This window comes from Salmo salar, chromosome ssa22 (assembly GCF_905237065.1).
Source record: "Salmo salar chromosome ssa22, Ssal_v3.1, whole genome shotgun sequence".
In the NCBI taxonomy this organism is placed as follows: domain Eukaryota; kingdom Metazoa; phylum Chordata; class Actinopteri; order Salmoniformes; family Salmonidae; genus Salmo; species Salmo salar.
The window spans coordinates 24,987,713-25,059,801 of NC_059463.1; the positions used below are offsets into that span (position 1 = coordinate 24,987,713).

Sequence of the window (72,089 nt, forward strand, 5' to 3'; positions counted from 1 at the left end):
TGCGCTTGAGCATTTAGGTCTATATTATTTTATTTATTTTTTCGTTCTTTGAATTCGTTAATTATATTCATTTAAATATTTTGATTATTCATATCTTAATTTTTAAAATATTTTTATAAATAGATTTGGCTCTTCTGATATGCGAGCCGGCTCCCAACGTTCAACCTACGAACGAGTCGGCTCTTCGACTCGTTTGCGAACAACCCATCACTATAAGCTAGGGAACGCACCCTAGCAGGCAATTGTCACATCTGTTTTCTATGCAAACTTTCTAAATGTCGACCAAAAAAAATCACCGTACAACTTAATCAGGGGCGGAAATCCCGGGGGGGATGGGGGGGACACGACCCCCCCATCCTGGGAAAAATATGATTTGTCCCCCCCAATATATCACTGAAACATAACTATGTAATTTAAATAATATTAATAATACGCAATGAAAGCAATTGTGCTGATTATAGACACTTAATAGCGCGTTTTTAAGTTTCAAAAGATTGCGACCCCCCACCCTTTGCCTCACAATGGTTTGATCCACTGCCAGTTCCTTAGTTGGCAAGGTAACAGAGGGGTGGTATCCACTGTCTGAAAGGCACTCAATGAACGTAACTGACGTGAGGTTAATCCATTCAATCGCGCACACACACTAGCTGAATATGCAGAGCTAGCGGGCAAATATTAACTATTAAGCTAGCTAGTAATTATTCCATTTATGTGGCCTCGTCAAAGATGGAATCTTTGCTATCGTCAATTTATTCCAAGATCAGCATGCAGATGATGTAAGTTAGTGCTTCAAAGTCCCTGTGATAAGGTTAGCGATAAACTGAAGTCCAAACTGAACAGAACTACACTCTCTAATACCATTGTCTTAAATATATTTAATGGTCTCATTGCAAAAGCTAAATTGTCGCAAGGGAACTTTTATTTATTTATTTTATTTCACCTTTATTTAATCCGGGTAGCAAAGATTATAGCAAACACCACTGAAACGGAATTGGTGCTCGCTAGCTTTGCAAATTCAGCTATTGTTGGAAGCCAGCTAATATGAAACAAACTATTAAAATTACAAAAGGTTGCAGCATATGTTGTGTAAATGGTAAACTCATACAGCTGTCAACTCTTGTCATTTTAATCCGTTTCACATTTGCTAGCTACCTTTTAGATCGAAGCCCAAATAGAATGATAAAAGATAAGATGATAGAAGCCCATCTCCTACTGTAAATAACCTACACACTGTGTGTGTGTGTAGCCAGCCAGCCAGCCAGCCAGGTAGAAAAATGGCAGAAAAATAAAAGACGGACATCAGAGTATTTTTCAGTACACCAAAACGCAAAGTAAGAACCCTAGTAGCCTAATATCTCAAAGACTAGTTGATAAAATGTTCATAAGAAAGAAATGAAATTCTAATGGAAATGTTTCACAATGATGTCATTAGGCAGAGCAGGCAACAGATGGCACACAGACAGCAGAGTTGGGGACAGATATGCAGGGACAGACTGGCAGAGACAGGGAGTCAGGTAAGTTTGGTGATTCTTTGTTTGGCAACATTGTGAAAGGTTCTCAATTTTTTTGACTTGTAAAATAGGAACATAATTGGAAAATGCCATGGATACCCCCACTCTCAACTTAAACTGGTGACTGAACTAAGATTTGTTAAAGGCAATGGTATTGCTGTTGTGATTAGTTGTGTAGTTTTGGGTACCGGTAGTTAGGAGTACGGCAAACACCTTATTTCTTTGGTTCCTCAATATACATTTACCATATTACAATGTAGGCTATGTGTTACAGCACTACTTTTGGTGTCCCCCTCAGGAATTGCTCTTGAGAAAATTTCATGTAATTGTCCCCTCCAAAGTTGATATCACATTTTCGCCCCTGAACTTAATGGAAACATATTTACTGATACTGGGCATAATTGTTTGTGGAATCACAAATGACCAAGTGCGAGGCAGATTACTGAGAAACCTGATCTGTTAGCTAGAGTAATAGACATTTGCCGTGCTAGTGAAGTGAGCCAGAGCCAGCTGTCTCGACTTCATGATGCAGTCGAGTCGAAGTACGCGTTCACAAAGTGCATATGCAAAACAAAACACAGAAATTGACAAAAGAGAAAGACAGTGCACAGCCAGTAAAATAGGGAAAATGTTCACGTTGTGGGTACAAACATGAACCAAAAAAGGGTCCTGCATAAGGTCAGATATGCAAAGCGTGTCACAGAAAAAAATCATTAAGCAAAAATGTGCTCCTCACGAGCATACAGAAAACCGGAGGACAAATGGCATTGAGATCGAAATGATGATGGATACAGTAGGTAATTGGTAGATTGCTGTCTCTACCTTGCTCTTTGTGCTGTTGTCTGTGCCCAATAATGTTTGTACCATGTTTTGTGCTGCTACCATGTGTTGTTACCATGCTGTGTTGCTATGTTGTTGTCTTAGGTCTCTCTTTATGTAGTGTTGTGGTGTCTTTCTTGTCGTGATGTGTATTTTGGCCTATATTATTATTAATTTTAATCCCAGCCCCCGTCCCCGCAGGAGGCCTTTTGCCTTTTGGTAGGCCGTCATTGTAAATAAGAATGTGTTCTTAACTGACTTGTATAGTTAAATAAAGGTTTAATAAATAAAATAAAAAGTAAGTGTAAAGTGAGTGGCGATTCCCTGCAAAAATCCAACTGCAAGCTGGTGACGTATTCTGGCCACTAAATGGCGCCAAAGGGCAAGAGAACGCTCAGATGCCAATACAAAGAGAAAGTGTTTGAACTGGAATTTCAAGTGATCGAACAAGATGCACCTGCAATATATGGAAGATCAGCTTGTCTGGAAATGGGCTTAATACAGAGGATAGTCAAGCTTGAACAAAAGACAGAGACCAACATTTTGAGTGAATATGAAGATTTATTTACAGGACTTGGATGTGTTCTAGAAGTTCATCACATACAAGTAGATCCAGAAGTCACACCAGTGGTATCCTCACATAGAAAAGTGTCTGTAGCGCTAAAAGAAAAACTTGAAAAGGAACTGAACCGCATGAAAAAGATGGATGTCGTCGTCAAGCACACTGAGCCTCCGGAATGGGTAAACAGCTTGGTGACAATCGTAAAGCCAAACAAAATACAGGTATGCATGGATTTAAACAAAACCATTGAGAGAACATTACCCTTCACATACCATTGAAGAGGTAGTTGCTGAAATTCCTAACGCTAAGGTATTTTCAATTGTTGATGCAAACCAAGGATTCTGGCAAATCCAACTGGATGAAGAGAGCTCCCGACTCTACACATTCAATACGCCGTTTGGGAGGTATTCATTCAAGAGACTGCCGTTTGGAATTGTGTCCACTCCACAGGTGTTCCAGAGGTGCCTCGCCCAGCATTTGAAAGGTCTGGAAGGTGTCGTGAACATCATGGATTACATTCTTGTCTGGGGTGATGACAGAGCAGCACGACCAGAGACTGAGACAACTACTAGACAGACTGCGAAGCATCAACTTGAAACTGAATAAGGACAAGTGCAAAATGACAGAAATCCGCTACATTGGACATGTGTTAAGAAAAGAAGGCCTGAAACCAGACTCCAAAAAGGTCAGAGCAATACAAGAAATGCCAGAGCCAGAGAACAAAGAAGAGCTTCAGAGGTTTATGGGAATGTTGCAGTATCTAGCAAAGTTCATCCTAAATCTCTCAGATGTCAGCGCACCACTGAGACAAATGCTGGAAGAAGACGTTCAGTGGCCCTGGGAGTCTGTACAGAAACAGAGATTCAAAAGCTTGAAAACACTTCAATGCAATGCACCAGTGTTAAAGTACTACGATGTGAAAAAAACACTGAGACTATCTGTGGATGCAAACTCAGAAGGCTTGGGAGGTGTGATCCTGCTAGATGGTCAGCCAATCGCATATGGGTCAAGGTCCCTCACAGACTGTCAAAAGAGATACGCTCAAATTGAAAAAGAGCTACTGGCGATAGTGTATGGCTGTGAGAATATTCGTCAATACTGTTATGGAAACAGATCCAGCTGGAGTCAGACCACAAGCCCTTGGAAGTTGCTCCAGAAAGCACCAGACAGACTGCAGAGAAACAGTCTACACGTGACATACAAACCAGGAAAGGAGATGCACATCGCTGATGCATTGAGTCGAACATACCTGGAGGAACAGAGAGAAATTGCTGGATGGTGAGCTGGATGTAAACTTCATCGGTCATCACCTTCCTTTTTCAGAAGAGAAACTGCAGCAATTCAAAACAGCAACAACAGAAGATGAAGACTATCTAATATGTGTTGATTACTACTCAAAATACCCAGAAATAACCTAGCTCAGTGGGACAACAAACAAACATCATTACAGCGCTCAAGTCAATCTTCGCAACACATGGGGTGACCAACGTTTTGTGCTCTGACAATGGAAGACAGCTAGTGAGTCAAGAAATGTCAGACTTTGCTACCAGCTGGGAGTTCAAACATGTCACGTTGAGCACTGGATTTCCACAGTCAGACGGCCAAGTTGAGAAAGCAGTTCAGACTGAAGCACCTGTTGAAAAGAATCACAAGACAGCAACGGAGATCCTTACATAGCTCTCCTTGAGTACAGAAACACACCCCTGGATGGAGCAGGTCTCTCTCCTGCACAGCTACTAATGGGCTAGGAGACTGAAGACAAAGATTCCCAAATCAAAGAGACTGTTAAAACCAGGACTCTATCAGCATGTTAGGAGCCATTTCACAAGCAGACAATAGAGACAAAAACACTACCTCAACCAAGGCACACGTAAAGTTTTGTTCATGAAGGAAGGAGAACGAGTCTGGATCAGACAAGACAACTAATGGCAACCACCAATTGTACTTGGAAAACATGGCCAGCGAAGGTCATACATAGTGTCGTGTCTGTTACTATCATTAAATGTGAAGACTGTTATTTTATCAAATCAATTCTCTATCTGTAATTATTATTATTATTATTACATGATTAAACTAATCATGTAAACTTTAATTAACTAGGAAGTTGGGGCACCACAGGAAAATATTTATAGAGTCTCTATTTCCTGAATCGACTCTTCAGATATTTTCATATCTTATCAAAACAGTTGCTTATTAATGAATTATACCTCATCAGTTCTCATTACTGAACGTCACAAACCTTTGTAAATCTGCACGAACCCTAGCATAAATTATGAATCAGTGATATACAAATTGGCTTAATAATTTATTTACTATCTAACTAACCAAATCACAGAAATAAATGAAACCCCATGTTTGAACTAATTGTGTGTGTTATTACATGATACAAAGAAAAAGTCCCTAGTGGACGAACCCGAAATGACGACTTGGTAGACAAAGGAAAGGGGGTGTGGACCGCTCCAGAATGGGAAACTCATAGCTGATAACTACACTCATAGAAATTGCTAATACCTTACATGAACGACCGCTCATTTGAAAGGAAATTGCAATTTACATATTTATGAGTGTATGTCTTGTTGTCTCTCTCTGTGGTCGCCGCTCCATCTGCTGAAGTGTCAATCAACAGAAAGTCTCTGGTTGTGTTCATAATGGATACGTCAGGCATGGTTGTCGCATAGAATAGATATTTTGGTGGTTGTCTGTATTTTTGTCTTAGGCTTCTGAAGGGGTTAAACGAAGGCCTCATACCTTTTAAAGGGTTAATAAATTGTGTTATGATAAACTGTTAGGTCTCCTCTTTAGGAGACCTCTGTGTGTGTGTTAACACACAGAGTATCTGATGTGCCCTACAGACACTGTCAGAAGGCGGAAACCGCCTACGCTCATACTCCTCCTGTCTGGGCCCCATCGTGGCTGTCTGAGGTTCTGAGAATACGAAGGGTTTTCTGAGAACACAAGGCTGCCGCAGGCCTGATGAAAACAGCACCCTGTCAGAAGATGCTTAGACTTATTCACCTTGTTATGACCCTATACTTGTGATGAAAGGTCAAGTTCCGGTCAAACCTACTTCTGAGCTTTTAATTGCTGACAAGACGGTTGCTGCTATCAAGGGGAGGTTAGATTCATTAAAATGTTGTTGCCAGGGAAAGTCACGCAAGGGGAACTGGGGAGGCTATATTAGTTACAGGACGTCTTAGACACTTTGCAGAACCTGGGGAGAGCTATCATATACTGTACTCTGTCCCAACTTCTGCCTACAATTGTATTACTAAAGGAGAATTTTAATACTTAAACAAAGAGTCTGTGTTTCCTTTCTACTACCAATATATATACGTTTGCAAATTATATAGACCTGATCATCTGTTGAAGAAATTGACCAACACTTCATACATTTCTGCTGCAGACTGGTAGTTCGACACCCTAGGATTTTCTACTTCTGTTGTGAATCGATAGTCTCAGAGTTTAACCATTTAAACCCATTTGGCCAATGCTCCACGCTGTATGGTCTTGTTCTTTGCTGGAGCTGTAGTGCCAACCTTCGGTTACATGTAGCTACCACTTCATATTTTCTGGTCTTAGAAGTTCAACCATTTGCAACCTTAGCTTACACCGTGGTTTGCGTGGTCTGGTATGAATTGCATCACGGGGGCTTTTATACTTTTGAGAAAAGGGGCCATCTCATCATGTTTGTGCCCACATGGGCGTGGCAACTGACTGTGCATAAGTTACCATAAAATAACAAATTGTAATTTAGAAGACTAAATCACATTGTTATCTTTTCAAAAGTATTTTTATACTTATTCATCCATCTTATACAACATTCAGAAGTAAACCTGACAGCTGGGAAATGTACACTTTAAGAGATATAGTTATGTGTGTTTTCTGTCCTTCATGAGATCACCAAATGAAACACTCGACATGACTGTCCCTTAACTGTCCACGGACCATTCCCACGTTCTCAAAAATAGAAATATTGTTTAATTCCCCAATTTTTGGGATTAGGAGTTTCTAAAGAGAAGCTCTTTGTTCTCCATAGGCTCTCTCCCGCCATGTTCCATGGCAGCGAAGAGAGAGATTCTAGCAGGAATTTATGACCGTTGTAAAACCTGATGTGAGAGAGGGAGGGGGGCCACGATATACACCCCAAAAGGGCCACAAACACAAAATGAGAGAATCTGCAGAAGGAACTGGACACCTGTTAAAAACACATGAAACAACACACCGAGACGCACTCAGAAACCATAAAAGACTTGCCTTTTCCTGTGGAAAGAGAACCTGAAACAACTGTCATTCTGGACAAAAACTACTCACCTGTGTGTTCTCCAGCTCCAACAACATCAAAACAAACAGTGGGAAGCAACAAAGTAACCACTGACACACCAGTGAAATCAACTCGTTATAGAAGACATTTACATTTTTACATTTACGTCATTTAGCAGACGCTCTTATCCAGAGCGACTTACAGAAGACCTACCAGAATGCCAAAACTCTACCAGTGTTCAAAAGACTATACTGAAAAACTGAAAACAAGAGCCTGAAAAAAATTATGTCATAGTGTTTATAATTCAAAAACATCTGTTAATAGTTCACTAAAGTTTATTGCATTGTACTGGCCGCCTACTCGTCTTCTCTCTAATTCAAGACAAAAGAAGAAATTGAAATGGCAATAATAACAATGTGATGGCAGTTGTGATGTTCATTATGTTTTGAAGAAAAAAGCAACATTTGGATAAGGGTGGTGCTGTTATTAATTACTACATGTGATCATCTGTGCTTGTACTTGAGCCATGACATCAGATAAATGTGGTTATTCTACCTGCATCCCTGCCTCAGTGACCTATATATTACAATAACATTTTTGCACTGATGCATTGCAAATAGTTGCACAGGACATTACGTCTTTGCCATGTAGAGGTGTAGCTAACTACTGGAACCACACACTGCTTCCTTTGGAAAAATAAAATAAAATATGGGTGAAGTAGGCAAGAATGTCCTTTCTTTTTCAGCTTCAGACCTGCCTAAGTTTACTTGAAATGTTCTGTTTGTGTTTAAAAGGATAAATTACAAATTTTCTTAACATTTGACTACAGAGTGATATGATCTTGCAATTTGGATGTAGTGAACAACTTTTTCCAAGGTGCTTTAGTTAAATAAACTATATTTTTCTTAAGGGTAGCTTTACTTCTTCTAGTTTGAAGTAAATGGTAGCTTGGTCAACTATATTTTAAGAGTAGCTTCTCCAACACTGGCCATTATTATAATTTATGTATTTATTTCATCTTTATTTAACTAGGCAAGTCAGTTAATTTAGAGATAGCCTCCTTTTTTCCAGTTTTCGCCTAAATGACATACCCAAATCGAACTACCTGTAGCTCAGGCCCTGAAGCAAGGATATGAATATTCTTGGTACCATTTGAAAGGAAACACTTTGAAGTTTGTGGAAATGTGAATTGAATGTAGGAGAATATAACACAATATTTCTGGTAGAAGACCAACCAGTCTTTTTCTACCACCATCTTTGAAATGCAAAAAAGGTCATAGTTCTAGCCATCACTCTGGTTGTAATTCCGATAGTGTCCACAAGATGGCAAGTGTATGTGCAATGTTTCAGATGGATAACTTGAAGTATGAGTGAACTACAAGACTTTTAGTCCCCAGGTACATTTGGGTAAATCGTGAAGGAGACATTCGCAATCATATTACATTTTTCTGCAAGAATATCGTCAAATCTGTATACTTGGACTTTGATTTAGCTTTCCAAGTATTAGTAGCCATATTATAAGTTCAACATTTGCAAAACAACCAGTTTTCATAACTTCATAACTCTGAATATCATTATAATTTTTGTCCAAAATGAAAAGGCATGCTGTCGTACAAGGTTAGTAGCTACATTTTATGACATATACATGGTTTCCGGATACTCCAGTAAAGCCCAGCTCATTGGCTATCTAGCTAGCTTTGTTTGACCACAATTGGTGCTTATTTGACAAAGATACAGTTGTTAAAGTGATGACCGCCCTCATATTCGGCGTGCCATGAAGGCGTCGCTCTCTGACCAAATATGGTGTCCTATAGGATATACTACACGCCTAATGATATAGTGAAGTCTTGTTACCTTCTAGGATCTCTGAGGAATACATAAAAATGATTTTATCTAACAAAATGACACTTCGTGTTATCTCTGGGACCCTTTGGATGATAAATCAGAGCAAGATCTCAGAATATAAGTACACATTTAACCTTGAGAGGTGAATTTATCAAACCTATTGCGGTGAAAAAAGGGTTTTGTTGTTAGGAGCTCTCCTCAAACAATAGCATGGCATTTTTTCGCAGTAATAGCTACTGTTAATTGGGCAGTGCAGTTATATTAACAAGAATTTAACCTTTCAGCCGATATAAGACACTTATATGTACCGACATTTGTTGTTACTCTAAAATCTGCGATCTTGACATAATGCGCTGCATGATTATTTACAACTGTCCCGTTGACGGGACACCGATCCTTAATTAAGAACAAATTCTTATTTACAATGCCGGCCTACCCCGGCCAAACCCTAACACGGAAGACGCTGGGCCAATTGTGCGACGCCCTATGGGAATCCCAATAACGTCCGGTTGTGATACTGTCAGGTGCGTCGTAGAAAGTGGACCAAGGCGCAGCGGGTATTGTGCTCATCTTCTTTTATTTATATAAGTGAACACTTAAACAAAATAAATCGACGTCAACCAACAGTTCCATAAGAACACAAGGACTATACGAAAAACAACTACCCACAAAACCCATGAAGAAAAGATCCCTACTTAAATATGATCTCTAATCAGAGGCAACGAGATTCAGCTGCCTCCAATTAGAGATCAACCCAAAATACACAACATAGAAATATAAGAACTAGAATAAACACATAGAAACAGATAACATAAACCAAAAACCCTGAAACACACAAAACAAACACCCCCTGCCACGCCCTGACCAAACTACAATATCAAATAACCCCTTTTACTGGTCAGGACGTGACAGATACAGCCTGGAATCAAACCAGGGTCTGTAGTGACGCCTCTAGCACTGAGATGCAGTGCCTTAGACTGATGCGCCACAAAACTAGGAAATAACATGTATGGAATCATGTTGTATCCAAACAAGTGTTAAACAAATCAAAATATATTTTAGATTTTAGACTCTTCAAAGTAGCCACCCTTTGAATTGATGACAACTTTGCACACTCTTATCCAGCTTCACCTGGAATGCTTTTCCAACAGTTTTGAAGGAGTTGACACATATGCTGAGCACGTGTTGGCTGCTTTTCCTTCACTCTGCTGTCCAACTCATCACAAATCATCTGAATTGGGTTGAGGTCGGGTGATTGTGGAGGCCAGGTCATCTGATGCAGCACTCCATTACTCTCCTTCTTGGTCAAATAGCCCTTACACAGCCTGGAGGTGTGTTGGGTCATTGTCCTGTTGAAAAACAAATTATAGTTGCACTAAGCCCAAACCAGATGGGATGGCGTATCGCTGCAGAATTCTGTGGTAGCCATGCTGGTTAAGTGCGCCTTGAATTCTAAATAAATCACTGACAGTGTCACCAGCAAAGCACCCCCACACCATCACACCTGCCCCTCCATGCTTTACGATGGGAACTACACACGCTGAGATCATCCGTTCACCTTCTCTGCATCTCATAATGACACAGCGGTTGGAATAAAAAATCTCAAATTTGGACTCATTAGACCAAAGGACAGATTTCCACCGGTCTAATGTCCATTGCTCGTGTTTCTTGCCCCAAGCAAGTCTCTTCTTATTATTGGTGTCCTTTAGTAGTGGTTTCTTTGCAGCAATTCGACCATGAAGGCCTGATTCACGAAGTCTTCTCTGAACATGATGTTGAGATATGTCTGTTACTTGAACTCTGTGAAGCATTTATTTGGCCTGCAATTTCTGAGGCTGGTAACTCTAATGAACTTATCCTCTGCACTAGAGGTAACTCTGGGTCTTCCTTTCCTGTGGTGGTCCTCATGAGAGCCAGGTTCATCATAGCGCTTGATGTTTTTTGCGACTGCACTTGAAGAAACTTTCAAAGTTCTTGAAATTTTCCAGACTGACTGACCTTCATGTCTGAAAGTAATGATGGACTGTCATTTCTCTTTGCTTATTTGAGCTGTTCTTGTCTTAATATGGACTTGGTCTTTTACCAAATAGGTGTTTCTTCTGTATACCACCCCTACCTTGTCACAACACAACTGATTGGCTCAAATGCATTAAGAAGAAAAGAAATTCCCCAAATTAACTTTTTAACAAGGCACACCTGTTAATTGAAATGCATTTCCAGATGACTACCTCATGAAGCTTGTTGACAGAATGCCAAGAGTGCAAAGCTGTCATCAAGGCAAAGGGAGGCTACTTTGAAGAATCTGAAATATAAAATATACACTGCTCGAAAAAATAAAGGGAACACTTAAACAACACAATGTAACTCCAAGTCAATCACACTTCTGTGAAATCAAACTGTCCACTTAGGAAGCAACACTGATTGACAATACATTTCACATGCTGTTGTGCAAATGGAATAGACAACAGGTGGAAATTATAGGCAATTAGCAAGACACCCCCAATAAAGGAGTGGTTCTGCAGGTGGGGACCACAGACAACTTCTCAGTTCCTATGCTTCCTGGCTGATGTTTTGGTCACTTTTGAATGCTGGCGGTGCTTTCACTCTAGTGGTAGCATGAGACGGAGTCTACAACCCACACAAGTGGCTCAGGTAGTGCAGCTCATACAGGATGGCACATCAATGCGAGCTGTGGCAAGAAGGTTTGCTGTGTCTATCAGCATAGTGTCCAGAGCATGGAGGCGCTACCAGGAGACAGGCCAGTACATCAGGAGACGTGGAGGAGGCCGTAGGAGGGCAACAACCCAGCAGCAGGACCGCTACCTCCGCCTTTGTGCATGGAGGAGCAGGAGGAGCACTGCCAGAGCCCTGCAAAATGACCTCCAGCAGGCCACAAATGTGCATGTGTCTGCTCAAATGGTCAGAAACAGACTCCATGAGGGTGGTATGAGGGCCCGACGTCCACAGGTGGGGGTTGTGCTTACAGCCCAACACCGTGCAGGACGTTTGGCATTTGCCAGAGAACACCAAGATTGGCAAATTCGCCACTGGCGCCCTGTGCTCTTCACAGATGAAAGCAGGTTCACACTGAGCACGTGACAGACGTGACAGAGTCTGGAGACGCCGTGGAGAACGTTCTGCTGCCTGCAACATCCTCCAGCATGACCGGTTTGGCGGTAGGTCAGTCATGGTGTGGGGTGGCATTTCTTTGGGGGGCCGCACAGCCCTCCATGTGCTCGCCAGAGGTAGCCTGACTGCCATTAGGTACCGAGATGAGATCCTCAGACCCCTCGTGAGACCATATGCTGGTGCGGTTGGCCCTGGGTTCCTCCTAATGCAAGACAATGCTAGACCTCATGTGGCTGGAGTGTGTCAGCAGTTCCTGCAAGAGGAAGGCATTGATGCTATGGACTGGCCCGCCCGTTCCCCAGACCTGAATCCAATTGAGCACATCTGGGACATCATGTCTCGCTCCATCCACCAACGCCACGTTGCACCACAGACTGTCCAGGAGTTGGCGGATGCTTTAGTCCAGGTCTGGGAGGAGATCCCTCAGGAGACCATCCGCCACCTCATCAGGAGCATGCCCATGCGTTGTAGGGAGGTCATACAGGCACGTGGAGGCCACACACACTACTGAGCCTCATTTTGACTTGTTTTAAGGACATTACATCAAAGTTTGATCAGCCTGTAGTGTGGTTTTCCACTTTAATTTTGAGTGTGACTCCAAATCCAGACCTCCATGGGTTGATAAATTGGATTTCCATTGATTATTTTTGTGTGATTTTGTTGTCAGCACATTCAACTATGTAAAGAAAAAAGTATTTAATAAGATTATTTCTTTCATTCAGATCTAGGATGTGTTGTCTAAGTGTTCCCTTTATTTTTTTGAGCAGTATATTTGGATTTGTTTATCATTTTTTGGATTACATGATTCCATATGTGTTATTTCATAGTTTTGATGTCTTCACTATTATTCTACAATGTAAAAAAATAGTAAAAATAAAGAAAAACCCTTGAATGAGTAGGTGTGTCCAAACTTTTGACTGGTACTGTACAGTTAAGTATTATTTGCAGTTGTCACTATGACAATGAACACAGTGAATGGTCTTGTATTACCACCGTATTAATAGGCCTAAAGCATGAACTGGGATGCATTGATCAGTTGATTGACAGGTGTCTTATAAATTATTGACTGCACTGACAAATATTTTCAAATAAAATAACTGTTCCAGTCATCATTCAAGCTATGGACTCCCGAAGTGAAACATGAAGCACTGAAGACCTGAGCCACCAGGACATCTAGCCTCTGAGTTGCTCAACAGGTAGCCAGGGGGGAAAGAGTCATTCTTTCAACCAGGAAGGGGAAGGTAATGTATACCTGTCTAAGTAACTCTGCTTTGTGTTTGGACTGCAGCCAACTGTAAATGAGGCACTGCTTAAGGGTGTGATAAAACAGGCCCAACAGCTGAATCAGAGTTCATCTCACACCATTCAACGCATGCAACTAACAGAATACAGAAGACCGATTCATAAATAAGTCATTTTATTTTCTCCTTTAAAAGACTGATACATTGATCAACTATTCATAATGACAACTGGAATTATGTTAAATACTGACACAGCATAGGGTTCTTTACTTCCAGTGCATTAGTTTCACCACAGCAGATAATGTCAATTCTCAATTAACTAAAGTCTTCATTTGATTTCATTGTTTCCGATAAGACATGGTAATAGGTTAAGGTTAAATAACAGTGTACTATGTAAACAATTTCTTATACATTAAATATAAAAACATGGCCTCTGCTAGGTTTCTCTTCACGTTGCCCTGGAGGGAAAATATACTGAAGTGACCATTTGACTTTAGAGCTAATCTGATATGGATTGGAACACCATGTTTTATGTCGAGGATTACTTCCACACACTTGCTACATTTACTATGTCATCACGATGGTTCTTGAATAATCTATAACAATAAAATCTATATTGTTTCCTGGCCGCCAGCAGCCAAAGTCTCTGGACTACACCCACGGCAATCATGTCAGGCAGGAATGCACGAGCAGAACAGGAAAGTCTGTCAAGTAGGTAAGCCTGACGCAGTCTGCATAATATAGGTCTATGTATTCACGTGTGCCCAACATTTGTGATCCATGATCACTTGTGTATATATAATGAAAGGTCTGATTGTGTTTCAAATTCTAAAACGTGGTAAATTGACTGAGTGAAGTAGTGGTTTTGATTGTCATAAGGGATTGAGAAATATTTGGCAATGTTTCAGTTATAATTTTTATTCTTCAATTCTAATTCTTTTAGGATTACAGTCCACAAAATGTTGAGTAATATGTTGATTTGTATTCTGGGAGGTTGTATTGAAGGCAGTTAGTTCCACACATTGACTCACAGCTTGACCAACTACTGAGCTCCCCACAGTTTGATACAATTCAGTTGAGAAAATCATATGTTCAACAGGAACATTGTGCAACAAAAATTCTGGAGAATGAAAGTAATATAGGGGTTAGGGAGGATACACTTTGCAACCATGTATTTGGAAGCAGTGATGAAAACAGGCAGAGAACAGTAACAAATATTGTTAACCTAATTTTCTACAATATGGTAGAAAAGTCACACAAAAACAGCAGAGAAAACAAACACTTGCACCACGTACACACATGCTTAACAAAGTACAAGCTGCACTAGACATTCCATTGGATACATGCATACCAATATTCCACTCCCCCCACTGGTACAGAGTTGTACATCCAGTGAGGGAAACAGAAACACACTGCCATCCATAAATATAGTGGCCTGATTAAGACTGAAATATCAACAAGGCAGGACATGTGCATTCCCATTTTCATGCTTATACAAAATAGGAGTTAGGGTGGGGATGTAGGTGGAGAATCCTTCATTTAAAGTGTTTAAATACATTGGGCTCTTTAGACTTCATGGATGCAACACAAGATAATAATTGCTTTACTGACCCTTTGTCCCTAAGTTCTGAGACACACAAGCAATATCAAAACACAATATACACACACACACACACACACACACACACACACACACACACACCCTCACAAAATGTCCTCTACCTGTGAGACACACAACACTGAGAACATGAGGCACAAGTCCTGCTTATACCCTAAAACTGAACCACTGTATCAGCAAAACATTTACTCAATGTACTGGCAAATCATATAAAAAATAATCACTCCAAAATTGTTAAATATCACCCCCCCACACACACAATAGTTAGACAACGTTTAGCTCATGTGTTTTGATTGCAATTTCAAATGTCCCAGTAACTCTAAATGGTATGTCAAAAACCCTATGTTTTTAGAATACTGAGGTAAAACTACCAACGTCGTCAGTGTTAAAGCAGCAGTAAACGTTTGAAGGCTTCAGTGTCCTGAGGCACTTTGTGCCCAGAGGTTGTTTGCTCATGTCCAGTGGAGTCTTTCCCTAACTTCTCTCCTCCAGCTCAAACTAAATCCACCTGTGCTTTCCTCCTGGTCTGACAATCCCACTCTGGGTCTGAAGCCCCTCTACTGCGACCTGCCGGGCAGTCCATATCCCGGATGAACTTCTCCAGGTAAGGTTTGTCTAGGTAGGCAGGCCTCTGTGGAAGCAGGAAGTAGTGTGTGGTGCTGGCCTTCATGCCATTCTCCATGACTGGCAGGATGCAGGGAGACCCCTCGCTGTTCTGCCTCTGTAAACCCCGCCTCACGTACTTAGGGTCTGGGGCAAAGCTCTGCGTGGGAGGCATAACACCGTTGAGGTACGAGGGGAGGCTCTTGGGGCTTGGGGTACGGGAGCTGCCTTGAGACAACAAAGGGTCCCTGGGGGGAACCTTGGGGGGCTTGTCCTCGTCACTGTAGGCCCCAGAGGACACCTCGGCTGACCAGCGGCGGTAGTCTGCAGTCTTGATGGGTCGTGGCGGGATGGGCACGCGGGGGGGCACCTCTGGTTTGTCCATGCCCTGAGTGTGGCGGTGGTGACAGGGCAGGCGCAGCAACGTGGGCTTGTTGAAGGAGCCAGCAGGGCCGGAATGAGAGCGTCGCAGCTTCCTCTGGGCTCGGTCCTGCTGTCTGGGACACACTGGTTGCTCCGATGGCTGTTGCTCTACCTGCTCCAATCTTTGTTGCTGCTCCTGTTGTCGCTGCTGTGCCTGTATCCGCTGCTGCTCCTGCCGTTCCAGTGGTCTCTGCTGCCCCACTGGCCCCTCAAAGTAGGCATAGTTAATCTGTCCACAGTGCCTGAAGCTCCTGCGGCTGGGGGCTCCGTAGCGGGAGGCAGAGGGTTTAGGGGGACACTGCTCAGGAACCAAGCAACGGCTGTCATCTGAACTGGTGAAGAACTCTACCTCATTGTCCATGGCCTGGTCAGGGGAAAGGTCTCCCCGCCCAGGGAGAGGGGGCAGGGGCTTGGCCCCCCGGCTAGGTGTGTTTGGGGGACTGCAGCGTTCGTACACAGACAACCTCTGGAAGGACGGGACCACCTGGTCATCCTCAGCAGGGCTAGTGGTGGAGGGCTCAGCACTGGATGACAGGGACAGATGGGTGGGACGGGACTTCTTTGAGGGTAACCGCTGTGCACCAGGGCTATGTTTGTGTCCTGCAGAGGTAGAGAGGAGAGACAGTGATTAGAAAACCAATTAGATATCAATATTGACATTTGGTAAAGACCAGAGAACAATTACAACCATAGTACATCACTAATTAACTTTCACCAGGCTCCCAGCAGGGTATCTAGGTTAAAAGGTTCCTGAGAGAGTGGAGGTCAACAGAGGCACACCTCAATTACTTGAAAGCAGTTCTCCTCTCAGAGTTTTGTTAAACATTCCCCAGGATATATTTAGAGCAGGTCAGGCCCTTGGCAGCCATTCTGGCTTTCTATTCTTATAGAAACAGGAAAACCTCCCAGTAAACATTGACCAGTTGGCTCAGAGGCATAGTATTAAATCCCTCCTTGTAAGGCTGTGTATAAGGCAGAGGGCAAAAGGAAGGATTGTGGGTGTAAGTGGTGGTTGGTAACATAAAAATAGAATCTTCAGTGGCTGGGTCCAGTACTTACTCTCAGAATTGAGCGATGGTGGCACCTGCTGCTGAAACTGAAAGTTGTATTCCGTGGGTGCTGCATCCATACTGAAGTACAAACTGTAAAATGACATGACGCACATTGTTGAGTAATTGTCCAATCTGCATGTAGTTAAAATAATTCCAACCATCCCTGCAGGAATACCCTTGGTAAAATATTAACTGGAATAAAAATCATATTCTAGTAACAGGGGACAGATGTGAGTAGGGTTGGGTAGGCTACATTCTAAACGGTATCGTTACATTTACTAGTTGCCTGTCCAGAATTGTAATCAGTACATATCTTTTGGATTACCCAAACTCAGTAACAATCAGATTACTTTCAGTTACTTTCCATCAAACACTTTGGTGTGTCATCATAGTGTTGCCTGACTTGTAATCAGACTCGCTCAGGTTTAACAAACTTATGATTCTTTTCAATGCAGAATTTAATGTCATTGGGAAAACGGAAAGGCGTCAATGTATTTTTTGGCAAACATCCTTTTTGAATTGAAAGGTAAGCCAAGAAGTAATCTAGTTTTTCAAAAGTATCTGTAATCTGATTCTAATATTTTTTGCTGGTAACATAACTGATTAGATCGATTTTTTGTTGTAATGAGATTACATGTAACTGAATACATGTCAGCAGTTACTCCAACCCTGCATACAGCAGACTTACTTGTCCAGCTCATGGTGGTGGCTCCATGAGGGCTTGGCTCCAGCCATGCTGAGACAGTGACTGGCCCGCAGGAAGGGGCTGTCTGTGGGTAAACAGATCTCCTGGGCAGTCAGGCCCGCTGTGGACATGCTCCACGCACAATCGGGTCGCATCAAAGCCAGGAAACGCTCGGCTAGCCCCGGCTGGCTACTGCTGTTGGACCTGAAACACAGCCAAGACACAGGAACATGAGTGAAAGTGAAGAGGGTCCGAGGCAGGAGCCAGTTCTAAAAGTACGATTAGATATGACCCATTATGCTCATTGACAAATTTCCACCAACATGAGACACAATCCTCTGATGACGAGTGTCCTCTGGTGTTGTATTTTGCATTGAATAACGGAACCTAAAAGCTTTCTCCATATAGTAGAAAGAAATCCTGACGGGAGCCAAAAGAGATGCCCCTCCTCCTCCTTTCTAGAGCTGCTAGCCTGCTCTCTCTGACTAATTAAAGAGCTGTGGCCTTGTGCCTCACACTCCGGTAGTGGTTTTCAAAAAGAACATAGAGAAACATTATCCTTGGCTCCTCTTGCTGTGGAATGACAAATGTTCAGTTTGATGGGACTTGTAGACACCTGTGCCCCTACACACCATCAGGACAGAGAGCGCTATGTCACAATGCTTGCTACAGACAACATGTACATCCTATTCACAGTACAGACACACTACAAAAACAATACTCATTTTCTCACGCTGAGGAAACAGAACACAAGAGGAAAACCGCTAGTGACATGAATGTTCTTGTTAAACATACTATCAGGTATACCACAGTTCATCATACAACAGGTATAATGTGTTTGGATGAGGCTATAATGCCCTGCAAGACTTAGAAACATGTATACTCACATAAAATGTCTTAGTATCATGTAATAATGACGTCTAGCCTAAACAGCAATTTACAGTTGGTTCAAAAACTGCAGCGTCGAAATACGATATGATAAGCCTTTTAATAATAGATCATTACTACAAGCATTATACCTATTGGCTTTAAGTAAAGTGTTAGTCATACATCTTCCTACTGGATTTTATGTCAGTTAGAAAGAAAAAAGGCTGAATTTTAAACTAAACCGAAAACACTGACAGCGTCTTTATACAACAGCAGTGTTGATTGTGCCGCAGTAGGCAGGTATAGTTGACTGCAGATATCTTTTAGACAGGACTGTTCCTGTAACCAGAGATATGCCTGGTGTTGCAAGCACTCCCCATGTCAGATGACCTGGATGTCCGTGTCATGTCTAATGTGTGTCAGGGCTGAGTTGACAATGAGTTGACAAAATAATTGTGATGCTTTGTTTTACAGATGTGCCAAAATTCAGGCATATCTGATCTCACATACCCTGCAAAGTAGTCTTCTCTTGCTTTCTTGATGTGCTAATTTAAATGGCACCATTTGGAACAGCAGCACATTAAGGAATGTTCCAATGTATACAGTCTTCAGGAGAACATTCATCCCAGGTCAGACTAGTAATAGCCAGTAATTGTCATGCCTACAAAACACCCTGACGTTTTTTTTTGTATGGACCATAGACATGTGACATTCATTTTAATTAGGATCCTGTGGCCAGAAGAGGGGAATGAGTGCATCACACCATAGCCCCCGACTTCCTTTGAGTAGAGTGGCAACATGTGGGCTAGACCTGACCTGGGGGGGGGGGGGTCATCTCTGCCCAAATGTCAGAGACCACAACTTCACAGAAGTCTATGCCGCGTAGAGCAGTTCATCCAATGTGTTTTCTGCATGGCCAGAACAATGTACTGTATATCTATCTTCAACCATTAATCATCAGGATGTGGGGACACATCCATGGTATGTTAAGACCCTAGCAGGTCTAGAGAATGGATAGATTGATGTGTTGCCCAGACTGCTGGTCATTCAGAAACAAAGTTCTGGAACCACAGAATGCCCAGGATGTCAGCTGGGGCAAAACTGTCCAGCATGGCATCTCTCCATCCCTTGTCTAGGGCCCTGGATTTGATTCGGAGGGGATAGGAAGCAACTTGATCCTCAATAATAAACACCTAGGGGCTTGAGCTTCCTCTGGCAAGAGGTGCAAAAATAGTTAATACAGGCAGCGGTTAACCATAGTTTACATTGAGTGTATTTAGAGGCAACAGGAGTAAACAAATGGGTAGTTAGAGAAAATAATGAATGGGAACGTTGCAGGCAATTTTTTTCAGAGAAAATATAAATTTTTGTTGTTGTGTGGGAAGACGTGTGGTAATCACATTTGTGATGATGACAATCTGACCATCTCTATTTGACATGCATAGCCTACTAGAAGAATACCAAGACCTAGAGTTCAGCACAGTCACTCCAGGCCAAGAGGTATGGTGTTACACACCATGTAGCTACACACCAACAATATTAACCCCTTTGTGCAAGTCTGATACCATATTTTTCCTCGCACTGTGCTACTTTTGTCCAAAGCTCTATGTAATTGGGTGCCATTTCGAACATACCTTACTACAGCTCGTGACACATTGGGCACAGCAACACGTATAAGTTCACACCCCACTTATAACACCCCTGCAGCGGTTTCCGAGCAACCATACTCGCTCTACCTGTGCTACAAGCAAACAGCGCGCACACCCCATCGCTATACAGGATCGATTGTAAGAGCTTTCCAAGGTGACCCACTCCATAATATACGTTTCAAATAAGGATCCCTCTGATCTTGATTCTTATGGCATTAATATGTTCATATTTACCATACAAGGAGAAAAACTTGTTCCAACTTTAAATTGCTTACTGTGTAACATATTGACTTAAAATGAGAGGCATAATAAAGACATAATAACAGGGGATACAATGTATCGGCTGGAATATAACAGGGACTGAATCAATCACTGCTGTCGTCATCAACACACCAAAAAATAATAATAGCTACATGTCACGTCAAACCAAGTTTTTAGAGCTCACCTTACAACCTCGCAGTTTTCACATCCGCTGTCACTTCTCCAACCGTTGAGAATCCTCTATTGCCGACAGTTCTAGCTCCCCTGTTTTGCTGTCGACATTAGTTTGGCCAATCTAGAGGCTTCAGTCTTATATGGCACTGAGCCGAAATAAAGGACAGCACATTTGCCACTATAACTAGTGTGTTCTGGGAGAATTCTCAATACTATTGTTGTGAGCGATGTTCTTTTAAGCTCCACCACGCAACACAAGAACACTCTGACTCCGCCTTTCACTCAGCTCTTAAAGACATAGCTTTCAATTTAGAGGCTTGTATACACAGCACCTGCACAGTAGACTACATTTATGAATATTTTATGGTTTCACTTTACATTAATAATGTATACTTAAAAGGATTTATAGGGGGTTTATATGTGTTTTACAGGCTACACTAGGAATAATAGATGTGCATGTATTTTATGAAGATGTAATAAACAGTTGGTAAACATTGGTAGAAATTGTGTCATTGCTTTATTGTACAATAGGCTATGATACATTATCATCTGATATAACACAAGTCAGTTTTATCTACAGTACTTGAGTGTTGCACATTGTATATTGGGTGTTGCAGTGTTTTAATTGTTTCAGATTATGCAGGGAGTACGTGTTTATAGTGCTTATCAATAACAAATAAACACAGCACACATTGTTGCATTTGGAGACCATAGTCCTACACTCGTGTATTAGTTGGACTGGAGAGAGGGGAATATATATTTTGTACAGTAAGTTCACTAAACTGCATGTTGTTTTACAGCATAAAGATAAGGTCATGTCTGTTAGATACTCAGGTACGGATTTAACAAGCTGTTCTGGACTCACAGCCTCCTGTGGCGCCACAGTGGCTGGGCAGAGAGAGGTTGTTTGAGGACCCTAGACTGAAATTGAACCTGTCTGAACACAAATGCATTCAGAGAATACGACACACACATACATATATCCATTACAGAAAAACCCACATGATTTCACATATGGAAAAATCACACGAATCATCAGGTGAAAACATGTTTTTGGAACACTTCACATGTGATCACATGTTTTCGGATGTGTTGTTTCATGTTATTACATGTTGCTTTACATGTTGTCACATGTTATCACATTAACTTCACATAAGATCACGTGATCACATGAAAACATTTGGCGTAAGGGATATCTCTGTTAGTTACACTGTGTAGGTACCATTACCTCCATCAACACTGTTGAAGCTGTGCTTTATCGTTTCCACATAGACTCAGTAGAATAGACACAATTCATGTAAAACACTCACACACAAGGCTGAAGGGAGACAGAGAGAAGGAGCGAAATGGAGTGGGTAATGGGGATGGCTCCAGGGGAGATAACAAGGCAGGCACAGCAAACACACAACAGAAACACTCTAATCTCTGCAGTATATTCTCTTGCATGGTAACTGAATGGTGCCCACATTGTCTGGCTACTGCTCCTTATCTGATCTCTGTGGGACATTTTTGTTTACCTGGGACCTGCTCTGTGTTCGTCAGAAGTGGCTGGGCAGCTCGGATGACGGAACAACAGTCTTTATAGACTTTACTCTGGTCATAAAGTCCCATGCCAGTCACTCAAGTCTGACACTATAGAGTCAAATTAGATGTGAATGAATTATAATGGACTTGTTCCATTGTACTGGAAAATGACACTATGACTTCATGACACTGTTTATGTATTACACAATTATTACACTGTATCAAAACCCTTCAACAGATGTGTATTTAGCATTACTTATTTACTTTATAAAATGATTCACACTATGTCTGTTACAATGTGTGCTGGAACACACATTGTAACCAGTACTTAGCTACACCGCTACATGGCAATAAATAATCAACTACTGAAAATACTACTTATATTTGAATTGAATTAAACTACCACCAAGCTACTGCAAAAGGTTTTTTTAATTAATAATTGAACTACATGTAGTTCACTACTCCCCAACACTGCTAATAACAGACCCTGGCCGTGACCCCGCTCTCCGAGGGTGTCTCATGGGTTGGGAAAGGAAAAAAATCACTTTTATTAACACATGCATACTAATATACACTTTTACATGTGTGAAATATGACAAATATAAGCACCCACCAAATTATTATTATTATCATTATTAGCCATTAAAAGCGCTGTGTGTGTGCCCCTTCAACCTAACTAGGTTAAACTAACTAGCTACAGCCATGCATGCTAACCAAACATAGCCATACAATGACTAGAAACAAGTGAAGTGCTAAATAAATAGAGGCAGAAACTGGAGGTGCGTGGTGGGAACAGAGTGTTCTTGTTGCTTGACTTGGTAAATCCCCATAAATCCCCCCTTTGGCCCCCGGACCTAACAGGCTTATCGTTAGATATGTTGCCCTGGATGGACCAGGCTCGCTCTAATCCCCTTTAATAATAATTTAAAAAAAAGTTGAATTGTCACCTAAACCAGATAGGTGAACTGAAATGTGTTGTTTTACAGGGTCAGCCATAGTAGCACAGCATCCCAGGAGCAAATTAGGGTTAAGCGCCTTACTCAAGGGGAAGAATGGTGGGTTTCTGAGATCAGATCACTGCATGGGTGTTTGTGGATCGGAAGGTGAGCTTGCGAGCTGTGTGTTGCTTGTGATGTCTGTGCAACTGCATAAATCAATACATATTGCTTTCTTTATTTTGCCAGCTTTTGTTGGCATTACCTATTTACAGTGATTTCGTATTCACACTAGAGAAGAAGCATATTACTGTGTAAGAGAATGAAATGGGAAAATACTATGATTGGAAAGATAATGTGATTGGATAGGATTGACTTGAAAACTTTGTGTGCTGAGTATTATTACCCTATGCCCCGCCCCTCTCCTCTCCCACCACTGCTTCCTCCCCTAACAGAGCCGTCCTCTTCACTCTGGTGCGTGCCTGATGTCACCACACAGGAAGTTCCTTATAAAGTCAGTCAGGCGGACAGAAAGGCAGGCAGGCAGCACATTCACAGAGAAGTGAGGGCTTGGGACAGTTTATAAAAAAAGTACTGACAAAGCTACAGGCACTCAACATGTCTTACACCCAAACACAGGACTCCTCTATCAGGTTCACACAAGAGAAAAGACATTACTTTACACTATGGGTCTGTCATATAGATGTTGATGGCTTAGGTTAAATCCCCTGCTGTATCCTCTTCAAGTATGCCAGAACTCATACCTACCTGCTTTTCTTTGAACCTGAGGGAATATGCCATTATCATTCACCCTTTCCAACACCAGGATATGTATGTGGTATGATGTTACATTCTCACAGCTGATTATTATGGCTTTCTTTCCAGCAGGAAGGGTGGGGTGTGCCAGATAGAAGAGAAAGAGAAAACATAGCTGAAAATGACTCATCCACTATGGAGGCCATCAGGTTGATGAACTCTACCTGTTGCAGTAATCCTGTTGCGTACGTGTATTTTCACTGTGAGTTTGAAGTTCACTTGGAATAGCAGAAATGGTATCATTGGACACTGATAGTAGGATGATGTAAAAATAATGTTTTGTTATTGTGGCAAGCTGGGAAGTTTTGCTATGTTAGTAAGAGGGAATGAACTGCATACATCAGTAGACCTACACATTGTCTTCCCCATACATAGTTATTGTCCTATTTCTCTTGTCAAGTATTTTCATAAATGAAGGGACATCAATGGTTTTCCCCAACATTTACAGTAGTAAAAAGTGATGAGAAACTAGCAGGTCTAGGGCCAATCTGAAGCATATAATTGTGCTCATTCAGTCCAGATGGGGGAGCGAGGCCAGATCCCTGGATGAGACTGACTCTGAGACATCTCCTCTCATGTATCTTGGCAGGAGAGTGGCTCTGCTCAGACCCACACAGACAATTTCAAGCCTCTGCCTTGGAAACATAACACAAGTCCCCAGGCAACAGCCTGTAATAGGCTGTCATCTCTCACTAAAATGTAAATATGACCATATTACAACACTTCTAGCCATTATCCAAACCACGCGTTCAAGAATCCTCCAGCTGCCTCTGATATTAATCACTTCTTTTCTGGGAAACAGAGGAATTTCAGAGTACGCCACCACAGCAGTGACTTCTATGGTACTTCCATTTAAGTAGGATTAAAAGTAGTAAGGGCGACTCACCCATTGCATCATTCTTTACCATTATGTTGAGCTCTATGAGTGCTGGCACAGCCTGCTATTAGAATGTGATGGGTAGAGAATGGTCTTGGTGACAGAAGAAAGGTATGCAAAATGAGTAGTTTTTCTTTGAGAAATGCATTAAATTACAGTACTACTGTATGCTGTCTCCCAACTGTGTGCGTGTGTGTGTTGTATGAGTGTGTGTTTGTGTGAGTGTGTTTGTGTGTGTGTATGTGTGTTTGTTTTTGTGTGTTTTAATGTGGTTTCACAGTTGGGGGTATAATGACCCCTGGGCTTTACTTGACACCAGCATCATAACACAATCATAACCATGTCATAACAGCTGATGTAACTTGTTATAATATGGTCATAAACACGCCTCCACAGACAGTACTGTCTTTTCATTTACGATTTAAACAAAGGAGCATCCATCATTCTACTGTATAAGCCACCTGTCTGCACTACACTGTTGGGATAGTTGAGGGTTGGAGTGATAATGACTAGGGTGGAGTGTGCATCCTGTCACCTCGCCTGTGGTCTTCCTGCTAAATTCACACAGTCCAGTGTGTCTGATGATGTTATTACCTAAATGTTTCTTCTGGGGAGAAGCTGTCAGTCCTCTGGTTCACAGCCAACTGAGGTCACAGCAAAACCAAAGGAATTCAGTAAGACTCACTGACACAGATGGAAGTATATCCCTAGCAGGCCTTGTTTCCAGAGAAGTTTGACCTAATAGCCACACTTTTACAATAGTAGGCCTATCTTGTAGCTACATGTTATGGGCTATTCAGTATGTTTTACAGGCTGTCGAAGATGATCGAACATTCATTTCAACAGCATTTAAAAATGCAATAGTATTGTTCATCTATTACTCCCTAATCTGAAAATGTTCTCACTAACACTTTACTGTTATAACATTTACGTTGGTGTTGTAATAGTTAACCCAGGAGTTCCTGGCATGCAGCCAATGAGTATTCCAGGTTTTTCTGTGTTTCCCATGGCAGTCTTCTGAGGATGAGGTCAAGGCTTTGCTAATGTAGCGATTTATTAATCTAAAGCAAGATCTGATAGCTAGGAGAGTCAGCTCTCTCCTGGCTTCCTGATTCATGCCCTCTCAGGGAAGATATAGCAAACACAGACACACACTAGGTCCCCTACTCCTTGTGCCACAGATAAAGATTTCAGATGTTCTCTCCATCTGGGAGTGGGAGAGCACATACCTTCAAAGGGGTAGAGCCAATGGACTGAGGGATAGATCAATAACCTCAAGGTTAGAAAAGCAATGAGCTTGACATTCCCCTGTGGGGAGAAAAACACATGTTCCTAAAGAAGAGGAACATATCTGAAGCATGAGATTGGCTATGATATGTCAAGTGAACAATGTGAGTTGGTGTGTGCTGGGCTGGGGCCGGCCGGCCGGCATGCCTGATGACAGTGTCTGACTCATCCAGGGCAGAGTATGTGCCTTGTCAGGACTGCTTTTGTTCCATTCTCCACTGGAATTAAGCCCTCTTGTGAATTCAGAGAGGCTACCTGATCTGATGCAGGGCTGCATCCACATTAATTCCTGACACTGGAGTTGCTTTGGCTCAGTGCTCACTGGACTTCTTAATGGGTAGGCGTACGGGCTCAGGAGCATGTTGTCACGGCCCTACTCTCATTTTCCATCCATGTACAGCGGTAAGGCTGTGTGGATGCATTCATTCAGGGGAAAGAGCGTGTTCCAGAAAGGGTTTGTGAGAGGGTGCAAATGCGCGGTCTCGTACTGAACCCAATCATGAGGGAATGGAGACTATGAACCGAAGGGTCACATGCTGAAAGCCAATATAGATGAACAGGCAAACCTGTGCAACAATAGCCTTTATGGTCAACCCTGGCGGGCCGGCAAATTAAACTCTTCCACCAAAGCACCTGCAAGTTCCCTTACATTTCTGGGGGGAATGGCCCTAGCCCTCACCCTCCGATCCAACAGGTCCCAGATGTGCTCAATGGGATTGAGATCCGGTCTCTTTGCTGGCCATGGCAGAACACTGATATTCCTATCTTGCAGGAAATCATGCACAGAACGAGCAAAACCACGACTCGTCAGAGAAGAGCACTTTTGCCAGTCCTGTCTGGTCCAGCGACGGTGGGTTTGTGCCCATAGGCAACGTTGTTGCCGGTGTTGGCTGGTGAGGACCTGCCTTACAACAGGCCTACAAGTTCTCAGTCCAGCCTCTCTCAGCCTATTGTGGACAGTCTGAGCACTGATGGAGGGATTGTGCGTTCCTGATGTAACTTGGGCAGTTGTTGTTGCCATCCTGTACCTGTCTCATGGGTGTGCTGTTCGGAAGTACCGATCTTGTGCAGGTGTTGTTACACGTGGTCTGCCACCACGAGGACGATCAGCTGTCCGTCCTGTCTCCCTGTAGCGCTGTCTTAGGCGTCTCACAGTACGGACATTGCAATTTATTGCCCTGGCCACATCTGTAGTCCTCATGCCTCCTTCCAGCATACCTAAGGCACATTCACACAGATGACAGGGACCCTGTGCATCTTTCTTTTGGTGTTTTTCAGAGTCAGTAGAAAGGCCTCTTTAGTGTCCTAAGTTTTCAAAACTGTGACCTTAATTGCCTACCGTCTGTAAGCTGTTAGTGTCTTAACGACCGTTCCACAGGTGCATGTTCATTAATTGTTTATGGTTCATTGAACAAGCATGGGAAACAGTGTTTAAACCCTTTACAATGAAGATCTGTGAAGTTATTTGGATTTTTACGAATTATCTTTGAAAGACAGGGTCCTGAAAAAGGGACGTTTCTTTTTTTGCTGAGTTTAGTATTGATACATCAGAATTGACAAGCCAGGCAGAGAAGGACTGCAGTTATCCCCCATTCTCTCTGAGTTGTTGTTGATATGCATCTTCTTTTTTTATTATGTAACAAAAGAGTTGGATGAAAAACACAGTAATCATTTTATGTGCTTCTTAACCAAGACCCTACCATAACTTTTTACCAGCTAAAGCATGAAACAGTACAGAACATGCTTTGTTCTGAAGAGGCTCTTTTATTCTTTTGTCATGTGCAGGACAACATCAATGCTATATACAGCCCACTAAAAGTGGATTGGATGATACAGTATGCTGCCTGTACAAGCGTGAAACAGACAGTGAAACAAACACATCTAGCCCCGATCACCAAAGATAGGTGCTTTGCTTTAAAGCCAGTTTGAAATATAGGACAGTGGAGGCTGGTGAGGGGAGGACGGCTCTCAATAATGGCTGGAACGGAGCGAATGGCATCAAACACATGGAAACCATGTGTTTGCTGTATTTAATACCATTACACAATTCCGCACCAGCCATTACCACAAGCCCATCCTCCCCAATTAAGGTGCCACCAACCTCCTGTGATATGGAAGTACGGACTTGGCGGTCCTGTAAATTAAACAACTTTAGTTTAGACATGAGCCTCGTGGTCCCTGGCAGGAAGTAGACCAGCCGGGGGAGCTGAGCCGCCCTGCCTGGCTCTACTCTGGCCCAAACACACTGGGCCTCTCCTCTGATGCCTGGAGGTGTGGGCGTGTGGGAAGTTTCCAAAGGGCACAGCTCAGTTACCATAGAGCAAAATAACAGACACACTGTACACACCAAATATACAGTTAGTCCAAACATAAAAAGCACACACAGACATGCCACTTAGCATAGAATCCTAGCTGGAATCTTTTGAATAAATATCAAGGTAACTATTGCATAATGGTGGACGGACAATAAATGCTCTTTGAAATAAATGCCCCAGACTAAAGCGGTCTAGTTCTCTCACTCCAAAGATGTCAAACTCAGTTCTTCAAAAGGGTTACACACCCACTGACGTGTCCCTCTGACCTGGGATCACAGTAAATAGAGGACGACGTGGACAATAAAGTATATTGTATCATATGTTGTGATGGTTGACACCGATGATGACATTAATTCAGGCTGTGTTAGAAATCCTCTACTTTGGCTGTCACTACCTGTCATTGTGATCACTCTGAGTCAGCTTTTTCAAAGGACCAGCAGTACAACATACATACAGCAAAATGTTGGATCCTTTCTTTATCTTTCGTTTGTCCCAAATAAAGTGTGCCCTCCTTTACACTCTCAAAGAGAGTATTCCCATGACTACAGAGAAAGTATTGAGAACAGCTTCTGTTCTGAGCTGGCTTATTTTTCTCACTTTTGGTTTTCAGGGAGATCAAACAAAACAGACTTCAGACAAAAGCCCCTCTTTCTGTTTGAGAAGTCTGCTCCCAAATGACTCCTACATTCTCATTATGTCTCCTCTCAAATTAAGAGGCTGTGTTACCATCTAACTTCTGTACAAAACCACAATTGTGTGTATGGAGACAGGCTTAGTTTACTCCAAAAGCAAAAAAAGTTTCAGACATGACTGTGGCGTTTGCTTGTGCGCATGTTCATGCGGGCGTGTGTATGTGCGTGTGTGTGAAGACATCTGTTTTATCCAACATAGACCTAGTTCACAGAAAAAGGAGGTGTGTGATACTTACATTCTGGGTCAATAGAGTGTTGAGAAAGAGGAAGAAATTAGTATAGTGTAGATGACAAATTTAACAGTCCAACAAAGAGTCCCGCGAAGTTCAACAGGATAACCACAACTGTCCTGACAAGATAAACTTCCTAAATTCACTTTATGATACCAAGTCCAACTATCATCCCAAAGCCAGAGCCAAGCAGCCAGGGCCAGGGAGCCAGAGCCAAGCAGCCAGGGCCAGGAAGCCACATCCAGAGATCCAGAGAAAGAGGAGGTCATGTTTACATATAGCACCACCAGAGAAAGAACAGCTTTTTCCCACAGGCACACTCAATGTGACTACCACCACCCTAAAGAGAGAGAGGAAGTGGAAGAGAGACCGACAGACAGGTAGGCAGGACCCATCCAAACTTTTTTCTTAGATTGTTTGTAGAAGAGACAGGTAACCATCTTGAATGATGGTACTGTACAATACAGTACTGTCTGTATATACCATAAATAATGATGTCAAGGATTATTTCACGGACGTCTTACCATGACAGTGGAAGAGAGAGACAAAGGTTGACTGTGGGTGGGTTAAAGTTGACTGGTCCTATCGAAATGACAGACACAAAAATGACCCCACATAAACCTATGTGGTAAGGGTCTCTATCTATCATTACTGACTCAAAGTACGCATCAAAATACCCAAACAGGCATTTCGAATGCATAAAGAATGTTCAAAAAGCTTTCTGATAAAACAGACATTTTTTTTCCATAAAACACAAACATACTGTATTATACACTGTAAAACATGTATTTTGAGGTCTTCCCAGTTAATTTTAATCCTTTTGAAATCTGCACGTAAAATGTTCCCACCAGCAGGATATCATCAAGGTCATACTAATTACAGCTCTGACCCAAACTCGTTTGAAATGCCACTTGGAACACTATGAAAACCTGTCTGTTTATAGATTTAGAGGCAGAATACAAAGTTGTGTGTGCTAGAAAGTTTGATAGGGGTCTTACATTACTCAGTATTTTCCTATTTCCTAAACTATTCAACATTTCTATCTCATTAGCCACATTGCTAGAGGTGGGTAGGGAAGCCAAGAGGCACCAATACCCTCTCCCAAACTCTGATCTGTTGTACTAGTGGAAGCAGACCACAACGCTCAGATAAGATTGTAAGCCATTGAAAGCGGTCCAAGTGCCCAGCTATTCCTCCAGTTTCCAACAACGCCTTTCACGGCTAGTTCTTCCTCCTCTCACTCCATCTATCAGGACAGGGAGCACCCTGCCCGGAGCGCCCAGCCCAGAGAAGGGACAACAGCTCCCCTTCACTCGGCTTTCTGTGTTCCCTGCTCTTGGGCAGTGTTCATTTTGGCAGCTATTTCAGATTTAGTGATAGTCTTAGTTTTAGTCTTAAAATACATTTTAGTGTTAGTCACATTTTAGTCATTTTTTTTGTTATTATCAGTCCACTAAAACTCTGGATACTTTTAGTCTAGTTTGAGTCACAGTCATTTTAGTCACATAATAGTCAGTGCATTTTTTATCCAATAAATAATGTATATTTACCTCTAACTTCCATCATGTGCACATTCAGATAGCCTTGTCCAACTAGGCCTACTATCCCCTCATATAAGTTTGCAACATTGCTTCTGTGGCAGATTGTAACCAATGTCAGCCATAATTAACAATTATGGGCTATAGCATTAGGTACAGGTTAAACAATTTACAGCTTTGATTTTCTCCCCATCATAGTCGTCAAAGGGAGGTAAATAACAGTGATTTAATTGAAAAGGGGAGAATCTGAGCTTTCCAACAATGCCAGAAGTATTTCTGTACTCCTAAAATTCAGCAAATAGCCTAACATTAGTTTTCCCAACGCAACTGGCATTTGCGGAATGCGAGAGAAGCAACCCAGATGAATGAGCTTCTGATGTGATCGGAGTTAAAATAGCTTATGTGAAAGCAAAGATTATCAAGACATTATTGTTTCTAATTTAGGTAATTTACAATTGAAGTGTTCTGGCTGCACATCAGTTCAAAAGAGAGAGTGATTGAAGAGACTGCCTGGGAGCTGTGTGTGTATAGATCTGGCTCTGCTCAAGTAGCAAGCGCTACTGAAAGACTTTATCGGCCAATGAGACGATTGCATTAAATATTCTGCCAAGGCATGCATGCTTATGATTTGACAGAACAGATGAAAAGGAGCTTCATGTCAAATTGAATACTCATTAGTCTCACGTGGAATTATTTTCTCGTTACATTTTCGTCAACTAAAATTAAAACTAATTTGTAATAGTTATTGTTTTTTCATGGCATCTCGCCTCATTATCGTCAGGAAAATGTGGAAATTGAAGAATATTTTCCTTAGATATTTTTGACGAAATGAACACTGCTCTGGGGTTGTGTCAGTTGGAAGGAGACATAGTATCCTGCTAAGTGTTATGAGAGTAGTGTGTGAGAGGCAGCGGGATACCACTGTACAAACAACGACAGCACAGGATGGACAACACCGAGAGAGACAGAGCACTTTGTAGAAGCATGTCAGCATATTGTTAAAACACACTGGGAGAGAAAACAGGTCCTTGAAGAGACATGAAACTAGTATAGTCATGTTTTCCTAGTCCAGGTCTTGTCCTGTCACCCTGGGCAACCAAGTAACACTGTGTTTCCCAACAGAGAGAGGTCGGCAGACTCAGTGGAGATAGATAGGGATGAGAAAGGATTATCAGAGACGTGCTGACCAGTGCCTAACACCTCACACACAGCCTAATAAATAGGGCATCCTCCCGTGGGCACTGGCACATGGGTCCTCACTGTGACGTAGAGGCTCCGTATAAGACAAGGGAAAACAATACTATGTCATCCTCCTCCAGTGGTGTAGTATTGTACAGTAATATTAACAAATAATGAATCAAAGCAGGTTCAGTGTGTGGTGGTAGTTAAATGATGTGGCCAAGCAGACGTTGACTTCCCTGGTGATTCAGAGGGAAAAGGGAGATAAAGAGAAAGAAGGAAAGATAGATTGAGAGAAGGAAGGAAGGAATGGGGAGAGGAGACTAGTCACTGGGGTGAAACAAGGAGAGCAGCCTCCCACACTGACCACAGAGGGTCTGACTCATAGCTTGGCTGCTTGGCACACAAGACTAGGGCAGGGGAACACTGGCCAGGCAGAGACACAGCTCTCTCAGTTTACATGCTCTAAACACATACGCCAGGTCCCACTCTGAAACCAGCCGTTCTGTAATGCTAGCCAAAAACTACTGCAAGATCAACATGGAGGTGACCATGGAGAATACAGTGTCAAAGCATAGGGTCATGGATGTCACTTGGTAATGGGTGTAACATTAAGCTGCCAGGCACCAATAATGATTGTTAAGTCCTGTGCTCGGCCTTCCATACATTGCACTTGTATATTGATTTATGGTATATGTGGTATGTTGGGACCAGTGGTGGAAAAGAGTCTGTCAGATCAGAGTCAGTAAGGATGACCACGTGTTCTCTTGATAAGTGCCTGAATTGGACCATTTTCCTCTCATGGCAAGCATTCGAAATGTAACAAGATACTTTTGGGTGTCAGAGAAAATATATGGGAGTAAAAAGTATATATTTTCTTTAGGATTGTAGTGGATTAAAAGTAAAAGTTGTCAAAAATATATATATAGTAAAGTACAGATACCCCCCAAAACGACTTAAGAAGTACTTCAAATTATTTTTACTTAGTTACTTTACACCACTCGTTGGAACTATTCTGTACTGTAAATACAGTATATAATTGCTTATGTCAGAGGTGGTGGTTTGCATGACCTCAGCATCTAGCACACTGTGTGTTAGCTTGTTATTGAAGTTCCCTCTGTTTCCACAGTCTGTCGTATTCACATTACATAACAGGGCCATTCCCTGCTAAACATTATCCAACACTGTCTACAGCAGTGTGACATCCTCATTCTTCAAAGAGCACGCCACGTAAACTGGCCACTAAACCTGCTTTGTGTCCTGTACTTAGACAGTGAGAATCCACACCTACACTACCGTTCAAAAGTTTGGGGTCACTTAAAAATGTCCACATTTTTTTGTCCATTAAAATAACATTCAATTGATCAGAAATACAGTGTAGACATTGTTAATGTTGTAAATGACTATTGTAGTTGGAAACGACAGATTTTTTAAAATGGAATATCTACATAGGCGTACAGAGGCCCGTTATCAGCAACCATCACTCCTGTGTTCTAATGGCACGTTGTGTTAGCTAATTCAAGTTTATCATTTTAAAAGGCTAATTGATCATTATGCACTTATGTTAGCACAGCTGAAAACTGTTGTTCTGATTAAAGAAGCAATAAAACTGGCCTTCTTTAGAAGGTGACTCTGGGATGCTGGCCTTCTAGGCAGAGTTGCAAAAAAAAGCCATATCTCAGACTGGCCAATAAAAATAAAAGATTAAGATGGGAAAAAGAACACAGACACTGGACAGAGGAACTCTGCCTAGAAGGCCAGAATCCCGGCGATGCCTCTTCACTGTTGACGTTGATACTGGTGTTTTGCAGGTACTATTTAATGAAGCTGCCAGTTGAGGACTTGTGAGGCATCTGTTTCTCAAACTAGACACTCTAATGTACTTGTCCTCTTGCTCAGTTCTGCACCGGGCCTCCCACTCCTCTTTTTATTCTGGTTAGAGCCCGTTTGGGATGTTCTGTGAAGGGAGTAGTACACAGCGTTGTACGAGATATTCAGTTTCTTGGCAATTTCCCACATGGAATAGCCTTCATTTCTCAGAACAAGAATAGGCTGACGAGTTTCAGAAGAAAGTTCTTTGTTTCTGGCCATTTTGAGCCTGTAATCGAACCAACAAATGGTGATGTTCCAGATACTCAACTAGTCTAAAGAAGGCCAGTTTTATTGCTTATTCAGGACAACAGTTTTCAGCTGTGCTAACATCATTGCAAAAGGGTTTTCTAATGATCTATTATCCTTTATAAATAATACACTTGGATTAGCTAACACAACATGCCATTGGAACACAGGCTGATAATGGGCCTCCGTATGCCTATGTAGATATTCCATAACAAATCTGCCGTTTCCAGTTACAATAGTCATTTACAACATTAACAATGTCTACACTGTGTTTCTGATCAATTTGATGTTATTTTAATGGACCAAAAATGTGCTTTTCTTTCAAAAACAAGGACATTTCTAAGTGACTCCAAACTTTTGAACGGTAGTGTACATTAATTAAGTACTGACAGTCATCCACATTAAAGTTGGTTTTCATTTCAAGTTTCATTCTATTTCCAATGAAATCACACTAACCTACAGGAAGAGAAACAAGGTACTTAGCCCTGCACTGTCTCTCTGTCTCTCAAACACATTTTCCTCACAACACAAATGTTGTGCATCACCCCATTATCCATTCACACGTACAAAGAACGAAAGCTGTGTCCCTACTATTCACATTGTGCCAAATGTGCTTCCACCCTCCCACTGCCCCCTTATATCTAATGCTCATGTTGTTTCTCATCTGGTTTGGCCCCTCTGTCCCCAGTGAGTTTAAATCCCTCATTGTTGTTTCCTCTGTATCCAAAGAGTTTACAATAACTCCTATTCTTCTAGGTTTGTTTCCGCCTGTACAGCAGCTTCCGCTTTCTAGTTGTTTACCTCTGTGTCTCCAGTATGTTTACAATCCCTCAGCGTCTTAGAACATCCTGTTACCTCCCACCCTGCAGGCCTGATAACCACTCATCTCTCATATGGACAACCAGATAAGGCCTATTGATGACGCCCCAGGTTCAATGGCCAGTGCCTAGTCTATAGTCTCATATTAGTTTCAGAATTTCAAGATGTAACAGGTTGTTACAACAATTTTAGGTAAAAACTGAATAAAACAAGTCTTAAATATAAGGAATACATTTCAGCTGTTTAAAAAACATTTCTCTGCTATTAGGATTTTTACGGTAGGAGCATTTCTCTTAAAGAGACAATACATCTGACTGCAGTCTCACCCGTGACCTCTGGAGGTGGCGTAGGAGACTTGAGCATTTCACAAGTTTACACTACATTAAAAGGTCTAGCTGATGGTATTTTCTCGAAACCTCTAGAGAATCTATCATAGTGTAAATACGACCTTAGATGTAGTCTCATGCTATACTATGGTCTCATACTTAGTACATGTGACATCAATAGGTTCCCTTCTCATCACCGTGGAAGACTCCAGTGTACTTACTGATGGGACAAGATGACATCTCCTCTGGCTATGGAAGCAGCAGAGTGACGCACAGAGTAAGAACCCACTCGGTTCATGGAATGCACATGCTAACTCTTACTCAGTTGTCATTGAGTTACCCCTGGTTTGGCTAATTGCAGGTCTCGCTATGTGACTATGAGTCAACTACTGGCAGAAATTGATGAATGTTTCTGAACATAGATTTTTTTTTGTGATTGGCGAGGAGTGGGAGGTGGAGTGCTGGCGGAGTGTGCCTCACTGCAACCTGGTCTCAGAGCATTTAGTATTATTCTTTACGTACATCCGAGACACCCCATTTATTATGATAAGTTACGTTTCTTATGGTATCTATTAATTTGTGGATGTCCATCACACGAATTACAATTCGTATTATATGTTAAGAATTTGAAAACGTACAATATGGGGCGGCAAGTACCATAGTGGTTAGAGCGTTGGACTAGTAACCGAAAGGTTGCAAGACAAATCCCTGAGCTGACAAGGTAAAAATCTGTTGTTCTGCCCCTGAACAAGGCAGTTAACCCACTGTTCCTAGGTTGTCATTGAAAATAAGAATTTGTTCTTAACTGACTTGTCTAGTTAAATAAAGGTACAAAAAAATAAAAATGTTATGAATTTGCAGATGTATGATATGTAAAAACAAAATTGGGTTAGGGGATAGGGTTAAGTTTAGGAGTTACTATATGCAATATTGGATAATTGTATTTGTGTATCACATGCATTTCAATGAGTACAAGCTGATCAGGCTGAACTTCAGCTATATTTGGACCAAAACAGCAGACTAAATACAGGCCAGTTTTTGGGAAGACAATTTTGGGCAAAATAAAGTCCATGATGGATGGACCTGATTTTCCAGCATGCGTTATTGCAGATTGATTTTCAGAATTGTTTCCTTCAATACCTGTGGTTTTGCATGCACATTGATTGGTTGATTAATCTTACACTACAAAAAAAAAGATCTGTTAGTAGTTTGACTTTTTTCCGTTACAGAGGTGGCTGTTCAAGTTACATGATTTAGGTATTCGCAATAATCAGTCTTTCCTACCACAGCAGTCATTCTCAATGCAGGTTGCAGGTGATTAAAAGTTCAAATTGTTGGATATCCTCATTCTGGCTGGATTCCAATAGGAATTACATAATTTGACTTGCAGGCTTGATGTGGCCTGTAAACCAGGAGTTTCATACCACTGCTTTAGGGTGTAACTAGGCCCTCAAAGAAAGGCCTTATGATATATGTAATGTATTGTCATAAAGAGATACATTTTAGACTGGGAAATATGCAAAACAATTCTAAGTTGAGTGAACATACAATTCAACTGTTTGTTGTTTGTTGGTTAAGCTATATGCCCAAATGTTGAGCAAACTCACAATCCTATTGCACCTGGTCGCCTTACAATTAATTGTATGTTGAATCCCAAAAATGCTTTACAGTGTAGCAACATACAAAATGTTATATAATAGGCTATGTTTCAGAGAGATTATAAGGCCGTAAATCACAGAATTGTGATGTCTCCTGTCCCCTGGACTCATAAAAACAATGGAATCAGCCATTAATCCTCCAAAAGGCCTGAGGATAGATAAACAGTATGCAGCCAACTCAACCAAACCTCTCCACAGCTCTCCTCCTCCTCCTCACTGGGCTGTGTGGGCCAGTCAATGAGCCAAGGATGAGAAAACAAAGCCTTGGAAGAATAATGCTGTGGCACATCCTATATTTACAGAGCTCACCATTCTGGTAAACATGGAGAAAACCTCAACCTCAGCAGTCATTATTCCAGTCATTATCCCACACGCTTGGTTGGTTCTAAGGAACAATACTTACGTTAGAGTCTACTAATTACTCTGGTCTTCTGTGATGACTTCAGATCTCAATATATTTTGTGGGGAGGCATTCAATTTTGTTGGGTCTAGGGTTTCATCCACATACAATCCCACACATTGTTTGTTTGACGTGTTGCCCTAGTGATACAGTAGAGTCATCCCTCAATAGTTGGCTTGTTCGGCTTGTTTTGTGCAGGATCTTTTATATGTACATCCCGTCCCCCCATAACAACCCTGAATAGGGCCCAACAAAAGACAGTCATGTCTTATGGTATTTGCCCTAGTCAGCATTATTTTCTGTGCATTTGTAGAACCTTTACACATTAATACATTTGTCCTTTTTGCAAGCATCCATGCCATGACCATATTCATGGCTTCCATAATACCAAATCTCCAGGTGGATGTGTAGCTAGGGTACTGATCAGATTGAGAGCCAGAGTTCTGTATGCATCAACAGATTTGCAGCACTGGAGATTAAGAGCTGCAGCTCTTTTGACCTGTCTAGCTCATTCACTTTCAGCACTCTATCATTTTCCCCTGCTGTGTCTTGGGTAAACCCTTCCAAGTTTCAAGTTTCAATGTTTATTCACCATGTGCCCAGGATACGACAGGTGTAAAACAGTCTAGTGAAATTCTTAGCTTGAGAGCTCTTTCCCAACAATGCAGTGATAGTAATAATGATATGGCTAATAATAGAAAATATAATACAAATAATTACAAAAATTATATAGGTTGAAAAAACATGAAAATGGAAGTATACACTGAGTGTACAAAACATTAGGAACATGCTCTTTCCATGATATTGACTGACCAGGTGAATCCAGGTGATAGCTATGATCTCTTACTGATGTCATGTGTTAAATCCATTTAAATCAGTGTAGATGAAGGGGGGGAGACAGGTTAAAGAATGATTTTTAAGCCTTGAGACAATTGAGACATGGATTGGGTTTGTGTGCCATTCAGAGGGTAAATGGGCAAGATAAAGGATTTAAGTGTCTTTGAACGGGGTATGGTAGTAGGTGCCAGGCTCACTGGTTTGAGTGTGAAAGGAACTGCACCGTTGCTGAGTTTTTCACACTCAACAGTTTCCTGTGTGTATCAAGAATTTAGGCTGTGGGAGTCCTGGGCTGGTGTGGTTACACGTGGTCTGCTCTTGTGAGGCCGGTTGGACGTACTGCCAAATTCTCTAAAATGACGTTGTAGGCGGCTTATGGTAGAGAAATTATCATTCAGCTCTCTGGCAACAGCTCTGGTGGATATTCCTGCAGTCAGCATGCCAATTGCATGCTCCCTCAAAGCTTGAGCCATCTGTGGCATTGTGTTGTGTGACAAAACGTCACATTATAGAGTGGCCTTTTATTATCCCCAGCACAAGGTGCACCTGTGTAATGACCATGCTGTTTAATTAGCGTCTGGATATGCCACACCTGTCATGTGGCTGGATTATCTTGGCTAAGGAGAAATGCTCACTAAGAGGGATGTAAACAAATTTGTTCAAAACATTTGAGAGAAATAAGGTTTTTCTGCATTTGTATTTTTTGTTCAGTGTAGTATATATACAGTACCTTAGAAAGTAAATCAACAAATTTTCTCTACACACAATACCCCATAATGGCAAAGCGAAAACATGTTTTACGTTTGTTCTTGCTAATTTATTGCAAAGAAATACAGAAATATCTAATTTACATAAGTATTCACACCCCTGAGTCAATACTTTGTAGAAGCACCTTCGGCAGCAATTATATGACTCTGACATTGTTTCTTCTGATATTTCTTAGTTTCTTTCTTTTAACTTTTAGATTATGTGTATGTTGTTTTGTATTATTTTATAGGTATTATTGGTTTTGCATTTGTCGAAGCGTGCATAACATGCATTGAGTTGGTCTGGTAGAGAGGCATCACTGGGCAGATCATGGCTAGGTCTTCCTTTATAATCCATAATGGACCCCTGCAACATGTGTTGAGCGTTGGATCTGGTGTAATAGGATTCCACCTTGTTCCTGTATTGTCCTTTTGCCTGTTTGACGGCACTGCGGAGGTCGTAGCTGGACTTCTTGTGCGCGTCCGTGTCCTCAGCCGTAGCCCAGGGGTTGGCTGCGAGAGCCCTGTGTGCCGTAGCTCTGTCCTTAAATTTAACGCACCTCAGTGTTAATCCAAGGCTTTGACTGGGGAAGTAGCGAACCTTCACTGTGGGGACAACATCGGTGATGTATTTCCTGATGAAGCCGGTGATGGAGGTGATTAGCTCGTCGATGCTATTGGTGGAGTTCCGGAATATATTCCAGTCCTGCAGCAGACCCTCCGCCTCGGAGGACCATTTCTCTATGGAGCACATCATGGGTACTTCCTGTTTGAGCTTTTGATTGTAAACAGGAAGCAGGAGTATAGAGTCATGATCTGATTTGCCAAAGGGGGACAAGTGAGGGCCTTGTATAGATTAGATCAGTACATAATGTTCACTAAGTCTGAGAGCTGTGAGAATGGAATTGGTAACGTTATACTGTGAGGAGGAAGACTGGGTGTCTCTGTGCCCTCTCGTGACAGAGACTGAGGGACCAGGGAGGGGCAGTCGCACTGTTGTTTGTTCTTCCTTGACCTGGCACAATGGGCCCATCTCTGCTCTGTTAGCTATTTGATAGGCAGGAGGGATATATGGCTGCCTCCTGATTGTTTAGTGGACCCTTGGCACCAGCCTGTCTGTCTTGCAGGTAGGATCTGCACCTGTTGATTTAACAGGAGAGATATGACACAGACAACCACGCAGACAGAGCTCTGGACACAGTTACCAGTTGCCTCACACAGATTGAGTCTCTCCTTTCTCATATGTATGCATTATGAGTAACAGGTGCTGTGTAGAAGAAAGAAAACCACTGGTTAGTATCAACTATGGACCTGATATCTAAGTAGTATGAGTCGACATAAGTCAGGGAAAGAATAGAATCAGAGAGAATCATATCCAACAGGTACACAACCTAGATATGTCACACAAAAAAAATCCCATCAATTGAATTAATAACCCTGATCCACAGTACAGGATTCCTGTCATCTTATGCCTGTCAAAATAGGTCATCCATCAAATGAAGGTAAAAAAGTATTGTCTTTGACCTTGTGGCACAAATGTAAATGGTGTTTCATAAGTGTGGTTTCACACTCAGAGACGGTACACCCTTGAGTCATATGTACTTGGGACAAATCCAAAGGCTTGTCATCTGTGACTGGTTGAACCAGATCTGTCAGACGTGTCAGTGTCCTTTCTCCCTGCACAGAGGGTGGGGTTTACCCATGCCCTGTCTGTGTATAGTAACAAGGATTTACACTACAGGTTTACACTAATAGAGCTCTTTCTAGAGTTATTTCTGTTTGTGACAACATAGGAGAGTCCCCCCTTTTCATATACAATAGAATAAAAACGCATACAAATACGTACCTCACCTCATGGGCTGGGCAGATATCAGATCTCTAAACCTATAAGATCATTTCATGATGTAAAGCATCCTTTACAGTTCAAATCAAAGGCACACAACATGTCCAGCACCTTGTCGTTGTGCAGTTCACTTGAGGCAACGGAAGTTTGTGACTGTTTGGACACCCCATTGCAAGCTGTTATGGGAGGCATTCAACATCATGCAATAGACTGCCTTTATATTTACCTCAGAGTGTGTGTGTGTCTGTGTGTCTGTGGGTGTGCATGAATGTGTGCACATGTGTACTGTCGTAAGTGACTGTACAGTCTGTCAATGAATGTATGGATGCATTATGCCATATTTACCTGGACACTTTCACCAGCACTTTGGGGTTTTGTAGGTGAAGTTATTTCTAAGGATGAATGAATCAAGCACAGCCTCTCACTGAACTGAGCAAGTGTACAAAAAAAACTACAAATGTCAAACAGGTAAGTCAGGATTTATGAAATCACAAAAATGTGTGGCTGCGAGGTTCACTAAGTGCTGTACAAGACAAGATGTACCCACTGATTTCAAACCCCTCCCCACTCTATGCTCTCTCTCTCTTTCCCTCTCATTTATTTTGAACATACATATGTTTGGGTGCACTGGGGGTCCGTGTGTGTGTGTGTGTGTGTGTGTGTGTGAGTGTATATGTGTGCGTGCCTGTGTGTTTGTAAGTGTGCAACGCTTTCCTCGGTGTTATCTCTCTACATGTGTCATATTATCAGAGTTTACAAACAGAGAGTGTCTCCCGTTACTAGACACCATGTCTATTCAGGCTTCCCCTCCCCTCTCCTCCCCCTGCACACCATCCCAATGTCCGGGCTCCATGTGGAAGTCTACAGGCAAAGGTCATCAGGTCACATTCCATCTGCCCGCTGGCATTGTGCCCCAGGGTTACTGTGTGTGTGTTTTTTAAAGTGGAGTGTGCCACAAACTGCATTCTGTCAGTGTACAAAGCACTGCAGGAAGGCTCCACAATGCTGACAGATATGCATGCACACGCACACACAGACACACACACACACACACTTCGGTTATGTTTAAATAGAGATATTACCATACACTGTAAGTCAGTTGTGTGATTAATTTAATTTGCTTGCCACTTCCTAGGCATGCACCGGCAGTAGTAATGCACAGTGTCTAGAGAAATTCTAGGAAGCTGTTTCACAGTCCCTGGCAGGTTGAAATAGAAGTGGTATGAGAAATGATCATGTGCTTGAGGGTTGACAATGATCCTTCAGAGACGATTTCAAGAACCTGCTGTATGGTTGATTTGGGGTCTTTTTATAGCTTTGACATTTGAATGCATTGGTATACGTGAATGCAATTATAACTAAAGTAATTCTTAAGTGAGTCTAAGAGATTGCCATGACTCTAGGTCAATGTCTGTCAAATGATTGGTATGAGTCAGAAGCTCCTCTGAGTGTATTAGAACGTAGCCTCTGCTGTGTGATAGTATGTTTTGTTGTGGTGACAGTCCAGTGAGAGAGAGGAGACCCAGGTAATCCCTGGTTGAAAGAAGATTTTCTCAGTCTGGCCAGCAGCAATGAGGCAGGGCAGGCCGGTGGCCAACGGTCATGTAGAGGGAGACACATAGCAGGTCTCTCTGTCTTTCCATGGTGGGTGATGGGACAGGCGAGGGACTGAGAGAAGACAGCGTGTTTATCTCATTGCTGGAACAAAGCTACTTATATCATAGTACTACCAACCACCAGCACTGAGAATAAATGCCTTTAAGACTGAATGAGGCTTTAACTATTTATGAGACACACAGAGGTGAGTGAGTTTTTTTTGTTATGATATACTGTATACAGCAGTAACCAAGGAATTGGTTTGTTTCCTGCAGAGAACTGAGGCCAAACTAGACTATAACCCAAACAAGGCAGTGTCCCAGCGTTCCAGGGTTTCCTGGAGCTCTGTTCCCTAAAATTCCAAGAGACTTGCCGGAAATCCGACATGAGGCAACAGTCATTCCCCTGCCCCGTCCCCCACAGTCCCAAAAGGGGGGCGCAGAGTGTGAATGAGTCCACAGAGTGAGCAAGGCCATGGTTGACAGACAAACTGAGTCAGTGCCGCATTCCAGTGGAGTCAACCATCCACTTTACCCCCTCTCTACAACCCACCCACCACACACTCTAGCACACCCCTCTCCAACACACAGTCACACATACACCCAACATGTTCTTCACATGTTTACCATATAACATACCCCAACCTCACACTTCCCCTCCACACCCACACATACACCCAACATGTTCTTCACATGTTAACCAAATAACATACCCCAACCTCACACTCCCCCTCCACACCCACACATACACCCAACATGTTCTTCACATGTTAACCATATAACATACCCCAACCTCACACTCCCCCTCCACACCCACACATACACCCAACATGTTCTTCACATGTTAACCATATAACATACCCCAACCTCACACTCCCCCTCCACACCCACACATACACCCAACATGTTCTTCACATGTTAACCATATAACATACCCCAACCTCACACTCCCCCTCCACACCCACACATACAGCCCAAGTACTAGCCTATGCATGTCAACCATCAACTTTTTTCCTGCCACACACTCTGTGAACCATCAACTGTATGAATAATAATTCTGTGGGTGCTTATGTTTGTCCTATTTCACACATTTTACAAAACTGTGTATTAATAATACACGTGAAATGGAACTGTGTTTTTTGCAAATCCCAACTCCACCTGAAACTCCCTCAGAGAGTGGGGTCACGGCCATGGTCAGCCAGCGACCCTGGAGAAAAGGGGGTTAAGTGCCTTGCTCAAGGGCACATTGACATATTTTTCACCTTGTTGGATTGGGGATTCAACTAGCAACCTTTCAGTTACTGGCCCAACATTCTAACTGCTAGGCTACCTGTCGCTCTATTCCCGCCACACACTCCCCTTTACATCCATAAAACACACACCATACACCCCAACGTCCCCATTAATAAAATACAATACTGTACATGGCACAACATGACATAACACACTCAGAAACACATTTCCTCACTCTACAAGCACCAGTCACCAATAACTACATAAAGTACAAGCAAGCTCTTTCACCCAAAAATAACATTTCTTAACCTTTGAACAGTCTCAATAGTTAATTTCTCAATCGGCTAGATGTATTTCCAAGGATTACTGAGATGGAAACTTCTGGGAAAGCATCACATCATTAGAGCTGCTGGGAAAAGCCACACCCACTGACTATATCAGCAGCCAATGAAAGGTGTGAGACAACGGTCACATGACTGTGTATGTTGAGACCCACACACACATTATTTCATGCACACATATCACATAGCACTGGTAGGACCACAGTAATGTAGCCCTCACATACAGGGTATCCCACTCAGTCAGGTCTGGATGCTGCTGGGCAACCAACCACCACTCAGTGATTATTTATTTGATTTATTTTACCTTTATTTAACTTGGCAAGTCAGTTAAGAACAAATTCTTATTTTCAATGATGGCCTAGGAACAGTGGGTTAACTGCCTTGTTCAGGGACAGAACGACAGATTTGTAACTTGTCAGCTCGGAGATTTGAACTTGCAACCTTTCAGTTACTAGTCCAATGCTCTAACCACTAGGCTTGGCAGCCATGCGGGGTGGCTCATTCTTGGGCAAGAAGACCATTCAATTTCCCAAAATTTTACATCCATATATCTCCTCCTGCAGGCTGCTGATCAACTGGTTGCTGACAGGCTGGTCCTGGGGCTGGTTGAGGGTCAACCTCATCCTCTTCTTCCAATTCACTATCAAACTCCGAATTGACAGAGACATGATCCTCATATTCTGAAAATGCTTAATCTTCCAAAGTGGAAGACGCTCCTTCCACACAAGCTTCTGCCTCTGTAAAAATGATTTCTAAGGCCCTCTGAGCAGAGATCATTTTTGCCATACTGAGTGATTGTGGTAAGTAGCCACACATGCAAAGCTATTTATTTGTTGTGTCCCTCCCTCAATTTGCACCTGGCTGGGGTAGAGTGTGGGGAAAATACAGATTACAGTATCGAAATAATATATTGAAATAATGTATTGTAATAACATTGTGCAGGTTTCCGCAAGACATTGTGTAGTTTCACACAATACAAAGGGTAAAGAGTGCGAGAAAAGCAGGAGACAAGCAGACAGGCAGGGACACAGACAGGTTCTTGGTGCTTTGTTGAAACAGCCGGCCCAGGGAGGAGAAAGACAGAGTGAAGGTACACAGCAAACATTTTTGTTTAATTTTTACATGTTTTCACCTACACACACACACATTTCCACACTTTTATAACCCTCGGGTCCAGTGGACCCGAACACCACATACAGGTGAAGTCAGAAGTTTACATACAATTAGGTTGGAGTCATTAAAACTCGTTTTTCAACCACTCCACACATTTCTTGTTAACAACTATAGTTTTGGGTCAGAAGTTTACATATACTAAGTTGACTGTGCCTTTAAACAGCTTGGAACATTCCAGAAAATGATGTCATGGCTTTAGAAGCTTCTGATAGGCGAATTGACATCATTTGAGTCAATTGGAGGTGTACCTGTGGATGTATTTCAAGGCCTACCGTCAAACTCAGTGCCTCTTTGCTTGACATCATGGGAAAATCAAAAGAAATCAGCCAAGACCTCAGAAAAAAATTGTACACCTCCACAAGTCTGGTTCATCCTTGGGAGCAATTTCCAAACGCCTGAAGGTACCAAGTTCATCTGTACCAACAATAATACGCAAGTATAAACACCATGGGACCACGCAGCCGTCATACCGCTCAGGAAGGAGATGCATTCTGTCTCCTAGAGATGAACGTACTTTAGTGCGAAAAGTCCAAATCAACCCCAGAACAACAGCAAAGGACCTTGTGAAGATGCTGGAGGAAACAGGTACAAAAGTATCTATATCCACAGTAAAACGAGTCCTATATCGACATAACCTGAAAGGCCGCTCAGCAAGGTTGAAGCCACTGCTCCAAAACCGCCATAAAAAAGCCAGACTACGGTTTGCAACTGCACATGGGGACAAAGATCGTACTTTTTGGAGAAATGTCCTCTGGTCTGATGAAACCAAAATAGAACTGTTTGGCCATAATGATCATCGTTATGTTTGGAGGAAAAAGGGGCATGCTTGCAAGCCAAAGATCACCATCCCAACCATGAAGCACGGGGGTGGTAGCATCATGTTGTGGGGGTGCTTTGCTGCAGGAGGGTCTGGTGCACTTCACAAAATAGATGTCATCATGAGAAAGGAAAATGATGTGGACATATTGAAGCAACATCTCAAGACATCAGTTAGGAAGTTACATTTTGGTCGCAAATGGGTCTTCCAAATGGACAATGACCCCAAGCATAGTTCCAAAGTTGTGGCAAAATGGCTTAAGGACAACAAAGTCAAGGTATTGGAGTGGCCATCACAAAGCCCTGACCTCAATCCTATAGAACATTTGCAGGCAGAACTGAAAATGTGTGCGAGCAAGGAGGCCTACAAACCTGACTCAGTTACACTAGCTCAGTCAGGAGGAATGGGCCAAAATTCACCCAACTTATTGTGGGAAGCTTGTGGAAGGCTACCCAAAATATTTGACCCAAGTCAAACAATTTAAAGGCAATGCTACCAAATACTAATTGAGTGTATGTAAACTTCTGACCCACTGGGAATGTGATGAAAGAAATAAAAGCTGAAATAAATCATTCTCTCTACTATTATTCTGACGTTTCACATTCTTAAAATAAAGTGGTGATCCTAATTGACCTAAGACAGGGAATTTTTACTAGGATTAAATGTCAGGAATTGTGAAAAACTGAATTTAAATGTACACTGCTGAAGAAAATAAAGGGAACACTTAAACAACACAATGTAACTCCAAGTCAATCACACTTCTGTGAAATCAAACTGTCCACTTAGGAAGCAACACTGATTGACAATACATTTCACATGCTGTTGTGCAAATGGAATACATTTACATTTACATTTTAGTCATTTAGCAGATGCTCTTATCCAGAGCGACTTACAGTAGTGAATGCATACATTTCATACATTTTTTTTTTTCTTCCCCGTACTGGTCCCCCGTGGGAATCGAACCCACAACCCTGGCGTTGCAAACACCATGCTCTACCAACTGAGCCAACTGAGCCACATAGACAACAGGTGGAAATTATAGGCAATTAGCAAGACACCCCCAATAAAGGAGTGGTTCTGCAGGTGGGGACCACAGACCACTTCTCAGTTCCTATGCTTCCTGGCTGATGTTTTGGTCACTTTTGAATGCTGGCGGTGCTTTCACTCTAGTGGTAGCATGAGACGGAGTCTACAACCCACACAAGTGGCTCAGGTAGTGCAGCTCATCCAGGATGGCACATCAATGCGAGCTGTGGCAAGAAGGTTTGCTGTGTCTGTCAGCATAGTGTCCAGAGCATGGAGGCCCTACTAGGAGACAGGCCAGTACATCAGGAGACGTGGAGGAGGCCGTAGCAGGGCAACAACCCAGCAGCAGGACCGCTACCTCCGCCTTTGTGCAAGGAGGAGCAGGAGAAGCACTGCCAAAGCCCTGCAAAAGGACCTCCAGCAGGCCACAAATGTGCATGTGTCTGCTCAAACGGTCAGAAACAGACTCCATGAGGGTGGTATGAGGGCCCGACGTCCACAGGTGGGGGTTGTGCTTACAGCCCAACACCGTGCAGGACGTTTGGCATTTGCCAGAGAACACCAAGATTGGCAAATTCGCCACTGGCGCCCTGTGCTCTTCACAGATGAAAGAAGGTTCACACTGAGCACGTGACAGACGTGACAGAGTCTGGAGACGCCGTGGAGAACGTTCTGCTGCCTGAAACATCCTCCAGCATAACCGGTTTGGCGGTGGGTCAGTCATGGTGTGGGGTGGCATTTCTTTGGCGGGCCGCACAGCCCTCCATGTGCTCGCCAGAGGTAGCCTGACTGCCATTAGGTACCGAGATGAGATCCTCAGACCCCTTGTGAGACCATATGCTGGTGCGGTTGGCCCTGGGTTCCTCCTAATGCAAGACAATGATAGACCTCTTGTGGCTGGAGTGTGTCAGCAGTTCCTGCAAGAGGAAGGCATTGATGCTATGGACTGGCCCGCCCGTTCCCCAGACCTGAATCCAATTGAGCACATCTGGGACATCATGTCTCGCTCCATCCACCAACGCCACGTTGCACCACAGACTGTCCAGGAGTTGGCGGATGCTTTAGTCCAGGTCTGGGAGGAGATCCCTCAGGAGACCAGCCGCCACCTCATCAGGAGCATGCCCAGGCGTTGTAGGGAGGTCATACAGGCACGTGGAGGCCACACACACTACTGAGCCTCATTTTGACTTGTTTTAAGGACATCACATCAAAGTTGGATCAGCCTGTAGTGTGGTTTTCCACTTTAATTTTGTGTGTGACTCCAAATCCAGACCTCCATGGGTTGATAAATTGGATTTCCATTGATTATTTTTGTGTGATTTTGTTGTCAGCACATTCAACTATGTAAAGAAAAAAGTATTTAATAAGATTATTTATTTCATTCAGATCTAGGATGTGTTGTCTAAGTGTTCCCTTTATTTTTTTGAGCAGTATATTTGGCTAAGGTGTATGTAAACTTCAACTGAATGTAATGAAAATGTGTTGTTTTACATGTTCTTCACAGAAAATGAGCAAGGCCAATGAGTCTCAGGTTGAAAAAAATATTAATTGTATCACTTTTCTTTTAGTAAACATTGAAAATGGGTCCCACAGACCCGAACACCACACAAGGGTCAAACAATTTACAGTGTCCATTTATTTAAGGTGTTTACTGTTGAATTTTCATTTGAAATGTTAGACTGAAAAATCAACACGAGTTAACACTGGACAATTTGCTGTTGTGGTATGAAAGGGACACATCTGCACGCTTCCATACATTTCAAGAACCTTTTCGAATTCTGAAGAACCGTAGATGCCACGTCAAGAACCCCACACTTAATTAAAATGTTCTTTATTGGGCAAAAGTTCTCTAAGGAACCTTAATAGCTGAGGATGAACCATTTAAAGAACCTTCATTTTTTTTCAGTGTACTTACCTCTTTCTCATTTTGTCTATCATTCTTTCCTTTCCTTTCATTTCCTTCTCTCTCTGTATATCTCTGTCCCTCCCTCTCTCTTTCTCTCTGAGGCGGGTGGTTGTCATCTGTACTGTGTAGAGGGGTGTGTGATTAGTACAGGCTGAGTCAGATACAGGTGTTTTGCAAGCTAAGGCAGGCCTCTGAACACCTTCCGTCTTATTTTAGCAGCAGCCCGCCTCTTCACACGCAAACCTTTGTCAGGAGGAACCAGTGCACACAGGTATCATTCATCAAAGTGTGGAGACAGCTAGATGTAGGGCCTGCAGGTGTGCTCTGCCTCTTGCAGGGTTTACACTGGGGTTGGATAACACACACTGATAGTTAGAGTGTTGGGCCAGTAACCGACAGGTTGATGGTTCAAATACTGGAGCAGACAAGGTGAAAAATATGTTGCTGTGCCCTTGAGCAAGGCCCTTAACCCTAATTGCTCAAGAGGCGCTGTACAATGGTGACCCTGGCTGTAACCCCACTCCCTGAGGGTGTATCAGGGAAAGTTAGGATACGCAAGAAACGCATTTCCAATTGTGTGTAACAGGACAAATATAAGCACCCCCAAATAATTATTATTACAGACACTGCTGGTGAGAAACCAGGAATTGTGTCTTTTAAAAATACAGTACATGGGTTTGTCTTGGGGCTGTTAGGGTTTCCTGTACAGTGACCTCCTCTGTGTCCCAATGCCACATGCTGTCATCACCCCAGACATTTTCTTATGCATGACAATGGTGATGACTGCTATTGTCACCTGCTGTATAGTACTGCAATGTGGATTTTCCTGTAAGGTTGCCATAGTTCCGCAAAAGCTCAGTGTCTAAAGAGCTCTACTGAGTCATATTTCTCTGTAAAACAGGGGATATACTTGACTAAATACAATCCTACAAGAGATGTAGTTATTAAAGCTAATGTCTGTTCAGAAACAATAAATGCATTTCATCAAGGCCCATACAACCAGTCTGAGTAATCTCATAGAACATTGGCGTGCCTCCTTCAAAAGTAAATGATATGGTTGATTTTGCAAATACGGGCACTTTTGGATGTTGAATGTTATTGAAAATGAAACCTCTAGGTGAATATTTTCTTCACTCTGTCTGGAAGCAATATCTAATAGTGGCTGAGACCATACTATTTAAGAATACAAAGATTTTTATTGGTTTCCCCCAAATACCCGAGGGGAAATGTCATTACCGCTACGTCATAAAATGTGCTATTTTAGTTGAAAAGAAAATTACAGAAACTGTGCCTACGGCATTTTATATAACATGTCACATTATTGTTATTTTACTATTTTGAAGTTTTCTTATTGCTATGTATTCATCATTGTCATGTCTAAATGTCCATATATGCCTTGATGATACTCAGAAACATGTATTTACCACATCAACATATCAATATTTTAAATTATTTTTGGAATTATCTTAATAACAAGCATATATGGTTCACATATGGGAAAAATCATCAATATCAATTGTAATTTAATACACCTTTTCCTCAAAAATATGTAGCGTGATGGTAATGACTTAGCATTATGGTAATGACAGAGTGTGGTGGAAATGACATTTCATATAAAACAACTGATAAAAAATACCATTGAACATTTTAATGTCACAGTGGACATGTTTCATTTGATTGAAGATATAGAACATTGAAAACCTCAAAAAGCAAAGATTCTCAATAATTTTGGGATTCAATGCATTAGGCAGAAATACATGTAAAGGGTTGGAAACACTGGTTGACATTAAACAAATGATTGTTCACTGGCTGCGGTCTATTGATTCAGATTCATGAGACAGGCGTGTGCTCACTCAAGATTAAGTTTGCTCTTAATACATTTTATTGCTTAACGAGAAAGAAAATTTCCTCCCAGACTGTGCCATCAAATCAAATCAAACCAAATCCTATTGGTCACGTACACATGGTTAGCAGATGTTAATGCGAGTGTAGTGAAATGCTTGTGCTTCTAGTTACGACAGTAAAGTAATACCTAACAAGTAATCTAACAATTTCCCAACAGCTACCAAATACACACAAATCTAAAGGGGTGAATGAGAATATGTACATATAAATATATGAATGAGCGATGGCCGAGCAACATAGGCAAGGTGCAATAGATGGTGTAAAATACAGTATAATCGTACATATGATATGAGTAATGTAAGATATGTAAACATTATTAAAGTGGCATTATTTAAAATGGCATTGTTTAAAGTGACTAGTTTATTTATTAAAGTGTCCAGTGATTGGGTCTCAATGTAGGCAGCAGCCTCTGAGTTAGTGATGGCTGTTTAGCAGTCTGATGGCCTTGAGATAGAAGCTGTTTTTCAGTCTCTCGGTCCCAGCTTTGATGCACCTATACTGACCTCACCTTCTGGATGTTAGCGGGGTGAACAGGCAGTGGCTCGGGTGGTTGTTGTCCTTGATGATCTTTTTGGCCTTCCTGTGACGTCGGGTGCTGTAGGTGTTATGGAGGGCAGGTAGTTTGCCCCCGGTGATGTGTTGTGCAAACCACACTACCCTCTGGAGAGCCTTGAGGTTGAGGGCGGTGCAGTTGCCGTACCAGGCTGTGATACAGCCCAAGAGGATGCTCTCGATTGTGCATCTGTAAAGGTTTGTCAGGGTTTTGGGCGACAAGCCAAATTTCTTCAGCCTCCTGAGGTTAAAGAGGCACAGTTGCGCTTTCTTCACCACTGTCTGTGTGGTGGACATTTCAGTTTGTCTGTGATGTGTACGCCGAGGAACTTAAAACTTTCCACCTTTTCCACTGTTATCCCTTCGATGCATTATATGCCGTTTTGTCACTGGATGAGGCTCAGGGACAAGCCCAAGCACATTCTCTGGTTGGTACCATACAATGTCCTCTCTCGTTGGCCAAAATAATCGGTTGGCTCCCACACAACTCATGGTCTTGACTAGAGCGCTGCTCTCTGCATCAACATCTTGTATAATACCAGGGTAACGGTCTTCATCATATTTCACAACACAACACTTTCCAATAAGTCCCTCATGTATGTCTGCAATGGGCTGTATTGCGCTAGGAGATGGCTGTGGTGCTGTGCAGGTTGTGCTTTGTCTGCCTCTGTATGTTGAATTTTCATGGTTTGTGCATGGGCCGAAACAATCACATAGATGTGGAGTCATTTGATGGGCAGTTAGGTCATCATTCTGTAGGTGTAAGCCTTCAGGTGAGTGTGGTGGTGTGTTCCTTTACAGGTATGACTCCATAACCACAATGTTCTGGATAGTTGATCTTCTGTTTCTTTTTTTTTTTTTATGGCCTCCTTTTTAAAATAAATTATCGCTGGGAACGTTGTGAGATGGATTTCAGTTCACCACTTTATTTTCTCTTGAGTTATCTTTCATTTTGTTTCTTCAGATACTGCTGGTATCTTATTGTAATGGCCGTCGTAGGAAGTGGACCAAAATGCAGCGGGTACGTGAATGCTCATATTTATTTTATTACGAACTCCACACAAAAACAACAAAACGAAACGAAACCACGAACGACAGCTAACAGTTCTGCAGGCTAAACATAGCAGTGCACAAATACAACTTCCCACAAAGGGACAGGTGAAACAGGGCTACCTAAATATGACACTCAATCAGCAACAACAATGTACAGCTGTTCCTGATTGAGAGCCATACCAAGCCAACACAAAGAAATACACAACATAGAAAACCATAGAAATACAAAACAAGAACATTACCCAAAAACCCCGGAACACATAAATCAAACACCCCTCTTACATCAATACATATACCATTAAACCCCGAACCACATAAAACAAATACCCCCTGCCACATCCTGACCAAACTACAATAAACATTAACCCCTTATACTGGTCAGGACGTGACACTTATAGGATCTTGTTTGATTCTGTTTATATACACTACATGACCAAAAGTATATGCACACCTGCTCGTCAAACATCTCATTCCAAAATCATGGGCATTAATATGGAGTTGGTCCCCCCTTTGCTGTTTTAAAAGCATCCACTCTTCTGAGAAGGCTTTCCACCGGATGTTGGAACATCGCTGCGGGGACTTGCCTCCATTCAGCCACAAGAGCATTAGTGAGGTCGGGCACTGATGTTGGGCGATTAGCCCTGGCTCGCAGTTGGCCTTCCAATTCATCCCAAATGTGTTTGATGGGGTTGATGTCAAGGTTCTGTGCAGGCCAGTCAAGTACTTCCACACCGATCTCGACAAACCTTTTCTGTATGGACATCACTTTGTGCACGGGGGCATTGTCATGCTGAAACAGGAAAGGGCCTTCCCCAAACTGTTGCCACAAGTTGGATACACAGCATCATCTAGAATGTCATTGTATGCTGTAGCGTTAAGGTTTCCCTTCACTGGAACTAAGGGGCCTAGCCAAACCATGAAAAACAGCTCCAGACCATTATTCCTCCATCAAACTTTACAGTTGGCACTATGCATTCGGGCAGATAGCGTTCTCATGGCATCCGACAAACCCAGATTCGTCTGTCAGACTGCCAGATGGTGAAGCGTAATTCATCACTTCAGAGGACGCGTATCCACTGCTCCAGAGTCCAATGGCTTCTAGCTTTACACTACTCCAGCAGACGCTTGGCATTGTGGATGGTGATCTTATGCTTGTGTACGGCTGCTCGGCCATGGAAACCCATTTCATGAAGCTTCCTACGAACAGTTGTTGTGCTGACGTTGCTTCCAGAGGCAGTTTGGAGGTCTGGTGTGGGCTGTAACCTATTTGTTTCAGGCCCCTGTATTAGGTTAAAACTAGGCCCTCAAAATATAGGCCTCCTGAAATATGTTTTGTATTGTCTTAAATAATACAATTTTAATTTACTTAAGATCTCACTTGGTGGAAGTCCACAGGACTGGAAAATGAATGAATGCAACAACCATATCTCTGTCAATAGCAAACACAGTTATGGGTGGTAATGGTAACTCTAAAATTCACTCGAAAGGCACCCTGCATATAAGGCTCAACACCCTACAACAGGGCTATTCAATTCCGGTCCTGGAGGGCCAGAACATGTCTGTTTTTTTGTTTCTACCTGGATTTGTATATGGCTCTTCAAAGAACCATTCCATTTAAGGTTCTTCAGATAACCTAAAATGGTTCCCCTATTGCATTTGGTTCAACTTTAAACTTTATTTGCAAGAGTATGGAAGCTACATAATTTACTAGGTTGTCCCATACCACCAATACACTAAATCATGAACTGTGTTTTATCATGAAAATGTTTACTTTAAATCTAATGAAAAGAGCAGATCTCTCCATGTCAGTCTCACCCTTTTTATCTTATCCTCTTCCTGTTCCGCCAGATGTTTCCTCCCATCTTCTGTTACCTTTCATACCTCCTTTTTCTACCTCTCTCTCCTTTCACCCACGCTGTTACTGTTGCCCTTGGGCTGACAGCACTAAAAATAATTTAAATAGTGATACACTCTCAAGTGTTCCTAATGAGAGTGGATGTAGCTGCAGAAATATGTCTTTGTCTCCATTTCATCAGTTGGCACTGGAAATCCTTGTCTGTTTGAATGGACAGGGGAATAAAATAGCTATAATGATAATAACGGTAATGATAGTAGTGCATGCAGTGAATGGTACTGCTTCTCTGTCCTGCAGAGAGGGGGAATGTGACTGTAGAGTCTGTAATTATGGTGTGATATGTCAAAACAAACATCGAGATTGATGAGAGGCTGTTGTGTCAAAGGGGGAATCTCACATACAAGATACAATCTATACTATATTATGCATATCACCATTATATTGATTATATTGACTAACTATGGGAATGATTTCGATCAAACTTTACTATATACCTTTCAATTGTCTTACTGACCACATACCATGTGTATTTAGGTTAAAGGTTAGGTGAAAAGAAGATGAAATACCCTTATATTGATGCCTTTTTGCAAATCCAATCAGTTTTCCACGTTAATTCAATGTCATCACATATCATTTTTTGGTTGAAATTATGTGGAAACAACCATTTAGAAGAATAAAATAGATTTATGGTCAAACAGAGCTTTGACATTTAACTCATCACCAAGCGCTTAATAAAGCGTGTCTGTGTTGTTTCTAAATGCTCATCTGGTGATTAAGAAATAATTGCAATTGAGTCTCTGCCTCCAGGCATGTAATGAGTTGGAGGTGTGATGCATGAAGGAAGTTATGACCATGCTTTGCGATGCATAACGGGGCGGCGCGGCGACGGCGGGTAGAGTCAGGTGAACTACCCAGGAATAACTGGGAGTGTGGTTACGGTTCGGGCAGATCCCAACCTGTGCTGGGGAGGACAGAGACAGACACCTTGAGGGTCAGACTGTGCCAGCTGGGCTGTTTCTAAAAACAGACACCCCCACCTCCTTTATTCTCCACAACAGATGCTAAGTCCTGTCTGTCTTCAGAGGAAGGCAATTACTTGACTCAGAGGGAAAGAAGCTCCTCGGTCTAATAAACTAGCATCAAATCACCCGCTGAGTGACACTCATTGACTGACTCATGTGTGGATCGAGAAGAGGAAAGGAGGGAAGGAAAGGGGGAGAGAGGGAAGAAGAGAGTGAAAAGGTTAGAGAGAAAGAAAGAACAGAGGTGAATTAAGGAGAAACACAAAGCTGCGTTGATGAGGAGCAGTCTTAAACTTCGTCCATGTCAACTTTCATCAGTTCTTGCCTCTTTCTCTACCTCCTCACCCTGCCTGTCAACCTGCATCCCTCCTCTCTGTCTCTCGCACCCTCTCTGTGCATGTCTGTTAGTGTACCTCCCTACCTCTCCCTCTTTTCCTGCCAGTCAGTCAGCCTGCCTCTTCTCTTACATAAAGCTGACCTGGTAAAATTCCACAGCTCACTCACTGACTCGCTCCCCCACTTCTTATGGCTTCGCCCTGTGGCGACAACAATTTGGTACTGTTGAGAACCAGCTGCCCACTCATGGGATGTTTTTCCAGATGCTCACAAACAGAGATACCTCAGTCTAAGTGAGGTCCGCATGCAGGAGGTTTTTTAGGAATCATTACCTGCTAAGGCATTAAGGCTATGATCTAAACAATGTATGTCATTGCAAAACTGTTCACTCCTGTTGCTGTTTGTGACGATCGTCGTAAGGAGAAGACCAAGGTGCAGCGTGGTACGTGTTCATATTTGTATTTTTATTAAACTCAGAACATGAAATCAAAACAACAAACAAAGAAAAAACGAACATCACGTTCTGCAGGCTTACTGAGCTGTACAAAAACAAGATCCCACACTGAAGGAGGGAAAAAGGGCTGCCTAAGTATGATTCCCAATCAGAGACAACGATAGACAGCTGCCTCTGATCGGAATCCATACTAGGCCAATCAAAGGAAAAAAACAACATAGAAATATAACACATAGAATGCCCACCCCACGTCACACTCTGACCTAACCAAACGGCTCTCTCAGGTCAGGGCGTGACAGTACCCCCCCCCCCAAAGGTGCGGACACCTGGCCGCAAACCTGAACCTATAGGGGAGGGTCCAGGTGGGCATCTACTCATGGTGGCGGCTCCGGTTCGGGGCGTAGCCCCCACTCCGCCCGCTGATCCCTCCGCTTTTGTGTCGCCGGAGGAACCAGACCGTGGATCATCGCCGGAGGCTCCGAACCGTGGATCGTTGCTGGATAAACCGGACCGTAGATCATCGCCGGAGGTTCTAGACTGCGACCGCCGCTGGAGACTCTGGACTGCAGACCGCCGCTGGAGACTCTGGACCCCTGACCGCCGCTGGAGACTCCGGACTGCAGACCGCCGCTGGAGACTCCGGACTGCAGGCCGCCGCTGGAGACTCCGGACTGCAGGCCGCCGCTGGAGACTCCGGACTGCTGCTGGAGACTCCGGACTGCAGACCGCCGCTGGAGACTCCGGACTGCAGGCCATCTCAGGAGGTTCCGGACTGGGGACCGTCTCAGGAGGTTCCGGACAGGGGACCGTCGCTGCAGGCTCCGTGCCATGGATCATCACTCACTGCAGGCTCCGTGCCATGGATCATCACTGCAGGCTCCACGCCATGGATCATCACTGGAGGCTTTATGCCATGGATCATCACTGGAGGCTCCAGGCCATGGATTATCCCTACAGGCTTCTTGCCATGGATTATCACTGGAGGCTCCAGGCCATGGATCATCACTGGAGGCTTTATGCCATGGATCATCACTACAGGCTCCGGGCCATGGATCATCACTGGAGGCTTTGTGCCATGGATCATCACTGGAGGCTTCAGACCATGGATCATCACTGGAGGCTTCTTACGTGGAGCCGGAACAGGTCTCACCGGACTGGGGAGACGCACTGGAGGCCGGGTGCGCAGAGCAGGCACAGGCTATACTGGGCTGTGGAGGCGCACTGGAGAGCTAGAGCTTAGGGCTGACACAACCCATCCTGGCTGGATGCTTACTTTAGCCCGACAAGGACGGAGCGCTGGCACAGGACGAACTGGGCTGTGCAGGCGCACTGGTGACACAGTGCGTAGAACTGGCGCAGGATATACTGGGCCGTGGAGGCGCACTGGAGGTCTGGAGTGTATGGCTGGCACATCCCGTCCTGGCTGGATCCCCCCTTAGACCGGCAAGCGTGGGGAGTTGGAACAGGCCGCATTGGTTTGTGCTGGCTAACTGGGGGTAATGTGCATAGAGCTGGCGCAGGATAACCTGGGCCAAAGAGACGCACTGGAGACCAAGAACGCTGAGCCGGCACAATTCTTCCTGGTTGAATGCCAACTCTAGCACGGCAACTGCGGGGAGCTTGCACTGAGCGCACCGGGCTGTGGCTGCGCACTGGAGACACCGTGCGCATCAACGCATAACACGGTGCCTGACCAGTCATATGCTCCCCACGGTAAGCACGGGGAGTTGGCTCAGGTCTGAACCCTGAACCCTGACTTAGCCAATCTCCCCGTGTGCCCCCCCCCTCCAATTTTTTGGGGGGGCTGCCTCTCGTGCTTGCCTCATTGTTGATTCTCCCTGGTCCAGCTCGTCTTCCCAGTAAGTGCACGCTGCTTGGCCTTCTTGTGGTGGGATCTTCTGTGACGATCGTCGTAAGGAGAAGACCAAGGTGCAGCGTGGTACGTGTTCATATTTCTATTTTTATTAAACTCAGAACACGAAATCAAAACAACAAACAAAGAAACCACAAACGTCACGTTCTGCAGGCTTACTGAGCTGTACAAAAACAAGATCCCACACTGAAGGAGGGAAAAAGGGCTGCCTAAGTATGATTCCCAATCAGAGACAACGATAGACAGCTGCCTCTGATTGGAAACCATACTAGGCCAATCAAAGGAAAACAACAACATAGAAATATAACACATCGAATGCCCATCCCATTTCACACCCTGACCTAACCAAACAGAGAAAAACGGCTCTCTCAGGTCAGGGCATGACACTGTTAAACCTCGTAGAGGAACTTGTGTACAGTAGCTTTGTTTGAGGATGATTTGTACAGATCTGAAATAGTAATCAAAGATTAAAAACATGCATTTTTCCCGAGTCTCATGATTGATGTTGCTAATGAGGTATCTAATGTAGAATGCTAAGACTCTTCTCTCCTCTCTTTGATGGCCAATACCACCATCAACACCATCTCTTTTGCCTGGAGACACAATGGTCCTTGGTTCACCTAACAGCTATGAGTCAATTTGATGTGATTTGATCCACCAGATGCAACAGGTTGGAAACCACAAGAGGATATCAGAGTGACTAATAAAGAGAGCACAGATAGCCCTCCTGTATAGTCATGGGGCCAGAGGCTTACACATGACATCTGAGAACTCTTTAATATATATGGGGCATGCGGAGATACACAAATAAACTGGAATGATACACACATAATATGGGCAGCTTCAGGGATGTGACATAGAATATGGCAATGCTTTATGGTAGTGCTGCACCTTTATGGTAGTGCTGCACCTCTCTGACCTTCTCCACTTCTGAGAAAGGTCATTTTAATTTCCTGTCAACATGAAATTAAAAAGTACTCTTGAAAAACACATTTTCTATTAGATGTAATGGCAAACAGGTACAAACAAGTCCCCTGTCCTGAGTGTGATTGTGCAAGGAGTCTGTAATTAAGTGTGTTGCATCATTCAGGTCACATAGATGTCATACAGTAAAAAGAACAGTAGTTTGCCCCATCATTTGTCCATAACGTCCCCAAAGTATGCACAGCTACTGATAACCTCAGCCAACATGCAACATCATCAGCATTCAACTTAAAGGTGCAATATGCAGAAATCGCTACGCCATTTCCTGGTTGCTAAAATTGGAATAGTTCGCCTAATTTCAGTTTATGTGACAAAACAAGCAAGAGAGAATCATTGTACCATCTAAACCACTGTGAAATATATTTTCAATAACCACAAATATTATATTTTCAGCTGTTTGAAGTTGGTGTACGAGACCGAAAGTAAAATACGCAAAAACAAAACTTAAAGGGGAATTTCACCCTGGGGGAATTTGTCCGAGGCATTTCTAGGTCAGTGTGAAAGGCAGGTCTGGGCTTCGCGTGCTGAATGATACACCCTATGATGGCTTGGGAGTGGGCGGCGTTCGTGCCCTGGGCAGAGATGGCCCAGAACTCGCTCCGTCACTCCTCCACTAACCTCTCCCCCTTCCAGTGCGTACTGGGGTATCAGCCGGTTCTGGCTCCTTGGCATCAGAGTCAGACCGAGGCTCCTGTGGTGAACGACTGGTTTCGGCGCGCGGAGGAGACATGGGACGCTGTTCATGTTCACCTTCAGCGCACCGTGCTGCGCCACGGTGCAGACCATCACCGCAGTGAGGCCCCGGTGTTCGCACCGGGGGACTGGGTCTGGCTCTCGACCCGAAACCTGCCCCTCCGCCTGCCTTGCCGGAAGCTGGGTCCGCAGTTTGTGGGGCCATTTAAAGTCCTGAGGAGACTGAACGAGGTGAGTTACAGGTTACAGCTTCCCCCCAATTACCGTATTAACCTCAGGCCGGTGGTGGCTGGCCCGCTCCAGGAGTCTGAGGTGCAGGAGGTTCCTCCGCCCCCTCAGGACATCGAGGGGGCCCCGGCGTACTCCGTTCGATCCATACTGGATTCGAGGCGTCGGGCGAGGGGCCTTCAGTACCTAGTGGACTGGGAGGGGTACGGTCCGGAGGAGAGATGCTGGGTTCCAGTGGAGGACGTGTTGGACCCTTCAATGCTGCAGGAGTTCCAACATCTTTGTCCGGATCGCCCTGCACCTCGCACTCTGGGTCATCCTCGAGGCCGGTGTCGGCGTGCAGCTGGAGCTGCGCGTCAAGGGGGGTTACTGTCACGACTTCCACTGAAGTCGGTTCCTCTCCTTGTTCGGGCGGTGTTCGGCAGTCGGCGTCGCCGGTCTTCTAGCCATCGTCGATCCACTTTTCATTTTCCATTTGTTTTGTCTTGTTTTCCTACACACCTGGTTTTCATTTCCCTCAGTAAGTGTTGTGTATTTAACCTCTTACATCTAGACGTTCCGCTAGCGGAACACCTGCTCCAATATCCAATGATAGGCGTGGCGCGAATTACAAATTCCTCAAAAATACAAAAACTTCAATTTTTCAAACATATGACTATTTCACAGCATTTTAAAGACAAGACTCTCCTTTATCTAACCACACTGTCCGATTTCAAAAAGGCTTTACAGCGAAAGCAAAACATTAGATTATGTCAGCAGAGTACCCAGCCAGAAATAATCAGACACCCATTTTTCAAGATAGCATATAATGTCACAAAAACCCAGAAGACAGCTAAATGCAGCACTAACCTTTGATGATCTTCATCAGATGACACACCTAGGACATTATGTTATACAATACATGCATGTTTTGTTCAATCAAGTTCATATTTATATAAAAAAACTGCTTTTTACATTAGTATGTGACGTTCAGAACTAGCATACTTCCGGGGAATTTACTAACAATTTACTAAATTACTCACGATAAACGTTCACAAAAAGCATAACAATTATTTTAAGAATTATAGATACAGAACTCCTCTATGCACTCGATATGTCCGATTTTAAAATAGCTTTTTGGTGAAAGCACATTTTGCAATATTCTAAGTACATAGCCCAGCCATCACAGGCTAGCTATTTAGACACCCGGCAAGTTTAGCCTTCACCAAAATCAGATTTACTATTATAAAAGTTTGATTACCTTTTGTTGTCTTCATCAGAATGCACTCCCAGGACTGCTACTTCAATAACAAATGTTGGTTTGGTCCAAAATAATCCATCATTATATCCGAATAGCGGCGTTTTGTTCGTGCGTCCCAGACACGATCCGAAATGGTAAATCAGGGTCGTGCGCATGGCGCAATTCGTGACAAAAAATTTCTAAATATTCCAATACCGTACTTCGAAGCATGTCAACCGCTGTTTAAAATCAATTTTTATGCAATTTATCTCGTAAAAAAGCGATAATATTCCGACCGGGAATCTCCTTTTCGGCAAACAGAGGAAAAATCACAAAGACGGGGGCGGCCAGGGCACGCGCCTAAGCCCACAGTCCCTTGATCGGCCACTTGAGAAAGGCGATAATGTGTTTCAGCCTGGGGCTGGGATGACGACATTCAGGTTTTTCCCGGGCTCTGAGCGCCCATGGAAGACGTAGGAAGTGTCACGTTAGAGCAGAGATCCTTTGTAAAAGATAGAGATGGCAAAGAAGTTCAAGAAATGGTCAGACAGGCCACTTCCTGTAAAGGAATCTCTCAGGTTTTGACCTGCCATTTGAGTTCTGTTATACTCACAGACACCATTCAAACAGTTTTAGAAACTTTGGAGTGTTTTCTATCCAAAGCCAATAATTATATGCATATTCTAGTTACTGGGCAGGAGTAGTAACCAGATTAAATCGGGTACGTTTTTTATCCAGCCGTGAAAATACTGCCCCCTAGCCATAACAGGTTAACACTCTGTTCCCTCCATGTCTTTGTGTGGAATTGTTTGTTGTAAGTGCTTGTGCACATGTTTACTGGTGCGCGACGGGTTTTCGACCCATTTTTGTTATTCTTTATGCTGTTGGTTTTGCAAATAAACTGTTCTGGCTATTACCTAGTTCTGCTCTCCTGCGTCTGACTTCCCTGCCACCAGTTACGTACCCCTTACACTGACACATTTTTTCCAATTTCTGAAAGACTACAAGTTGTATGGGCGGTGCTTCAGGCTCTGGTCCCATCCCTCCCCCAAGGCAGGCTTTTTTGAAAAGGAGGCGAACACTAACAACACAATCCTTTGAGCAAAACTGAAAGAACTGACCAGACCACAATGGCTTAAAGTGATTTCTCTCATCAACACGAATTCGACGATGGAGCATTCTTTTAGCTACATGGTGACATTCAACCACAATTTGTTTCAACCAAAATATAGCGAAAGGGATTTGATAGAAAGAGTTGGATTTAACTAGAAGCTCATTTACATGCCGATGGATGCCAGCACCAAGAAGGCAGACAAAAAATATGGTGGCTAGCTAAGTGAGTTAGTTTTCCTGCAAGCCACCTTTCTAGCTAGCTAACTTTAATGTATATACTGAAACCCATATTGTGTATTTCTGGTGTTACAGTGGGGTGAAATAAAAAACATTCTGTTTGCCAACTTAGGTAGCTAGCCCTACACTATGCCCTGAATCTATCCCACCACACCCAGAAATCTGCTCCTTTGATTCTCTGTTCCCAAAGCACTAGACGACCAGTTCTTAAAGCCTTTAGCCGCACCCTCATCCTACTCCTCCTCTGTTCCTCTGGTGATGTAGAAGTTAACTTACGCTCTGTTCGTCCCCAGGTGCTCTCATTTGCTGACTTCTGCAAACGTAAAAGCCTTGGGTTCATGCATGTTAACATCAGAAGCCACCTCCCTAAGTTTGCTTTATTCACTGCTTTAGCACACTCCGCCAACCCTGATGTCCTAGCCGTGTCTGATTCCTGGCTTAGGAAAGCCACCAACATTTCTTGAATTTCCATCCCCAATTACAATTACCTGTAGAGTTCTGTCATACTATCCAGGTCTATGCCCAAACAGTTCGAGCTTCTACTTTTAAAGATCCATCTCTCCAGAAATAAGTCCATCTCTGTTGCCGCTTGTTATAGACCCCCCTCAGCTCCCAGCTGTGCCCTGGACACCATATGTGAATTGATTGCCCCCCCATCTTTTGTCAAAATACATACTGCTAGGTGACCTAAATTGGGATATGCTTAACGTCCTACAATCTAAGCTAGATGCCCTCAATCTCACACAAATTATCAAAGAACCTACCAGGTACAACCCCAAATCTGTAAACATGGGCACCCTCATAGATATCATCCTGACCAACTTGCCCTCTAAATACACCTATGCTGTTTTCAACCAGGATCTCAGAGATCACTGCCTCATTGCCTGCATCAGTTATGGGTCCACAGTCAAACGACCACCCATCATCACTGTCAAACACTCACTAAAACACTTATGCGAGCAGGCATTTCTAATCGACCTGGCCCGGGAAACCTGAAAGGATATTGACCTCATCCCGTCAGTAGAGGATGCCTGGTTGTTCTTTAAAAGTGCTTTCCTCACCATCTTAAATAAGCATGCCCCTTTCAAAAACTGTAGAACTAAGAACAGATATAGTCCTTGCTTCACTCCAGACTTGACTGCCCTTGACCAGCACAATAACACCCTGTGGCGTATAGCACTAGCATCGAATAGTCCCCGCGATATGCAACTTTTCAGGGAAGTCAGGAACCAATACACACAGTCAGTTAGGAAAGCAAAGGCTAGCTTTTTCAAAAATAAATTTGCATCCTGCAGCACTAATTCCAAAAAGTTTTGGGACACTGTAAAGTCCATGGAGAGCACCTCCTCTCAGCTGCCCACTGCACTGAGACTAGGAAACACTGTCACCACTTATAAATCCACGATAATCGAGAATTTCAATAAGCATTTCTCTACGGCTGGCCATGCCTGCCACCTGGGGAGACCCTCTAGACCCAAACTATTACAGACCTATATCCATCCTGCCCTGCCTTTCTAAAGTCTTCGAAAGCCAAGTTAACAAACAGATCCCATCGTACCTTCTCCGCTATGCAATCTGGTTTCCTATCTGGTCACGGGTGCACCTCAGCCACGCTCAAGGTCCTAAACAATATCATAACCACCATCGATAAAAGACAGTACTGTGCAGCAGTCTTTATCGACCTGGCCAAGGCTTTCGACTCTGTCAATCACCGTATTCTTATAGGCAGAATCAACAGCCTTGGTTTCTTTAATTACTGCCTGGCCTAGTTCACTAACTACTTGTCAGATAGAGTTCAGTGTGTTAAATCAGAGGGCCTGTTGTCCGGAACTCTGGCAGTCTCTATGGGGGTGCCACAGGGTTCAATTCTCGGGCCGACTCTTTTCTCTGTATATATCAATGATGTCGCTCTTGCTCCGGGTGATTCTTTGATCCACCTCTATGCAGACAATACCATTCTGTATACATCTGGCACTTCTTTGGACACTGCGTTAACCTGTTGGGTCTAGGGGGCAGCATTTGCACGTCTGGATAAAAAAAATGTACCCGATTTAATCTGGTTACTAATCCTACCCAGTAACTAGAATATGCATATACTTATTATATATGGATAGAAAACACTCTAAAGTTTCCAAAACTGTTTGAATGGTGTCTGTGAGTATAACAGAACTCATTTGGCAGGCAAAACCCTGAGACATTTTCTGACAGGAAGTGGATACCTGATGTGTTGTATTGACTTTAAACCTATCCCATTGAAAAACACAGGGGTTTAGGAATATTTTGGCACTTCCTATTGCTTCCACTAGATGTCACCAGCCTTTACAAAGTGTTTTGAGTCTTCTGGAGGGAGATCTGACCGAACAAGAGCCATGGAACGATGATGGCCCATTAGACACCTGGCGCGCTAGTTCATGTTGGGTACCCTCGTTCCAATACGTTATAAAAGAGTATGCATTCGTCCACCTTGAATATTATTCATGTTCTGGTTAAAAAGGCCCTAATGATTTATGCTATACAACGTTTGACATGTTTGAACGAACGGAAATATATTTTTTCCCCTCGTTCATGACGAGAAGTCCGGCTGGCTTACATCATGTGCTAACGAGACGGAGATTTTTGGACATAAATGATGAGCTTTTTTGAACAAAACTACATTCGTTATGGACCTGTGATACCTGGAAGTGACATCTGATGAAGAGAATCAAAGGTAATGGATTATTTACATAGTATTTTCGATTTTAGATCTCCCCAACATGACGTCTAGTCTGTATCGCAACGCGTATTTTTCTGGGCGCAGTGCTCAGATTATTGCAAAGTGTGATTTCCCAGTAAGGTTATTTTTAAATCTGGCAAGTTGATTGCGTTCAAGAGATGTAAATCTATAATTCTTTAAATGACAATATAATATTTTACCAATGTTTTCTAATTTTAATTATTTAATTTCTGACGCTGACTTGACTGCCGGTTATTGGAGGGAAACGATTTCCTCAACATCAATGCCATAGTAAAACGCTGTTTTTGGATATAAATATGAACTTGATAGAACTAAAAATGCATGCATTGTCTAACATAATGTCCTAGGAGTGTCATCTGATGGAGATTGTAAAAGGTTAGTGCATCATTTTAGCTGGTTTTATGGTTTTGGTGACCCTGTCTTTGACTTGACAAAACATTACACACAACTCTTGTAAATGTACTGTCCTAACATACTCTAAATTTATGCTTTCGCCGTAAAACCTTTTTGAAATCGTAAAACGTGGTTAGATTAAGGAGATGTTTATCTTTCAAATGGTGTAACATAGTTGTATTTTTGAAAAATTTGAATTTTGACATTTATTTGGATTCAAATTTGCCGCTCTTGAAATGCACCTGCTGTTGATGGAGTGCACCACGGGTGGCACGCTAGCGTCCCACCTAGCCCCAAGAGGTTAACACACCTCCAAACGAGCTTCAACACCATACAAAACTCCTTCAATGGCCTCCAACTGCTCTTAAATGCTAGTAAAACGAAATGCATGCTCTTCAACCGATCGCTTCCCGCACCCGCCTGCCCGCCTAAAATCACTACTCTGGACGGTTCTGACTTAGGATATGTGGACAACTATAAATACCTAGGTGTCTGGCTAGAGTGTAAACTCTCCTTCCAGACTCACATTAAGCATCTCCAATCCAAAGTTAAATCTAGAATCGGCTTTCTATTCCGCAACGAAGCCTCCTTCACTCATGCTGCCAAACTTACCCTCGTAAAACTGTCTATCCTACCAATCCTTGACTTCCGTGATGTCATTTACAAATTAGCCTACAACACTCTACTCAGCAAATTGGATGCAGTCTATCACAGTGCCATCCGTTTTGTCACCAAAGCCCCATATACAACCCACCACTGCGACCTGTATACTCTTGTTGGCTGGTCCTCACTGCATATTCGTCGCCAAACCCACTGGCTCCAGGTCATCTATAAGTCTTTGCTAGGCATAGCTCCGCCTTATCTCAGCTCACTGGTCACCATAGCAACACCCACCCGTAGCACACACTCCAGCAGGTATATTTCACTGGTCATCCCCAAAGCCAACACCTTCTTTGGCCGCCTTTCCTTCCAGTTCTCTGCTCCCAATAACTGGAATGAATTGCAAAAATCACTGAAGTTGGAGACTGATATCTCCGTCACTAGCTTTAAGCGTCAGCTGTCAGAGCAGCTTACCGATCGATGCAGCGGTACACAGCCCATCTGTAAATAGCCCATCCAACCAACTACCTACCTCATCCCCATATTTGTTTTTGTTTTTCTGCTCTTTTGCACACCAGTATTTCTACTTGCACATCCTCATCTGCACATATATCACTCCAGTGTAAATTACTAAATTGTAATTACTTCGCCAGGTCGCAGTTGTAAATGAGAACTTGTTCTCAACTGGCCTACCTGGTTAAACAAAGGTGAAATAAAAAAAAGTAAAATAAAAAACTAGCTAGTCTAGCTAGCTAAGAAGTTAAACTACTACAGGTAGCCATTATAGCTTGCTGTATAGAGCCATATCTATGACAAAAAATAGAAGAGGTTTACAATCAGAGATCTATTGTATCTCGATTGTAAAACCTCTTCTTTTTTTAGTCATAGATATGGCTACTAAACAGCAAGCTATAACGTTAAAACTAGTTATCTAAAGCTAGGTTTACCAGCAAATGTTAGCACATGCCTGAGTTGGCTAGCTAGTTAGCCTGGCACCTGCTAACTTGTTACTATGGCCAGGCCTCCTGTTTGTAACTTTTTAACAAACATGTGTAACATCAGCAACCGTAACTACTTTTACTAGCTAGCGATGTAGACAATTTACAAGGGTTGACATTGGTTATGATTATGACTGCGGAAGCATTTCAAAATCTCAAAATTATAGGCATGACGTAAGATAGAATTCCAAACAGATGTAAATAACAATTATTGGCTATCCAGCAAGCTAGCTAGAAACAATAATACAACATTTAACTGTGGTAAATCTCAAACTGATAAGATGGTTTTACTATAAAGTCTACCCTAATGGTGTTATGCTGGCACAGTTCAACTGTTGTTCAAACTGTGCAGTGGAGTATTTATCTTGTTTTGTCTTACACAAAATACAGTGTGGTGCCTGGGCTTCTTCCCGGTGTGGATTCTCTAGATGGATTGGACATTATGCATGATTTCAAGCAGAAGATGACTCAAGAGGAGCTGAATGGCAGTTTGATCATGACAAAATTCCCTGAACTTACTGTATGTTTCTTTGGAATGGCAATTTCATCATGACCATCTCTCCCATCATTTCGAATCCCTGAGCTGAATAGGTGAAAAATCTTACGATGTGCCCTTGAGCAAGGCACTTAACCCTAATTGCTCCTGTAAGTCACTCTGGATAAGAGGGTCTGCTAAATGACTAAAATGTTTTTTTAAAAACATGTCAAAGCTACAGTTTGTTACACCAGATAATGTGATTTAACCCATGTTTTTTGGTATCCATTACTGGGAGTAACAGGATAGGTACTGTCTGTCTCTTAAAATATCCGTGTCTAGTTTGAATTTTGAAAATTCACAGTTATTCAAATAAATATCTGTTTTGCTCCATGAAGTAATCCATCAATGTGTACACCGCCATCTTGTCTATTTCAGGTGTCTGTCATCATGACATGCAACACTTTGTGGTGGACATCAATGAGTGAAGACTTGAAATAGATATGATGGCAGCGTACACGTTTTGATTACTTTATGGAGCAAAAATTATTTATTTTAATAACGGAGCATTTTCTAAATTCAAACAGACCCCGGCAAATGGACACGGACATTTAGAGATTCCTGTTTCCACGAATCGAGGACTAAGACAGTACCTATCCTGTAACTCACAGTAATTGACAATTCAAAACTTGTGAAATGTGAAATGAAGTGAAATGAAAATGCCATAGCTTGTGGTTTGGATAATGTTAATGACAAAAATGTAATGTTGTTAATGTGGTAATGACTATATGCCGTGGCAAAGCCAGGCTGCAAGTCCTCTTTAAGAAAGGGAAGCATAGAAATAGTACACATAGAACATATCTACTACTTCTTAGACTTGCTTTCAATGAGAATGACAGATCTATAATTCTCAAAATATGTCTTTGTGAATTTGGTCATGTATCCCAAAAAGTTGCATATTGCAGCTTTAATCAATCATTGCTCTCTCTCTCTGAGCTCTCAACCCACTCACTCTTTCACTCTCTTCTTTCCACCATCTCATACACTCTCTCCTTTCTTTCATCCTCATACATTCAACATCCACTCATGCAGCTTTAAACTTTCCCTTGTGCCTCTTCCGCATACATTCACTCTGTCACTGATATCTCTTTAGACACTCACACTTCCTGCCTCACAATTGCAGAGTGCATACTTCCTCTCAGGCTAAAGTATCAACTCACACCCTCTCATGCAATATTAAAAATAAAGGTTAAAACATCTAGTGTTCAATGTCAAATACAGGTAGCCTAGTCAAATAATTACACATAATCACATTAACCGTTACTCTCTCGCGGGAATTCCACTAACGGTCCGTATGTAACCAAACGTAGCTGCTGCTCATTCCATTTGCTCGAAAATTGATTAATGGTTAAAAAAAGTAAGGCCCGCGTCCATAGAGACACATACCAGCTCTACTGGTAGTATTGCTACTACCAACAGTACTACACCTGCACCTGTCGACGACACAAATTGTTCTGCTTCCATGAGCACATCCAATGCTAGCATCAGTAATTCTACATTTGTTGTTAGCCCAGCTGGCATGGACACTGACAGTTGTGAATCTGATGCAGCCGAAGAGCTACTGCCCCCTTACCCGGGAACAACAGACAGGGACGTTGGACCATCGAAGAGGCGTAAATATGATGAGAACTACATTGATTTGGGGTTCACTTATATTGAGAGTAGTGCCTTTCCTCAGCCACAGTGTGTTATATGTGCAAAAGTACTATCTCACAACTCAATGAAACCTTCACTCTTGTGCAGACATTTAGAAACAAAACATGCCAATTTGAAAAATAAGCCACAGGAGTTTTTTGAGCGAGAATTAAGACAACTTTCAAGTAGTAAGACATGTATAAAAGTAACAGATACCATTAATAAGAAGGGGCTAGAAGCGTCTTATATGGTGAGCTACCGAGTGGCTAAGACAGGCAAGCCCCATACTATTGTGGAGGAAATAATTCTTCCTGCTGCCACAGATATGGCTGATACAACACTGGGGGAAAAGACCCCAAAAAACTATACAGACAATACAGACAATACCTTCGTCAAACAACACCATTTCACAACGCATCAGTGACGTGGCAGGAGATGTTTTGAAACAATTACTGCTTCGCATACAAGCCAGTGAATTCTATGCGTTACAGCTGGATGAGTCAACAGACGTGGCGGGCCTGGCACAGCTCCTGGTATATGTCCGTTATGTTTATGGGGGGTCAATTAAGGAAGACATCCTCTTCTGCAAACCACTGGAAACCAGGACAACAGGAGAGGATATTTTTTAAGTACTGACATCAAATGTACTTTGGTGGTCAAGATGTGTTGTAATCTGTACTGATGGCGCAAAGCCATGACAGGGGGACATAGTGGAGTGGTAAAGCGCGTGCAAGCAGTTGCTCCCGACGATACTTGTGTACACTGCAGCATCCACCAAGAGGCTCTTGCTGCCAAGGGAATGCCTGACAGCTTGAAAGACATTTTGGACACTACAGTGAAAATGGTTAACTTTGTTAAAGCAAGGCCCCTGAACGCCTGTGTATTTTCTGCGTTATGCAATGATATGGGCAGTGACCATGTAATGCTTTTACAACATACAGAAAGAAGTGTGCTGGTTATCAAGGGGCAAAGTATTGACACGTGTTTTTTAATTGAGAGTCGAGCTTAAAGTTTTCTTTACTGACCATCATTTTCACTTGTCTGACCGCTTGCATGATGACAAGTTTCTCACATGACGGCCTATCTGGGTGATGTTTTTTCTCGCCTGAATGATCTGAATCTAGGATTACAGGGACTCTCCGCAACTATATTCAATATGCGGGACAAAATTGAGGCTATGATTAAGAAGTGATTAAGAAGTTGGAGCATTAACAAGTACAACACACAGGTCTTTCCATTATTGTATGATTTTTTTGTGTGCAAATGAAATCAAGCTTCCGGACAATGTCAAATGTGATATAGCGAAGCACCTGAGTGAGTTGGCTGCACAATTACGCAGGTACTTTCCCGAAACGGATGACACAAACAACTGGATTCGTTATCCGTTTCATGCCCTGCCTCCAGTCCACTTACAGATATCTGAACAAGAGAGCTTCATCGAAATTGCAACAAGCAGTTCTGTGAAAATGTAATTTAATCAGAAGCCACTGCCAGATTTCTGGATTGGGCTGCGCTGAGAGTATACTGCCTTGGCAAATCATGCTGTTAAGACTCTGATGCCCTTTGCAACCACGTACCTATATGAGAGTGGATTCTTGGCCCTCACTAGCATGAAAACTAAACACAGGCATAGACTGTGTGTGGAAAATGATTTAAGACTGAGACTCTCTCCAATACAACCCAACATTGCAGAGTATGTGCCTCCTTTCAAGCACACCGTTCTCATTATCTTGTGGTGAGTTATTCACAATTTTCGATGAACAAATAAGGTTTTATATGTAAGATGGGTAAATAAAGAGCAAAATTATTGATTATTATTATATTATTATTTGTGCCCTGGTCCTATAAGAGCTCTTTGTCACTTCCCACGAGCCGGGTTGTGACAAAAACTCACTCATTCTAATGTTTAATAAATGTATTGTATGTTTATTTTACCTTTATTTAACTAGGCAAGTCAGTTAAGAACAAATTCTTATTTTCAATATATATATTTGAGTAGCATAAGATTAATTAATCAATCAATGTACATGCAAAAACATGGACATTGAAACAAAAAATGAATATACCTGCAATATAGCATGCTGGGAAATATGATAATGAGGGTGTGGTTTTGGTTCATCCTTAAGATTAACCAAAATCCTTAAGAGTCTAAATTAACATATGGAATTGTTTTAAGATGGTCATACCAAGGACAAGTTAGCCATTTGATTTAGATATTATTACATTGAAATTGGCCTTACTGCTATTAGCCCATAAACACATTGAATAACATATTCATACATGGAAAAACAGAAGAAAAAAAATAAATCAAAACGAAGTTTGTTTTAAAGTGTCTGTCATATATCTGAGAAATATAAGAAAGATCAGGATCCCCCACAAAAAATGCACTAAACCACTTCCATATAAACTCAGCAAAAAAAAGAAACGTCCTCTCACTGTCAACTCCGTTTATTTTCAGCAAACTTAACATGTGTAAATATTTGTATGAATATAACAACATTCAACTACTGAGACATAAACTGAACAAGTTCCACAGACATGTGACTAACATAAATGGAATAATGTGTACCTGAACAAAGGGGGTGTCAAAATCAAAAGTAACAGTCAGTATCTGGTGTGGCCACCAGTTGCATTAAGTACTGCAGTGCATCTCCTCCTCATGGACTGCATCAGATTTGCCAGTTCTTGCTGTGAGATGTTACCCCCCTCTTCCACCAAGGCACCTGCAAGTTCAAATCA

The 72,089-nt window shown here is 42.6% G+C and overlaps 1 protein-coding gene across 1 annotated transcript; it reads right to left on the reverse strand.

Annotated features, from left to right (window-relative positions):
* Window positions 1-13,527: 13,527 nt before the first annotated feature.
* On the reverse strand, window positions 13,528-20,959 carry errfi (ERBB receptor feedback inhibitor 1). The gene is given in 4 exon segments (NM_001173711.1): window positions 13,528-16,612; window positions 17,072-17,154; window positions 17,753-17,953; window positions 20,711-20,959. Coding segments are annotated over 3 exon segments (1,368 nt in total). The 5' UTR covers window positions 17,905-17,953; window positions 20,711-20,959; the 3' UTR covers window positions 13,528-15,479.
* Between the last annotated feature and the right edge of the window lie 51,130 nt (window positions 20,960-72,089).